Here is a 71,317-nt window from a genome sequence, read left to right on the forward strand (position 1 = left end):
ACGATTCCACAGACGCAAATCAATAACCGTACTACATCACATCAACAGAATGAAGGATAAAGGCATTGGATAAAATGCAATATTCCTTCAGGATAAAAAGCCCTGCACAACCTGCAGATCCCAGTGGCTCAGGAGGCTGGGGAGGGAGTTCACAGCCAGCTGGGCAACTGAGCAAAGCCCTGTCTCAAGAAACTGAAGGGCTGGGGACACGGCTTAGTGGAGCAGCATTCCTGGGTTCAATTCCTAGTACCAAACCACCCATGAACAAGTTAGGTACAGAAGGTCGCTCCCTCCCGAGCAGGGTCCTCTCCACATGTCCAGGCACAGGTGGGCACTGCAGATGCTGCTTGGTCATGAACCCTGTGAACTGGGTGAGGACCTGCCACGTCTTTGGAAAATCGGGTGAAAGATGCCTTCCTTGATGGCAGGGCTGTGTACACCTATGGCCCCAACCTGCACATTAGGAAATCCGTCCCTGTGGCCTGACTCCCCAAATAAGAGCCAACTGTAAGTTATTTAAAAATTTTTTATTAAATCATTTAGACTTGAAAGAAGTCACAATAGTTAACACACGTATGTGCGCTCTGTACACCACCAACCCAAATGGATTGATTTCAGAATTTTTATAAATAAAAAATAGACATTTACAGGGAAAATAAAAACATGTTATCAAGCAAGATGATTAAACTTATCTAAAATCAGTCCGGGGAAATGAACCTAAAGATTACATATGCGACATGATCAGGCTTAGTGCGTAGTGGAAGGAGGACCTGGAATATATGATTCGTTTCTTACAGAGCTTTTCTCCTCCCCGAGCCAATTGACCAGCTTACAGAAAAAGCTTCATTTTCCCTTTCATGGAGGTAAAAATACAAAGACCTCTTAGACCTTCTCTAGAGCCATTTAAGGACACAGCTACAAACAGGACCACAAAGTCACAGACATACACTGCTATGCAGTTTGTGCTACTCGACTCCAAAAGTGTGGAACCCGCATTTACCCACAGGGACAGCAGTGGGGTCAGCTTTTTAGCAATCAGTCTCAAAATCACCCTATCCCTAGAAAGCATATTTCTAGAGCAATATAGTTACCACAAAGTGGGGAGGTTTTCTTCTTCTGTATTATAAAAATATTCCCATCTCAAAGCTCTCTGTCTCTGAGGGACTGCTTCCTCCTGGGATGGAGGACGGGCCTGGGAGGCTCCACTGGCCAGTTTCAGGAGGCCAGTGGGGAACAGGGAGCAGTGCCTGCAGATAGCCCCTCCTCAGGTACCGCCAACAGGGGGTAGGCTCGGCGTAAGTCCAGTCTGACTTGGAAAGAGCAGTCCAGAATAAAATGGAGTGAAGCACAAGTTGAGTCCGCCATCGCCATGGTGGAAGGGGTGGCCGGGGCTAACTGCTGGGCTGCCGCGGGGACTTGGGTCCCGAGGAGCTCAGGGAGCGCGACCGCTGTCTGAGCACAGTCTTCCCTGGAAACTCCAAGTCCTCAAACACAGGGTCTTCAATGATGTCCGTGGCCTCGGGCCGTTCCACGGGGGTCGGAGAAAGCATGTCCCCAACCATCGCGTACTGAAATACAAAACTGCTGTGATACAAGGCCAGGCATGGAAGCTAGACAGCCCCAATGGACAGTCGTGGGGGGAACTGGACCCAGAGCCCGCGCCCAGGAAGGTGCTGTGCCCAGCTGCACCCAGCCCACATACAGTGCTTGGCCAGGCGCACACTCCTCCTGTGATGCTGTCCATGTGCGAGATACGCGGCTCCTGACACAACCACTCAGCCCTGCCCCAGGAACCCAGAAGCAACCTAGACAGCAAGTGAACTTTTCAGGGTAATTTTGAGTTTTCTAACATGAAATAAATGCATTTTAAATCATTCTTCAAGACTGACATCATCGAATTTCTAAAATTAATTCATCTTTCAACTGCATGAGAATCTACAATGCCTCAATAAAAATTTCAATTAAAATGCCAAGAGTTAGGACACGTCTCTCGAGTTTTTTTAAATTGCTGTCTTTGTTGTTGTACTGGGGACTAAGCCCTGAACCCTGTGCATGCTAGACAAGAGCTCTGTCCTGAGCCACACCCCACCCTACCCTGTTTTGAGACAGCCTCAAACTTGCAATTCTCCAGCCTCAGTTTCCCAGGTAGCTGGGATTCCAGGCGTGTGCCACCCCGCCTGGCTTAAATCCTTTAAAATGTACCATAGGCTCTTAGGAACATCCCGAGAATAGATTCATCAACTTTGCAAAATGTAAAATAACAATTTTTATCAAACATTGAATTTTAAGTCAGCGTACCTAAGTGAATTATAAGGTTCACTTTTATCCAGTGCTTTGCCATTGGACTTATGATAATGCTCAGAGATAAAGTTTGATTTTTTCCTATTTGATAACACACACTGTTCAATTTACTTCAACTTATTATTTAAGAAAATTCAAGATTTACCAGTGTACAAATTTTAAAAATGATAGGCCAGCGGGCTAGACATTAGGAAAGGAAGGACACTTCTGAAGGCCATTCTGCAGAATCTGCCCAACAGGTCTGCCCCGGGGCTGTGGCTGTACCCAGGCCCCCAGCACTGCCCAGCAGTCTCTCTCTTAAAGCTAGTTATGAGCTCTCTCACAGATCCACTAAAGCAGAACCAGCAGCCAGCGGAAGGCCTCTGGGGAGGCTGGTGGAGGAGGCTGGGCCCCACTCTTCTCCAGAGATCTGCCTTCCTCCTCCGTGAGGTGAAGAAACTGCCAGCGACTGCTACCAAGGACCCTGCTAAGTTTCTAAATGTGATTAAGAAAATAAGGGATGAGAATCACACATACCTCCCGAGGATATTTCTGAGTGAACAGTGGTGGAAACTTGAGATTTCTTACTTCAGTTAAGGTCTAGAAAGAAAGAGAAGTATTAATTTATCTTAAAAAACCTTCTGATGTGGGTGCTGGGGTAGTGTCTCAGAGGTGGGGCGCTTGCCTAGCATGTGTGAGGCACTGGGTTCAATTCGCAGCACTACATGAATAAATAAAGGCCCATTGAAAACTAAAAAATATTAAAAAAAAAAAAAAAAGCCTTCTAGAGCGTGGAACCGTTCGGACAGGGTTTCCGTTTGGCAGTAGGCGGGCCCTGGGCCTGGTGCATGCTGGGAGGTGCTGCCACCCTGATAGTGCTGATTACTTAGTTATTAGATTTTGAAAGCTAAGTATGAAAGCTGATTGAAGCGAAGCTCCCACTGTTGGGCGGGCCCTGAGGGGTGTCAGTGGAGGCTGCTGTCTGGGGTCACATGGATCTATTTCGGCCACCAGCCCAGTTCTGGGTAGGCGCACAGCGTCCATCTCCGACGTCCTGACGCGCCACACCTGTTTCAGTTCCTCTCTGGCACTTACAGGGCCTTCGTTTATTGAGCTGGGCAATGTCGTTATTTTTATTTCCTCTCCCTCCATGTACTGTATGGATGCTTGGACGGTCCTTTTGGGGAGCGGCGGGAGTCCTTCAATTCTAAGTGAGAAGCACATCTCTTCCACCAAGGCCAGAAGCCAACAGGTGCAAAACTGACCATGAGGAAATGGTGACCAGAGCCTGCTTGGGAAATAGGAACCATGGCTAACGGGAAGGGAGGAAGGGAGGCGGGACAGGCTGTCCCAGACCTTCACCACTCTGAAAAGCTGTGCTCGTGGTTTAGTCTAACAAGGACAAAAAATAGAAAACCAAACACCCGTGTCGTTTGCTGGTTCCTGTAAGTACAGTGTGCAGTTTCCTGTCCTCTGCCAACGTCCACCAAATTCCCTTTCCCTTGGAATCCCTTGGGGGTCCTCTGGCGCGGCACTTCCCACAGATGGACCCAGTGCAAGGTTCTGATGGGCTGTGAAGCACTGAGGCCCCAGTGTGAACAAGCCATCCAGGGGCCGTTGAAGGCCAAGCTTTACAGGGAGCAGACAGTGGAAAGTGCTTCCTGGGTCACCCGCTTGACCTCTCCTGCCCCTACTCCTCTGCTGGCAAGAAGACTAACTTCTTCTGTAACTTCCTGTAAACCTCGTTTTCTCTTTCAACCTTTTTTTGGGGAGGGGGACACTCACCTGGACTCTCTCCATCTGAGTGCTGAATGGGTACAGCAGTTCAAACAGAATCAGGCCCAGAGAGAAGATGTCCACCTTATGGGAGTAGTTGTTCCCATGAATCTGAAATCCCACAAAAGAAATCTCTAATTAGCAGAGGACAGGACTGTCATGGTTTGATTGCAGATTCCCAGCGTTTACTCCGCAGTGCAGGGTAGGAATGGGAGGAGGGCTAATCCCCTCCCCTCAGCTCGCCAGGGGCACTCACAACACTCTGCACTACAGAGGGAAGCCCAGGCCCAGGAGATATGCATCAGCAAGGCCAGCAGAACCCTGGAGCCGGCTGCTGGACAGCAGCCCCAGGAGCCGTCCCACTGCCCCAGGTGAAGATTTTCAAAGCAAGTGCTATCTCAAGCCCATCTCCCATTTGCAATCATCTCTGTCCTCACCCATTTTTATGAAAAAATCTCCATTACTCCAAACCATTCATCGACTGTGGTCAGCCCTCATTAGGAGCTTAATTACCCAGAGCCACATTCTTGGCTGCATTTTTTCATGTGCATATTCCTTACTCTTCACAGCTAGGTTGTGAAGACCCAGGGGATAGCTGCTTCTGCATTCCCTGAATTCAGCAGGCTGAGTACAAGGGGCCCTGCATAAGCAGCTCAGAGGACCCATGAATCAACCGGCTGCACCCCTAAAAGAGGCCTCATTCAAATGGAAAGTGACCTCCTTGACTTCAGAGCCCTCGGACATTTCTTTGGGCCTAAGGCTTGGTGTTTAGAAAGGGCCCTGAGAAGGGCAGGAAATGCTCCTGGCCTTGCTCCTGGGGGCGGAGGAGGGTTAGGCTGGAGAGGGCTTCTCAGCTTCCCCTCCACACCCCTCCCGAGCAGCCCAACTGCCTGGGCTCCAGAAGAGCAGTGGACAGTCCCCAGGACACCACCAGTGGCGCCTCCGTCCCCACTTCCCAGTGACTGTAGTGATGGGAACCCTCCCTGGGCTTGGGAGCCTCACAGAGAATGTGTGGGAAACAGGCCTGCAGGGGACACGGGGGACCCCACACACAGAATCTGGATAATGGGAACAGAATTCCCAAATTCTGGGAAGCAACCGGGCAATGAAAGCTCCTGGCCACGTCAGGTCCCCAACTATCTGTCCACCTGGGCAGATGGAATTGAGCTGGATCTGGGCACAACAGTTACCCAGGTGACAGTACCAACCACAGAGATGTCCAACACGCGTTCAGCACACTCACCACAGTACTTCTTAAGAACGTTTCTTGATATAGGAGTGCTCGCATTCTAAATGTATCCATAATTTTATGGAATAGAATCCCAATTTTGTCTTCCAAAATAAGGTATGAATCTATAAGACGCATACACACACACACACACACACACACACACACACGGAGGAACTAACCCTGCGGACTGGGACTTTCAGTGTGGCACGCTAGGCCGGCCTCTGCACTGAGTTACATCCCCAGCCCTTAGTGACTTAATGTTTTTCTATACGTTCCTGTTTCCACAGTCCTACATAAAGGACAGATTAATATATAACATGAAGGAAAGCATTATTAATTTTAAATGCTATGAAATACATTTTTAAAAAAACCTAATGAATAATCTAAAAAACACCTAAAAAATTAGGAATTATCACAGTGCAGTGGCACACGCCTGTAATCTCAGCAATTCTGGAGGTTGAGGCAGGAGAATTGAAAGCTTAAGGCCAGCTGGGGAATTTACTGAGATCCCATTTTAAATAAAAAAAATTAAAAGGGCTGGGATGTAGCTCAGAGGTAAGCAATCCTGGGTTCAATTCCCAGTACAAAAAAACAAAAATGGTATCATTTCCAACCTCCTAAATAATAATCACTTTTAAAAAACGCTATTAAAATCTCTGTAGTGTTAGCTGTGATGTGGGCTGATGAACTCCAAATGCAGAAGAGCCCAGAATAGGTGAAAGTTCGTTCAAGGTCCCCAGTGACTATGAGTAGCGTACGTTTCGTCCACTCTTTCCTCGGGCTGCAACGTGCGTCCACAGCACTCTGAGATCTTACAGTTCTTTCCACCAGGACAGGTCATTTACTTGGACCAACAGACTTCTTTTTCTATAAAGTTGGATACTTTGCAAACAACCAAAATATGTATAACAGGCTCTTATAAATTAAAATCTTGCTGTACCCTTTCTGATTTATTTTTCTTTCCCTTGCTTAGATTTGCTGAGGGGATTCCTTCTCACATCTACACACTCGGCCCGGGATGCTGTTCTAGGTTTCCCGCGGCTCCTCCCTGCCTCCTCCCAGCCTCCTGCCAGCCACAGCATGTTTACCAAAGCCTCTCAACACACTCCAAAAGAACCTGGGGAACCTGATGGATTTCAACATTTCTCACTTCTTTCATTAGTTTCTTAATATTTTGACGGTTTTTCCTTCATCGTTGGCCTGGCACTTATGTAGGGTGGTTTGCCAACTAGCAAAAAACAGAAGCAAAAATAAATAAAAACAAGATAAATTAAAAATCAAAACAAACCGCCATCACCTCTTCTCACTGCACGGTGATCAGAGAAAGCGGGTTTCTGTCTTCCAGCACAGACGTGCCCTGAAGCATGAAAGTACCCGGTTCATTCATCGCAGGGACGGTCCCTGTTACCTGCGCCTCCTTACACCAGCACAAGCCCAGGCAGCCCTGCCCGCCGCACTGCCCACTGCACTGCCCACCTGGCCTTTCACCTCCTACCCAGCTAGAAATGCCTGACTCCCTGCACGTGAAGGAGCCCAGGACCCACCCGGGCTCCCAGGCCACAGACCCTTCGGGCTGCGTGCTGCTCCGCGTCTTCTTGGGCTGAGCGCTGCAGAAAACCAGCTCCCAGCCTCAGCCTGTTTTTCTGACCTAAATGCTTACTCCACTCTTCCTATCTTTGAAATCCGTCTATACTTCTGGTTCTTTAAAACACTTTTTCATTCAAAATATTTAAAACACGAAAAATTAATATTTGAATAATGGGAATGAGTCCAATAGCGTGAGAGTGAGACAGAGTCCTGCTCTTCCAAGGCAGTTCCTATCCTGGGCCTCTGATATAAGCTAATCCACTGGTTCTCAAAGTGCGGGCCACGGGTCCTGGGAGCCTAGCACCCATGTGGAGGTCCGCAGGGCAAGACCGTGCGCACAGTAACACCCACACCTCTGCCTTTTACTACGTGGACCCCCACCGACCCCACCGGGTGGGAAACGGACCCTGGGAAAACAGGTGGCATTCAGAAAGTCCTCGCTGAGCGGTAAGAATAACTACGTGTACTACATCCTGACCCCGTGGCCATCTGGACACTACTGAGAAAGTGCTGCTGCTTTCCAATCATCTCCAAACGACAAAAGAGCACATGCAAAATCATGTATGGGCAGAAACTCTGCTCAAGGCACATGATGGACCAAGGGGCAGTAAAGTAACTGTGAAAACCCAGCTTTGGATTCCATGGTGTAAATGACTTTTTCTTTTTGGAACTTGGGATTGAACCCAGGGCATTTACCACTGAGCCTCATCCCCAGCCCTTTTTATTTTTTTGAGACAGGGTCTCACCAAGTTGCCCAGGCTTCTTTGAACTTGTGATCCTCCTGCCTCAGCCTCCCGAGTTGCTGGGATCACACGTGGGTACCACCCACCATGCCTGGCTCATATGACTCTTAAGAAACTATCACTTGCATGCATGGTGGTGCATACCTGTAATCCCATGGGTTGAGAGGCTGAGACGGGAGAATCACGAGTTCAAAGCCAGCCTCGGCAATAGCAAGGCACTAAGCAACTCAGTGAGACCCTGTCTCTAAATACAAGATAGGGCTGGGATGTGGCTCAGTGGTTGAGTGCCCCTGAGTTCAATCCCCAGTGCCAAACAAAACAAAAACAAAAACCCCTAAAACTACCACCTGCTGCTTTTGCATAGTTGCCAGACATGAAATATTGCTTCCCTTCCAACTGCTCATCTGTGTGAGGCCAGGTTTTCTTCAGATAAAGAAGGAATCAAAAGCCACATGGCAGTGGCTGAGTGAAAGCAGACAGGACAACCCGGCCTTTCCTCCACGGGTTATTGTGCATCACAGTTATAGAATCCAGGGTTTGTAAGTCAGGTTATAAAGAGATTTGCAAAAATTCAAACAAATCCCACACTTCTGATTTCTGTTCTGGAAAATACTTTTTCATAAGAGTATCTTAAGATGTGATGGGCTTTATATAACTAATTAGAAAAATTTTAAAAAACATAAACAAAGGAAAGAAAGGACTGAGGGCTTAATATTTTGATGAAATGAATAAAGTTTATGAATTTCTCAGTTTTAATTTCTACTGTGGCAAACACTGATAGACTAAATTCTGTGAGAAAGAGGCACCGCTCTTAATCAATCACTCTGCTGGTGTGAACCGTCACTGAGACCAGAGGGGTGACACCGTGTGCCCGTCCCACAGAAGCCTGGTGGTGGCTCCCTCTGTGGCTCCGAAGCTCCCCAGGGCCCTGCTACCACCACTCGGCCCCCTGGGCCACTGCCTGTCACCTGCCCTGGTGAATTCTGGAAGCTGCTGTGAATCCCCAGAGGGCAGCTCATACAGCACCCCGTCTCCGCAGAGCACAGAGGGACCAGGGTGGGCAGGGTGGTGGTCACAGTCTCTCTGGGGTCTTGCTGCCCTCTGGCTCTTGTTCAGAGGGTGAGCACCTGTTTCTGGGGTGGTTACCTTGATCCACCCCAGTTCCTGGGGTGCTGGGCTGCCCGAGCACCCACCGGCTGTCCCCTTGGGTGTCAGACTTCAGTGGTGCACACTGCAGAGACAGGGGAGGAGGTCCGCGGGCATAGAACTTGCAGCCAGGCTATGAGCTGGGGGGCTCACCTGCTCTGGGCTCATGTAGAGCTTGGTCCCCACTTGTCCTGTGTGTGTGGCGTAGGATGGCATCGGGGTCAGAACCGCCGGCTCCTCCTCATCCTGGTCCATTGCAGTCACTAGCCCAAAGTCTCCCACCTTGACCACATCGTCCATGGTGAAGAATATGTTGGAGGGCTGGAAAACACAGCGGAGCACAGGCCGTGAGTGTGTGCGGGGAGGAGCCGAAGGAGCACAGAGAAGTTGCGTAAGAACCTGGGCGGGCTCCAGCACATGCCCCCTTTTTTTGTTGGGGTGGGTATCGGGGATTGAACTCAGGGGCACTGGACCACTGAGCCACACCCCCAGCCCTATTTTGTATTTTATTCAGAGACAGGGTCTGAGTTGCTTGGCACCTCGCCTTTGATGAGGCTGACTTTGAACACTTGATCCTCCTGCCTTAGCCTCCTGAGTGCTGGGATTATAGGCATGTGCCACCATAGGATATGTCCCTTTAAAACTGGCTGCTATGAATATAGAAGGTTCTCTGGCTTCAGTGGTAGACAGCCCTGGGGTACGGGGAACTGGACTTAAGGAAAATCAATTCAAACCCTGAGGGAGCCACTCCAAGGGCTCCGCAGGCTCAGTCCTCAACCTCTGCACTCCACACTCACTCTGGCCACCAGGGCATGAGGATACCAACAGCAAGCAACAGGCGCCACGCACAGTGTCACAGAGCCCCGCGGTTGAGGGTCCATCCCATTATGGAGGCCCGGAAGTTAACGCAGCCCCAGGCCACCGGCTAGTGGTGGCAGTCCTCAGAGCCGTGCTTCCCGCGATCACAGCATTTAGGGCCATCCTGGCTCAGTGGCAATTAACCACTCTGATGAATCCTTTGGTTGGTGCCAGAGAGCAGGAAGCAGGCAACCCCCTCATGGAGGGAAGCAGAGCCAGGCTGCTGTGCCCAACACTTCCGCACGACGCTTGTCCTTTCTAAACTCACATGAAACTAGCCAGCGTCCCGGGGCTCCTCCAACTCAAGGTGCCCTGCACCAAATCCACTGTTTCCTCCCTTGCAGGGAACTAACACAGCCCTTCAAATAAGGAAAAAGGGAGTCACTGAGCTCCTGAAATGGAGTCTCACCATGCTTCAAAGACAGCAGGAAGACAGCATTCTGTTCCCCAGGGGGCCTAACCTATCTTTGGAATCCCACTCCCTGCCAGGAGATGGTTCAGGGATAGGTCGGTGCCCTGGGTGTACCAGCCCAAGGTGAGACAAAGATACTTTGCCCTCCCCCCTCCAAGACTTTAAAGAAAATAGGCAGCCAAGAGCGCAGCAGCCATTCGCTCTCCAGGGCTTACATGCAGGGAGAGGCAGGAGTGGGAGGAGAGAGGCAGGTTCCAGCAGCACCACCTGATCCTGCAAGCTCTCCCTGAATCCTGCTCCTGGTTCAATCAATATAAATGCTTTTTGTTGCAAAAATAGAAAATCCAAACTAAAACGTGTGCCTCTAGGACATCTAAGGCACTGTGTGCAGGCTGTAAGCAGACACACTGGTGCCACCATGGAACCAGACACGATGTGAGTATGGTGACAGTGCACACAGATACAGGATGCACAGGGACACCGCCTCTGAGGAGCTGCGAGGCCAGGGACAGAGAGACTAGAGCAGGGCTGGAGAGGCAGGGGATATTAACTTCCTGGGTCTTTTTCTAGTACACATACAGAAAAAAAATCTTTAAACAACATTGTAGCATTAAGCAATTATTCCCCAGCATCTTGTTGACAGTATAAAATCAGAGGAATGTTCACTATTAGTGAAAACGTGACTGTCTTTCAATTTGCAGTGCATGTGTGGCAGCATTCAGGAGCATGTGGGCTGGGCTTGGTGGCCCACACCTGTGATCCTAGCAGCTGGGGAGGCTGAGGCAGAAGGATAGAAAGTTCAAGGGCAGCCTCAGACACTTAGGGAGACCCTGTTTCTACATAAAATATTAAAAAGGGCTGGGATGGGGCTGGGATTGTGGCTCAGCGGTAGAGCACTTGCCTAGGGCGGGCGGGACCCGGGTTCAATCCTCAGCACCACATAAAAATAAAGGCATTGTGTTGTGTCCATCTACACCTAAAAAATAAATACTGAAAAAAAAAAAGAAGCAGCTCTGGGTGGTTCAATCCTCAGTACCAAAAACAAACAAACAAACAAAAACAACCCATGTGTGTCTGTGAGCCAGCTGGCCGTTTGCCTGCTCTGATGCTCTGTGAGCTGCCTCCCTTCCCATGCTGCCCCTCCCTCCAGCATGGCTCTGCTCTGGACACGTGACTGGGGCAGCGCCATTCCTGGCCACCATCTGGAGCAGCAAATTGGTTAGATCACCACCAACCCAAGACAGTACTGCAAGTCGGGATTTTTTCTAATTCTTATTCCTATTATTCCCAAAGTCTGAGAAATCATTCAGGAATTTAAAAACCTACCGTGACTTCAGAAGGAAATAACTTGTATAAACAGCAACTTTGGTGCTTAAAGCTAAAGTCCGTTACTTAAAAATTAAATCGATCAAGAATTTACATTATCTTATCAGAAAAAAACATTTACATTCCAGACATCTACTCTCTATTATTGACTGCCATGAGCACGTGGAAAGCGGCAGAAATTAAGTGAAGCTTCTGGATCCTTCTATAAACGCCAGGGAAGTGCTATGCTTCAGGAAGGACTATGCAAGCGTGCAGGCGGCCCTGCGCTACCATGGCAACCGAGAGCAAGGCCAGGCTGCAGACTCGGCCTGTCCACTGGCATCCTGCCCTTCTGTACCCAGCTGCCCCTGCATCCCGACGTCCAGGAACAGGTGCACAAGTGCAGTCCCCTGCCGCCCCCCTCAGAGCCCGCTGGTGAACAGACTCCTCCCCCTTCCACGGGTTGCTCCATGACTACAGGGGCATGTTCAGGGCTGTCGCCCAAAGCACATGCGGGGCAGGCACAACTGTGTGTAGGTGAGGCTGCCCACGACCTCTCTTCTCCATCACGACTGGGGGGACAAACGCTACAGCCAGCCACACTTCGCAGTCCAGGGCGCAGGGTGGTGCCTGAGGCGCTCTACCCACCACGCGCTCACTGCCCTCGCACCCCTCCGCTCCTCCGTGCCAAGCACAGGCACGTCCGCGGGTCCTGCCCAGGACCCCAGCATCGGAGCGAAGCCGCTGTGCTGTGCTGCAGACACCCACCTTGAGGTCCCTGTGCATGAGCCCCTTGCTGTGCAGGAACTCCACGGCCTCGGCGATCTGCAGGAAGATGTGCAGGCACGCGCTCCGCTCTCTCTGCTCCAAGCTGCAGCGGCGGCTTAGCCAGTCCTTGAGCGTCTCCTTCCGGCACAACTGCATCTGGATGTACAGATACACCTTCGGGGAGCTGGGCTGCAGTTTCTCCGCCGTATTCTTGGTGAGATCTAAGCTGAGCGAGGTCGGTCTGGGAGGAGAGATGGACAGCGTGGCTTCGGAAGACGACTTGCTGCTGGAGTACCTGAAGGTGGCCACTCGGTGAGCACAGAGGCTGCTGACATGCAGGCGCTCGGCCCTGGGCTCCTCCCTGCTGGATGCGTTGTCACAGCCAGAGTCCTCGAACACGATGGAGGAGGAGGTCCTCTCCCTGGACCTCGTGTGGGTGGGCGCCGCAGAAGGACACAGCTCGAAGGAGTGCCTGCGGCCACTGCCCCCTGTGGTGCCACCCTCCACGCCACGGTCTGCGGGGCAGCGGTCCCCGAGGCTGCAGGCCGTGGCTCCCGATCCACTGGCGTTGCCGTGGTCCATGTCCGAGAACTCTAGTGGGGAAAACTGGCTCCCGGAGGAGCTCGTCTGGCCGCAGGAAATCCCCACCGAGAAAGACGCGCTTCTCCGGGGCGCAGGGGCGATGATCTCAATGTGCTCTTTGGAGGAAAAAGGGTCCATTCTGCGGATCTTCACGGAAGGTGCGTCCAGCAGGCTAGGCGAGCTGAGCGGCCAGTCCGTGCTGCAGGGGTAGAAAGGCGAAGGTGGGCACACAGCAAGGGAACTGGGCTGCCCTATGGAGAGGGCTTCGCCCAGAGGAAAGCCACGGCCACAGGAGCATGGAGCCAGAGCAGCCCTGGCCTTCCGTGAGACTCGAAGGAATCCAAGGACAGGGCTCTGGAGCGTCTGAGGCCCCTGCCCAAGCTCCCCCGCCACTCTCAGCACCGGGCCCTTCCCTGGGCTGCCTACTCCGAATCTCCGTCACTGTAACAGGGGCCTGGCAGGGGTGCAGGAGTGTCACCAGGTGTGCGGAGGCCACCTACATGTGCTTTTTTTTTTTTTTTTTTTTGGTACCAGGGATTGAAGATGGAACCAGTGGTACTTAACCACTTAGCTGTATCCCCAGGCCTTTTTATTTTTTGAGAAAAGGTCTTACTAGGTTCTCAGGTTGGCCTCAAACTTGCGATCCTCCTGCCTCTGCCTCCCTAGTTGCTGGGATTGCAGATGTGGGACCACCTCGCCTGGCATCTCTGTGCCTCTCGAGCAGTTGTTGAGGGCCCTCCTCCTAGCACAGGGCAGCTGCCATGGGAAGTGTCTTCAGGCCACTGTGTTTATGTGGGCTTTTTTTTTTTTTTTTTCCCCCTACAAATAGTTTTAAACTATTTAAAAGGGAGTTATAAATTGTTAAGTGCTCAGAGAAAAACTAATTTTAAAAGCTTTCAACAAAAGAATGAAGAGAAACAGAAGCAGCTAGTGCCTCAGACAGAGAAGAGTGCCATAAATCCCTGATCACAATGCAAAGGGAAGTACAGACCCAAAGGCTAACAAGAGAGATCTCATTCAACAGGGGTCAGAGAACTTTCCAGACACAGCACAGAACTACTGCTTTTCTCTTAAAAAAACAGACAAACAAACCCCTGAACTTAAATAAATAAGCAAAACCTGGCCTAAAGGAGAACCCGAGTCCTCAGTTCGGGGCTACCATACCTCTCGTCTTTGAGCCAGATGGCGTCCATCTTCTCCTGCCACTCCTCTGGGGGGGCCTCCAGCCAGGCGTTGAAGTACCTGACGATGCCCGGGTGCTCTAGCTTGGCCAGGGCCTTCACCTCCCGCATTACCTTCTCTCTAGCCAGTTCCCTGAAACAGAGGGAAGACAGCACTGAGCGTAGTCCGCATCCGCTGAAATATTCAATTCCAATATGGAAACAAAACAATAAAGCAGAAGCCTCCTGGAGTCCAACATGAGGGACAGACAGGTCAGCCCAGGGTGAGTTTAAAGCTGTGTAGTAAATTCTGCATTAAAAAACACTCACCTCTGTTTAGCATTTCTCTCCCTCCTGGGAATCAGTACCACCAACACAACTGCCACCTTACTCTAGTCAAGCCCTTCTGACTAGCTGAAAATGTGTCACTGCTTAAATGTTTGCTCCCAAGAGGGAGGAGTGGGGAAGGGTGAGGACTTGCCTAGTTCAGTGAATGTTTGTACAGAAAGATATGGAAATGTAAATAGATGCCACACCTCGAAGAATGCAGATACCCACGGAAATATGCTGGTGTGTCAAACAAAGGAATCAGAAATGGACCACTTCCCCAGGCTTGCCTGCCTGTCCTTCACGAGAGGCTGTTTAGGAAGATAATCTTGCTTACAGCGTAACTGAGAGTGTGCACACACACACACACACACACGCATGCACCCATAGTCACAGGCTTTTGTGAAGCTCCTACATGGTGCCTGGCACACACGTACATTTAAACTACTCAGAAGTTATTTAGCAAAAGAAGAGTACCAGTCCCACAGTACCCAAGCCATCCAATTCCTATGTCACTGGCAGGTGTAAACCTGTCACCACCAGTAGAGTGTTGCACAGCAATCCAGAACCAACAAGAGCCGCCACAGAGGTGGATAGGGAGGTGTCACGGGAAGTCTGAAGCACACACGTTCAGAGCCAGGAAGCACTAGAGCATTAGGAGACGTAAAAATGTACAGACTCAGCAAATCCACAGCACTTGTTCTAATAAAGACCACAGTTTGATTTCTATTCATTGCATTCTTAGTTCTTCTGTTTGTGTAAATGAAGCAAACAAAACCTTATATATTTTCTAGGGAAAAAAGTTAAAAATAAAAAAGATGTGGCCAAATTTAGACATAAGACAAATATTGCAAAGCATTTTTTGAAATTATAAATTCTTTAACAATAAGAAATGTTTAAACAAGACATGGCACTATGTACTAAAACATTGTACTATGACCAAGCCATACCTTAAATATATTTTAGCATTTAAATACGATGCTCTTAATAACCTGGGAGTGCTGAAAATTTGATGGAGGAAGAAACAAAAAACTGTGTGTTGGTACTAAACAGAGACTGAGAGAAGCCAAAGGCAAGACTGAATGCTAGTGGTGACCATTATGGGGGAGAGAATATAATACCAATAGTTTTTAATTCCTTCTCTGATTAGTATTGTTTTGTTTTTTGGTGGTGCTGGTGATTGAACCCAGGGTCCTACACATGCTAGGTGAGTGTTCTACCACTGAGCTACACCCCCGCCCCTTATTTACTGTAATAGTCAGAGGTGTTTTAAATGCTGCAGTCTGGGGCTGGGGCTCAGTGGCAGGGCTCGCCTACCATGTGTGAAGCACTGGGTTCAATCCTCAGCACCACATAAAAATAAATAAAGGTTCATTGACAACTAAAAATATTTTTTAAAAAATAGGAAACAAATGCTACAGTCTGTTCAAGTCTACTGCCACCACCTGTCCTGTGGGGAAGTCCGGGAGCGCACTTCCTGAGCAGGTGTCCAAGTCTATGGTCACCACCTATCCTCATGGGGAAGTCCGGGAGCGTGCTTCCCAAGCAGATGCAAAGCCCGCGGCACAGATATGGCCTGCAGCTGGCTGCCCGGCAGCACTGGCCGAGATGTGGGCAGCCAGGACGGCTGTTCTCTCCAGAGGCTTGGAGCACAGGAGGGACATTCTGCAGGACTCAGGTGTCCACTACCTGTTGGGGAGCCGGATCCTCTTGATGGCATAGTCGCAGTCATCCACTTTGTTCCTAGCTTCAAAGACAACTCCAAAGCCCCCACGGCCCAGGCACTGCACCGGCTCAAAATCCGTCAGATAGCTGAAGAAACAAAAGGTTGAGTTTTAAGAAGTCGGGAGTTGCTTAGAAGTCTGTAGTAAGATCAGTCTCAGTCCAACCTGATGACACGTAGAATGCGTGAGCCCAGCCAACACGCAGAACTTGTTCTAAAGAGCAGTCGGAATTCTATTAATTGCATCTGAGCCTTTCTCTTCATGTAAATGAAGCAAACAAAACCTTATATATGTTCTAGTGAAAAATAAAAAAGCTGTGTTTAATAGGGAAGCCCTGTTAATCACTCATTCCTATGGAGAACACATTTCTGATGAGTCCTACCTCATACTTTCTGTCATCTACCAAAACATCATATTCTTAGTTCTGTAACCTTCTACGTCCTTCATTTTATGCTCAATTTAAATTCATTTTAATCTTGTTTCATTACACGTAAATTGTAAGGAAAAAAATACAGTCATCCTAATTCAAGTAGTTTTTGGTTTTGGGTACTGGGCAGTGAACCAAGGGGTGCTCACCACTGAGCCACATCCCCAGCCCTCAGGGCCTCACTGAGTTGCTTAGGGCCTTGTTAAGTTCCTGGGCTTCCTGAGCTGCTGGGATTACAGGCTGCACCCCATGCCCAGCTTCAAGTACTTTTTTGGCCAGAAATCTTTTCAGGAACCAAAGCCGTGGCAGGCAGTGTGCCCAGCCCGGGGTGTTCCTCAGCCCTCTTCCATGCAGCCTGGTCTCCTGCTGTCACTCACTGCCTGCCATCAGTGCCTGGTAGCTGCTTCCACACGTGGTGAAGCCCCGTTTGTCCTCTCCTCTTCAGCTCCCTCCGCTGGATGGCTCTCCAGGACCTGCCCGTGTACCCACGGCTCTGTGAACATGGAGCCCTGAACTACCCAACCCGACCTCCATACGCATAGTTATCTCAACGCTTGTCCTCCCGCCATGGCTCATGAGTGCAGGAAAGCACTCCTGTTTCTTTCCAGAAGTTAGGGTCTAATAACTGTGAATGCTGTGTGCACAGTAAATGTCACATCTGTGGAGAGTGCTCCCATCACGGGGGAGCGTGGCCTCCGATGCTCCACGGTCCCTGACCTGGCGAGCACCTGGGGAGTGTCATATTCCACAGCTTCACAACTGTGCTCCATGCTAATTTAGCAGCCGCCTCAGCTGGATATGGCATGTTGAGGAGGAGACTCTGCAGGTCCCAACCCTACCTGGGCCCAATTACCTTCCAGAGAACAAGGAGTGATAATCTGCATTCCTAAAAATAGCCAGTAGAGGTACTTGGTACACCCCGCTCCCTGGACGCCAAGGCCCACGAGCTCCTGTCCTGCTCCTAGGGCCACTGAGCCACCCTTCTAGACTGCCCCCCTCAGACGGTCACAGACCTTGCGAGTAGAAGCATTGTCCTGCCTAAGGTCTCAGCTGATGAATGAGAGGCTGGGATCTGAGGCCCGAGCCCAGAGCTTGCTCTCAACAGAGCCCGGGACCTGGTGGCACCAGGAAACCTCAGGTTCATCACCTTCATGGCCACCCTGTTGAGCCATCACCACGCCCCTCATAGTGGTGGAAGCAGATTCCGTTTGTGTGTGCACTGCTGACGTGGAGCTCTCCCTACCCCGGCTCTAAAGCCCTGCACTCTTTGAGTCCATCTAGACACAACCCCCATGGTGATGCCTTCTCACCCACCATAGCCAGCCCCAGCCCAAGCTCACGGCTTCCCCCAAGTGTTCATGTTGTGCCTTGAGGGATGTCCCCATGGACTCTGCCCTTCTCCAGGGCAGCTTGTCACCCTGGCAAGGGCTCTACAGCCCAGTCTATCCACACTGTACAGCATACAGCCCTGCCAGCTTCAGTGTGCAGTATGAGGGGTCCTGTTCTGCCTCTCACCGTGCAGGCGCTGACAGCCACCGACCTACAGCTGGCATCTGCACTAGCAAGGGCACAGGAGTGGCTCTTGCCAACTGTGTGTCACTGGGTCAACTGTGTGCATGGAATTTGGCTGTCTTACCCCACCCCCACTTAGCTAGCCACCTCTCTTCTGCTTTTACAAGTACCTGTTTCATTAGTGTCCCCCCCGACCCCCTTCCTACCAGAATGAAAGAGGAAATAAGTGGCTGAGTTCAAGGAGCATCCGGAGACCTCCGTCATATTCCAACGCATCTGATAATCACCACGGGGCACCACCCAGGCCGACCCAGGTCACAGTGGACCAAACAAGAATAAGGTGCCGGGGCTGAGGATATAGCTTAGTTGGTAGAGTGCTTGCCTCGAATGCACAAGACCCTGGGTTCAATCCCCAGCACCACCAAAAAAAAAAAAAAAGAAAAGAGAATAAGGTGCCGGCTGAGATCCATACTGCTTCACGCTCACATTTCTCCCTGGGGTGCTGACCTGGGCTCCAGTGTCTCCCCGCCTGCACAGCCACCCCTCACACAGCCGCACACGACCTTGGAGGTCGGTCCACCATCAGAAGCTGCATCGCAGCCCATGCCCTCAGACTCTTACCGTGATACATATCCAGAGCTCTTTGTGTCACTCCGGCTACTGGCACTGGCCACGTCACTTGTGGAATCATATTTGTTTTCAGTTTGACACTGAGTTTCAGATTCTTTCCTTTGCTGATAAGGTAAAAAACAGAATCACTATCAGTACAAACCTGAACTCAGTCGGCTACGATCTCAGATTATAAACAAAATCACTGTCAATACAAATCTGAACTCAAGCCGGCTACGATCTCAGGTTATAAACAGCATCGAAAAATAAGCAGCTGAGAAAAATAAAGTCAATATAAAAGCACCACATACAGCATTTCTCTTTATCATGCTTAAAAAAAATAAGCTCATCTTCCAGCTGCCATGCATCTAGTCTGTTTCTACCATGTCGGCATGTCACCTGTGCGTTTAACAAGCAAGCAGGCGTAAAGAGAAGGGGCACACGTGGGTATGGACCGGACTCCAGGAGGCGAGGCTCACTTCTTCCCTGACCAATTTTGTGGAGGCTTTTTTAAAAGTGCCTCCAGCAACAGCAAGTTGAGTCTGGCACTGTCTTCACCCACCTCCCGCCAAGACCTATGGTCAAGGGGATGACTGTGGCTCCTCAGCGCAGCCACCAAGCCCTCCAACAAGTCTGTGCTGAGCTCTGTCATGCTGGCCACTGCAGGAGGACTGGGAGGATGGGGCTGGGGGTGAGCCCTCAAGGAGGCAGTCAGGCATCACCTAACACCCTCTACTGGGGGAGGGCAGTGTGTGTCCCAGAGGCAGGGAACTGACTCAGGACCCCAGAACCCCTTTCTAGCTTAGGGACATGTAGGTGTTAGCCTCCGGGGAGGGGAGAACAGGAGGCGGGTGGGGTCAGGGGCAAGATCCTCAGGAGGGTTAGAAAAAAACTGGGCAGGTAGCAGAGCAGGGGGAGGGGGGAGGGAGAAAAATGGAGGGGTACTGGTAAAGACAGCGGGGAACAGGTGGTGCACAGTGAAATGGATGAAGGTTGGTCTTTTCCCCAGCAGCCATGAGGGGTCCATAATCAGAGTTTGTTGTTGTTTTAGTTGTAGATGGACATAACACCATTATTTCAGATATTAATGTTTATGCAGTGCTGAGGATCAGACCCAGGGCCTCGCCACTCAGCCCAGCCCTGCACCAGGGTTTTGAAGCAGCCAAGGCAGCAAGAGCTAGGTGCAGCCAGGAGGGACCAGGGCCGCGTAGGTCAGTGTGAGCAACTTCAGTGTGAGTGTCTGCTCCAGGGAATCAGAAACTAGGAGATGGAGAAGACCACAAGTTTTAAGATATTTAGGAGGAAGAGGATTGGGGACCGATGAGAGTGCAACTCTGGCCCTGGTGACTGTGGCTGAGCATTTCACGAGGGAAGAGTGCCCACAGCACCAGGTGGAAGCAGTGTGAAGCAGGCCGCCTGGGGTCGGTGCTGGGGGCTCCATGGCTCCTACTGGGAGTTGCTCTGGAGGGAGCAGGGATATAGGGTCATGTTCATAAGGTGCTTGGAGCACCGGGTGGGGCTCAGGGCTGGAGGTCCCCTCCCAAGCTACAGGTGGAACCCAAGGCCCCAGGAAAGAAAAGACTGTAACTTGAAAGTTATTTCACAGTCTACTGTGACTGTAGACTGTGAAATACAGAGAGGAGGTACAGGAAGGTGACCTAAAGAGGCGGAGGACAACCTGAGGACCCACACATGCCCAAGCAGGGGAAAGCAGTGCCAAGGGACTCAGGCAGGGGAGGTGGCAGGAAGGTGTTCAAGGTGTCAAGGGAAGGATGGGAAATGCTCACCCACTACATTTAAAAAGATTTTTCCAGAGCCCAGGCGAGAGCAGCCACAGAGGCATGGGAGCAGCCAGACTGCAGCGGGCTGAGCAGGGAGAGGGGGTGCTGGAACGACGGCACCAGAGTCAGGAGCACAGGACAGTGTCCCATGGTCATAATGGCACTGCCAAGTCCTTACTGTCATGTCTTCCACTTCCAGTGCACAAGCACCATGTGGAACTGGGTGCAACAGCAAGCTGGCTGCCGCGACCTGGGAGCTGCAGGTGCCGCGGAGCCCAGTGCGCAGGCGCCAGAGCGCAAGGCCCCACAGCGATGGATAGCCAAGCAGTGCGCCCCGCAGCGCCTTCTCGCGGCCAGGTGACGCGTCCCGCCCCAGTGCAGCCAGCTCCGCCCGCTCACCCTGTGTGGCTGAGGGTGGAAGAGCCTGCGCACGATGAAAGTGGTGGCCACGATGCAGAACAGGATCGTCCCCACGATTTCCTTCCACCAGTGCAGGAGGAGCACCGGGTCCTTTCTGCGGACATTCTTGGGGTAGCTGGGGCTGTCCAGGAACCTGACGGTGATCTGCGTGCTCCGCCTGCTCCGCTCCCTCTTGTAGTAGGGCAGGTAATACCCGTTGTCTTTAAAGCAAGCATTGAAGGGCTTTTAGAATTTAAGATGAACCCAATAAGCCGTCTTTCTCAGACTATCCATTGTCCACAACACCAGTTCCTTTAAAAATTCATCTCTCCTCTGGTCAAACATCTTCCTTTGCCTTACTTTGTCTTTCTTTGCAGTGCTATCCTTATGCATGGCAGGCAAGCGCTCTACCACTAAGTGCATACCCTAGCCTTCTTTCTCCTTAAATACGGGCATTTTCCTTTATAACATAAGCATCTTAAGCTTTTTTTATAATAAACAACATTAGAAAAAAAATTAATTGGTGACCTCATTACTAATTCAATCCTTTAAATGCAAGAATTAGTGCTCAAGATTTCTTTTTCTTGGAGGTGAGGGTACTAGGATTGAAAACAGGCATTCTACCACTGAGCTTCATCCCCAGTCTTTTTTATTTTATTTTGAGGCAGGATCTCACTAAGCTGTCCAGGCTGACCTTAAACTTATGATCCTCCTGCCTCAGCCTCCCAAGTAGCTGGGATTATAGGTGCATACCATTGTGCTGGGCCCAAAATATGCCCAGCTCCAATCAACCTCCTTTCTTTTTAATTCTATTAATTAATTTCAAGTCATAAAACATATAAAATTCGGTATTTTCAACTCAGGAGTAATCACACCTACCATATGGATACTGCAAGATTGAAAGGGCACCATTGCTGTACTCTTCGTGAGAAAACTTGTCATTACTAAGGCATTTGTCAAATTCATCAGAGCCCACCAGGACAGGGGTTCTGGAAGGGGAATCTGAAAGAAAATGAGAAAACATTAACTGTTATGCCACTAATGTAAAACGCATGTGCCATCCATTGGGTAAGCCAACGTTCAGGTCAGACACATGTCAAACACCTGGCCCAGGGTTCCTGCCCCCCACCCCCAAAAGCAATGTCTGACGAGCCATCTGGAGAAGCAATGGAAAGACACACAGAGGTGGCTCATCACTTGAGCCCAGCTCATTACAGGCCTCATGGTGTGATCACCAGGTGACCTTTTATGCAAATATTCTTAATATGTTAGCCATGCATGGTGGCCCATGCCTATAATCCCAGTGGCTCAGGAGGCTGGGCCAGGAGATTTGTGAAGTTAAAAGCCAGCCTCAGCAATAGTGAGGCCTTAAGCAACTCAGTGAGATCCTGTCTCTAAATGAAATACAAAATAGGGCTGGGGGTGTGGTTCAGTGGTCAAGTGCCCCTGAGTTCAGTCCCTAGTACCAAATTATGTTTGTATATGTGTGTGTGTGTGTGTATGTGTGTGTTAAGAGCTAAACATTAGTTTGGCAGAGTCAGTGAATAAGAGTTTTTCTTAGAGAAATAGTTTATTAATATTTACTTCTACAGAAACAACTGCTGTTTCCAAAAAGAAATGCTCTAAGTGATAATTAAATATCTGAAATGCCTTCCCAATTTGTTGGTAAAATATAAAGTATGCAATAATTCTTATCTCTGCAGTATTCAAAATTAGGGCAAAGACAGGGTTAGGTCTCAATATATAAAATGTGTAATTCACTTACGGATTAAGGGTTTCCATTTGATTGTTGGCAAAGGAATAATCTCATTTCCACTACTGACAGACTCCAAGGCCTTGGGATTTGCAGGAAACTTTTCTGAGATTCTCACTGATGACTGCAGGTACAGCTGGCCTCTGTACATTCCTGAACCAACAGAACACTGTCAATCAGGCAAAGATGTTTTTAAAAGGTTCACTTTGATTAATAAAATTAGATCAATTCTAGTCGTCTGCATGCTACACAGCAATCTTCAAAGAAGAAAGATAGATGGCTGAAGCCTCAAATTCGACTCAGTGATTCTCAGCAGCAGGCTCAGGCCCGCACCGTGCTTCTCGCCCACTCAGCACATTGCAGAAATCACAGGAGAGCTGCTGCCGTGGGAAGTCCAGACCTAGGACATCCCTGCATGCTCACCAGACAGCTCCCCCCAGTTCAGCAGAAACCCGTGGACACTCAGCCAAGTACTCCCACAACACATGACACGTTCTCTCCAGATCCTTGCCTTCAACCCTGAGTGAGGGTGGGGCGCACTGGCAGCACTCATAGGATCCCGAGTGCTCAATGAGCCACACTTCTTCAAGTGATCGGATTCAAGAGTTTTAAAAAATTTCTATATTAAAACCTCTTTTTCTTTTTTTCCCAAAACAGACAAATAACTCTTCTTTTATCATTGGTTCTTTTTAGTTGTACATAACATCAAGATTCATTGTGACATAATTTTAGATGCTTGGAACATAAGGAGCTCTCAGTCCCCAGTACTTCCCCTTTCCCTCCCTTCTCCTTCCCCACCACCTTCCCTCGACTCCACGTGACGAGCCAGTAGAATGTGTTGGACATACCACACATACACACTTGCCAGTAGTGTGTGTTGGACATACCACACATACATGCGTGCTGGTAGAGTGTGTTGGACATACCACACATACATGGAGCACAGCGTCCCCTCTTGTGCTTGCCCATGATGTATAGCTACCTGATTGTGTATTCGTATGTGGACGTAGGAAAGTGATGTCCGATTCATTCTATTATCTTTCCTTCCCCCATCCCCTCCCCCTTTATTCCCTTTGTCCAATCCAATGAACGTCTATTCTTCCCCACCCCCATATTGTGAGTTAGCATCCACATATCGGAGAGAACATTCAGTTTTTGGTTTTTTGGGTTTGGCTTATTTCACTTAGCATGTCAGTCTCTAGTTCCGTCCATTTACTGGGAAATGCCCTGACATTCTTCTTTAAGGTTGGGTAATATTCCATTGTGTATACATACCACATTTTCCTTATGCATTCACCTTTCGAGGGGCACAGGTTGGTTCCATAGATTAGCCATTGTGAACTGAGTTGCTATAAACATTGATGTGGCTGTGTCACTGTAGTAGGCTCATCTGATATTAAGTCCTTAAAGGCTCTTCCTTCCTTCCTTCCTTTTTTTTGATACTAGGGATTGAACCCAGGGGCACTCTACCACTGAGACACAACCCCAGCCCTTTTTGTATTTTATTTAGAGTCAGGGTCTCACTGAGTTGCTTAGAGCCTCACTAAGTTGCTGAAGCTGACTTTGAACTTGCGATCCTCCTACCTCAGTCTCCAGAGCTACTGGGATTAGACGTGTGTGCCACTGTGCCCAGCACTCTTAAAGGCTTTTTCAATTGCTGAGAGGCACCCCAGATTTTTTTTTCAGATTAATTACATGTATGCATTGAAGAAAAAAAAAATCCTAATTTTTTTTTTTGGTGGGGAGGCGGGTAACAGAGGATTGAACCCAAGGGGTACTTCACCACTGAGCCACATCCCCTTTTAAATATTCTATTTAGAGACAGGGCCTCACTAAGATGCAGAGGCTGGCTTTGAACTCGAAATCCTCCTGCCTCAGCCTCCCACCTCACTGGGATCACACGCATGTGCCATGATGCCCAGCTAAAAATCCTAATTTTTCAGGGGAGAACAGACTGATACAGAAGTGAACACAGACGCAGTGGCAGATGGGAGTAAACTCTAAGGCTGTGTGAGGAACTTTACACCATGCCACACAAGAAGAATATCTGTAAGCCTTTCTAATACAGGTCTTGGATGAAAAGAATGTACTGGGGTAATTAAAGGTTTCAGATATGGACAAATGGAGAACAGCTGGAATGGAAATCAAGGTACACGTCTACCGGTGATGTGCCCCTGGATTGTGCTCAGGTTGGACCATAACAGGCTGTCCACTGTATGTGGGAAGACACTCTCGTGGTCCCTGAGGGCCCCGCCAGGTGAGGGACGGCACTCACCCAGGTACACGCTGCTCTCCGTGGCTCCGCGTGCAGCTTCCACGATGTCCTCCTCATCCTCTAAAACCTCTTCTGTAGACGTGTAACTCGTGTCGTCAAAGAGACTGATCGGAATGACTTTGCCATCTCTGACCAACCAGGCAGAGGCGATCGGAGTACAAAACTAAGCAGAAACAGAGAAGAGACACCAAGGATTCAGATAGCACTAGAAGTTTCACCTCGTAAAACATCATTGAGAGTCCCCGCGTCTTAATGCACAGAGTGTCAGCTGAGAATTGGAGGGGAGTGTCTGTTCCTTCCCAGTTGGTGTGGTTGCCCAAGTGGGGAGAGAGAGTCACAAGCTCAGGGGCTTTGGGTACCTGGTACTCCCACTCCAGGTGTCCTCCCTTCTTACTGAACGCCACGACCTTCCAGTCGGCTACCGAAACCTTTATCACCGTGTCCAGCATGGCGGCTTCCTGTTCTTCCACATCTGAAATAATCTTAGACTCATCCTTGTTCCCACTGGGTCTAAAGCTGCTTTCAATAAATCCGGCTCTAGTTTCCATGTCTGGAATATACCGAAGTTCAAAGTGGCCAACACTGAAATTCCACCTTAAATTCACAAAGGTGTGTTTTAGAAATTCACACTTAAATACAGGGACCAAACAATACAGAACTCTCCTAAAACCAAAGAAGCAAATGCTACAATTTTGTGAAGAGGAGAATAAGTCAAGACATTAAAACACTCTACTGTCATATACATCTAAAAAGAATACATCAAAAATAAGCCTGAGAGACACCACCCTAATTAGATGATCAAAGTTAGTATTAACTAAAAAAACCCAAACAAAAAACCAGAAATGACTCTAGAAAGGGGTGCTCTGCTGCTCCCTGCCAGAAGAGGGCCCAGGAGAGCATCCTGACCTGGCAGAGACTGGTTCTGGGGAGCCAAGGACAGGCTGTGCCAGTCTCTCAAAGATGGACAGATCTTTACATTCATGAGCCACCTTAAAACGAGGTGGCATGCAGTCTGCTTATCAGTCATCAGGGCGCATTTCATCCATGGGCAGAGAAATGGACACCCCAGTGGTGTGCCAGTGAGTGGAGCCCAAGCAAGAGGCCACACAAATGAGTCTTCTAGGAGACAGACTCAAGGCCATGTCCCTCAGCGCCAGTGTCCCCCATGGACAGGCCATGGCAAGTCCTGGCCCCTGCCCACACAGGGGCATTGACATTTCCTCGTGATTAGTAAGTAGCAAACCCACCCTTTAAGGAGTGTGGACCTCGGGCCCGCCCTTCCCTTTCCTGGTCACTGGGAGCTCTGCTAAGATGTCTGCTCCTGGGGGCTGAGCTCATCCCACCCAGATACAGGACACCAGGCCATGGGCAGATGCACAGCCCACTAAAGGGAGAGAGGATGAATGGGATCTTCACTGAATTGCACTGCATCAGAATGGACAAAACTGGTTCCCTCTCAAACGATGAAGATGGGATCTAAAGAACTGAATATCAGGGTTGGGAAACCTGGCACGGGATACAAGAATTGCATAAGGGGTTCATTATTTGAAGATGGAAACAAAAGAAATCTAATCAAGTGAATGATTTTTAATACTTTGAGTAAAATGATCACTCTAAAGCTGGAAGAGAGACCAGCTATGAAACCCCTACTAGCAGAGCTACAGCGGTGAAGAGGCTCAGGCCTAGAGAAGCATGTTGACTTTGTCTTAAGAGCTTTCTTCATTCAGAACTCCTGCCACTGAGGCTCTGCCGAAAACATCTGGACCTAAGATCACCCTCATTCGCAGCCACCCCAAGGCCCTGGCCACCCCGTCCAGAATCATACAGTGAGGTCAGACCAGCCCCTGCAAATAACCAGGAGGCCCACGTCTCAGAAGCGAGGAGCCGCTTCCAGGGCAATAGGAGGTCCCAGGACCCCCACGGAGGAGACTTGAGAGTGCTTCCAAAGGGCCTGCGAGCGACAGCCCCGACACCCACTTCTCATTGCCACTGCGGGGTCCGACGGCCCTCACGGTCTTCTGGGTGCGCTGCAGAAGTAGGATGTCCTCTTCTTCCTCAAGCTCATCGCTGTCCCACCGGCGACAACCCAGGGCAGAACAGATGTACCTCACCTACAGAGACAAGGCCAGCGAAGGGGACGGTCACGGAGGGCAGAGATGTGACAAGTCTCCACAACTTTAAAAAGTAAAGGAAATCAAGGAAATGTGTGAGGAGGTGTCCAAGAAGTGAGAGCATCTGTTGGATCACTGGTTCCTCACTGAGGGAATGGGTGGCTGTCCACAGGGTCAAGCTAGGTAAACACGGCAGCCACTGGTCCCATCATCACATCCTCACTGCCCTGGGAGGACCCTCAGCTGTTGAGGTGGGAATAGAAACAGATGGCCCCAGGAACGCTGCCCAGGTCTCCAATTGTCAAGATAACGTCTGCAAAGCAGGGGACACAGAGGCGTGGCTACTGACCTTTCCTCCCCATCTCAGGGTGGTTGAGTTTCCCTTTCCTACTTCAAAGTTCTCCTTTTAAAACAAATGCTGTCCTCAGGGAAAAATCTCAACCCACCTCCACTAGGGACACTGTGATTGGGAGTACTTCTCCCTCCTCAGTGTCCCCAGAACACGTGGCCACTCACCTTCCCACTGTAGGCACTGAGGCCATACGTCGTGAGAGATTTTCCTCCAACCAAAACAACATCATCTCCAAATTTATAAGAAGCTTCGAGGAGAGACTCGACCGTGAAGGGAACCGTCTCCATGCTCTCCCGGTCCCGGTCCCACTGGAAGAGGTCCCCGTCCAGGGAAGGGATGATCACCTTGTTCCCAAACACCTAAAACAGAAGCTGGCTTTTAAAAAGGTCGACGTCTTTTATTTTTTATCTTTTCCAGTGCTGGGGAGAACTCAGGGCCCACCAGGCAAGTGCTCTACCACTGAGCCACACCCTCAGCCCCTTTCACTAGGAGGCAGGGCCTTGCTAAGTTGCCCGAGTTGGCCTCTAACTTGCCATCCTCCTACCTCAGCCTCCCAAGGTGCTAGGGTTACAGCGTGCCCACCTGCCCAGCGGGCTTTAACTTGAAGGAAGAGCAGCACCCAAGCTCCTGAGCAGCGCAGGGAGCAGCCAGCCCATCAGCTCAGGGTGACTGTGAAGACCTGCCAAGCGCTCCCAGGGTGCGCACACACAGCCCTCAGGACTGGCCTTTCTCAGACCTTCTGTGGTGAGGAGTAGCTGAGCGAGCCCGGGGAGCCCTGAGGCACAGGGCCACATGGCAGAGGGCAGCGCGGTTGCCTACGTGGGTGACAGGCAGTACTTTCCAGGCCTGCTTTACCCAGGACAGCTGCTGTCACAGACTCAGTGCAGGGAACACAGGGCTGACCCGTGGCCACCCTACTGACTTCCTTGAGTCTGCCCGGCCAGGGCGTGGTCCCCAAGCATCCTGGCTGCAGCGCTCCTTGCTCAGGGGTCCTTCCCCTTCAGACAGGTGCATGGAGGCCCCGCGCACAGGGCAGTCTGGAGGTCAGGAGGGACAAGCAGGCCAGACCAGCAGTCCATCCTTCAGAGAAGCCAAAGGGACTCCCATTGGGAGACAACTGCCCAGTAGGTAAGCAGATCAACGTGTGAGGGAATGCAGCGCCACGGGCAAAAGGGGCCTGGATGCCGTGGGGGGCCATCCACAGAGTGCTTGGGGTCCAGGGTGCTGAGGTGGCGGCAACTGGCAGAGTGGGGGGAGGGTCGCTGGCTGACCACCATGCTGGACCTGGAAGGGCTTCCCAAGGTCTTGAGGCGGCCGACCCGTCATGAACAGCTGGGTGGGACAGAGGCAGAGCAGGCCAAGGCCAAGTGGGAAGCTGGGGGGCACCTGGGCCGAGCAGGGGGTGTCCTGCTGGGTTCCGGGAGCCCAGGGCGGCTCTGTGGGCATCAAGCCTCCTGAGCAAGAGCTCTGGTACCTGCCTAGACCACCCGGCCTGGCTGAGCAGAGCTGTCTGCTCTCCTTCAACCAACAGCACAGCTGCCTCCTCCTCATCCAGGCCCCAAACTTTGGAAAAAGGCAATGTGAGGTGGTATGCAGACCCCAAAACCCCCTCCCAACCCACGCTGGGCGGCACCACCCTTGGAACAGCTCCTCTGCCCACCAGCCCTCTTGGTCAGTGAGCAGCAGGCACTCCCCACCCTCCCTCAGGGGCTCCACTCTCCCTCCTAGTCCCCAGTCCCCACCCTGGGCTCTGGAAGAAGCTGCCTGATTCTCACTCCCTCCCTCACCCCTGGCCTCAAACTTGTGATCCTCCTGCCTCAGCCTCTGGAGTAGCTGAGAAAACAGGCGTGCAGCTGGCACCACAGTGTATGTTTGACTTCTCTCAAATGTCGTGCATAAGGGAGAGATCCAGAGAGTGAGTGAGAGCACAGTGCCCTTGTGTTAGTTATAAAGCAAACCACTGGGGTTGGGTAGGTAGATCTGGGTGCTTAGGGTTGGTTCTCTGTGCTGCCACTTTCATTTCTGCAGCTTTCTGTAGTTTGAACCATTTCCAAGATGTGAGGTTACACATAAAGGTGGTCAAGAGGCTTGTGGGAGCTCCATAATTAAATGCAGAGACCATAATTGAAGGTTCACCACAATTCTGGGAACTTAATTTTTTCATCTATTACTCTTCAAACGGGGCCAGGCGTTAGTGGTCAGCAGCAGAGAGATGGCTCTCCTGCACAGAAGCAGCTGGTCCTGAGGGAACATGGGGCTCGTAGGTGCAAAGCACAAGTCACACAAAATGATCTGTGAACTCCAAAAGAAAAGAAAACTCAGATTTTATTTTTTTTATATTTTTATTTTATTTATTTATTTTTATATGGTGCTGAGGATCGAACCCAGGGTCTCGCATGTGCGAGGCGAGCGCTCTGCCACTGAGCTACAACCCCAGCCCTCAGCTTTGATTTTTAAGAGTGTGGTTTAAGTTGGGTGCAGTGGTACATGCCTGTAATCCCAGTTGCTGGGGAGGCTGAGGCAAAAGGATCACAGGTTCAAAGCCAGCCTCAGCAACTGAGCAAGGCCCTCTCTCAAACAGAAAAGGGCTGGGCATGTGGCTCAGTGGTTAAGTGCCCCCAGGTTTAATTCCTGGTACCAAAAAAAATGTGGTTTAAACAAACAAGGAAGTTCAATATGATTGACCATGTTGAGAAAATTGCTTTATTTTAGGAGTTCAATCCTCAACAGCATTAACTAAGTGCAAAACATAAAACAACGACAGAAAAGGAGGATGACTCAATCCTGAGTCGTCATGTCACATTTCTGGGTTGTGACTGCAAGGGCCATTTTGAAGGCGCTGCTCGGCACCAATTGGCTGCTGATGAGTCACTGGGCTGCTGACCTCGCCCTGGCCCTCTGCAGGCCTTGGGCTGCACATGAGGAAGCAGATGGTGTTTTTCCTTGAGAGCTTGAGAGGGCTTGTGTCCAAATGCTGCTCAGGTAGGGATGACATCACCCTCACAGTGGCATTACCTCACCACCAGGCAAAGGGATGAGTCACCCTCTTGGGTTGCAGGAGCGCTTCCTCCCCCTCCCCAGCCCTCCTTCCCCTGCACACACCAGTCCCTATGAGCTGCTGTTCTGATTCGCTGCTCTGCATCTCAAGCTCATTATGGATTTGCTGTTTGAAAAGGATAAAGGCTTGTTGTTTTGTGTTTGTTTTCTCTGTTTGTTTTTCCCTGTCCATAATTTTAGAGTAAAAGGTCTGGCACCTGCAGCACAGCAACCGGGAGTCTGTGCAGCCACCAAGCAGTTCAATAAGGCTATTCAATTCTGCTCCTGAGGAACGCAGGTGGCCTAAGGAGCACCAGGCGCAACCACGGCAGGCCCTGCTGCTTGCTGCTGCTCACTGAGCTCAGGCGCAGAACCAGAGCTGGGATTTTCAAGTGGAAGGAACTCCAATTAAGAAACAAAGAGGGACTGGGGATGTGGCTCAAGCGGTAGAGCGCTCGCCTGGCATGCGTGTGGCCCAGGTTTGATCCTCAGCACCACATACAAAGATGTTGTGTCCGCCGATAACTAAAAGAAATAAATATTAAAATTCTCTCTCTCTCTCTTTAAAAAAAAAAAGAAACAAAGAAACAAAGAGGTCCGACTGCTAACGCAACCACCAGGAGCAATGAGAGCCCACATTCCTCAGCTCTGCGACCACGTCACCTCCACCTGTTACATCTGACTCCCCACACCCCCACGGGCACACCTTCACCCCACTTGTACAGGCATCTGTATGTTGAGACGCCAGATTGTCTGTCCTAGAGAAATGTCCCACAGTCAGGATTTTGCATGTCATTTAACTTGTTCCTTTATTCCCCGTATTTCCCCAAAAGTGTGATGAGACTGGGAACTTGGGCCTGATGCAAGTTCAACGTTTTGGACGAGAACACTTCACAGCTGCTGTTGTGTACTTCCTGCTACACTAGAAGTTCGCAGCTGCAGCCCATGGGCCAGGTCCAGCCCGGTCACTATTTGGGAAAGGAAAGTTTTATTGGCACAAACCACACGATCGTGTGCATATTATCTACAAGTATGTTTGAAGCAGAGTTCATTAATTGCAATAGAGACCATGTGACCAATAAGCTTTCTGTGGCTGTGACCAAAACACCTAACAGCGTAGAGCTTATTCTGCCCCATGGTTTCTAGGGGTCGGTCCTTGACCAGCTGACTCTAGCTCTGGGCCTGAGGCAGACCATCATGCAGAGGATGTGGGGGAAGGCAGCTGCCCAGGTCAGGGCAGCCAAGAGGCAGAGAGAAAGAGGGGAGGAGCCACAGGGAGGGTGCACCCTCCAGGGCACGCCCATGACCCACCCCCTGCAGCCACACGCCCCTGTCTCCAGTCAGCACCTCCTTGCCCCACACAAACTGGCCCGACAGGAGACATCTGGTGTCCCTGTTGTTTTCACGCGGTGAGGTACAGCATTTGGTGGCCTGGCTTCCACTAATGTACTATCAATCCATGGGCTCAGGGGGTCAGCCCCATCCCTTCCTTTAAAAAGTCTCCCACCTTAATAGTTACTGATGAACAAGTGAGTGGATAAAATGCCATCTCCAACTCTGTCATTCTTTCTGCATTTATTAGCTCTAATGTTCCTATGAGGAACTTCCCCTTCTGCTCTGGAAGCCAGCTGTGTGTACACAAGCACATCGTCAACTAGTAGCTGCACCACTGTGGAATCCCAATGTGGGCAATCCGTGGGCACCGAGCCTGGGAACGCTGGTGAGGCCAGCAAAGAGCAAAGGGACACGCCACAGAAGCCAAGTTCACGGACAAGCCAGGAAGCCCCGAGAGTCAAAAGAAGAATGGGGAGGAAACGTAGCAAGACACGGCATCACCAGGAGTTGACGTGAAGGCAGAAGGAACAGATGGTCAGGAGAGGACGGAGGACACCACCATGGCTGCTCCAGAGCACACTCCCTGCCTGCTTGGAATCCAGGGAGCCTCCACAGGCCACCACAGGAATGGATGCCACCAGGATGACCCCAGGAACCAAGAACACCCGGCCTCACCAACGCTGGGAGGTGCGAGGGGCGTCCCCAAGCTCCAGGGACGTGCAACCCCTGCCTCCTGTCATCTGGAAACTCCCCTTACCAGGACGGTACCTCTGGAGCCACAGGATCCTCTGCACAGAGGCTGAGGGCATTGGCCACACAAGAAACCAAGACCCACCGCAGGGGCACAGCGCACCTCGCTGGCCCCACAGCAGCTCTGCTGGCCAACACAGTTGCTCACACTACTTCACTGGCCCCACGATCCTCCTCCACAGACAATTTAAAAGGTATGCCTTCTGGACTCCCAGATTGCTGACTGAGGATGTCACTGCTTAGGTGTCCAAAGGCCTCCTGACCCTTCCTGGTTTTTCCTGTGCTCCCAATTCTGCCACAATGAAAAGGAAAGGAATTCATTCTCTTCTGCTGTGGACCTTCGGTGACACTCAGATGAATCAAGGGCTGTCTCTGGGAGCCTTGTGCCTGTTCTAAGCCATTTAGCCATCACTAGCCGTAGAAATATTTATAGTTAAAAATACCTTTCAAGTACTCACACCAAGTAACAGGAAAAACTGAAGGAAGGTGAGAAAGTCCATAAAATCCCACCAGAACCACCCAGTCCTGGAGACCCTCAGCCCCACCAGAACCACTCAGCCCAGGGCACCTGCAGCCCCACCAGAACTCACCCAGCCCCGGAGACCCTCAGCCCCACCAGAACCACCCAACCCTGGGCACCTGCAACCCCAACAGAACCCACCCAGCCCTGGGCACCCACAGCCCCAATAGAACCCACAGAGCCCTGGGCACCCATAGCCCCACCAGAATCCACAGAGCCCTGGGTACCCGCAGCCCCACCAGAACCCACCCAGCCCAGGGCACCTGCAGCCCCACCAGAACCCACGCAGCCCTGAAGCACTCATCCGTGATTACCGCCCTCTCTAGATGCTGCATTTGGAGGGTGGCCCTCAGTGTTCCCCTGTCCCCTCCTTCCAGGGGAGGACTTCTAAGTTCCTGCGACACTAGCTCTTCTGTGTGCAGCTCCCAGCCCCCCCCCATGACCTCGGCCCCCCACCACGACCGCGGCCCCCTGCATCCTGCACCCCACAGCGGCACTCCAAACAAGCCGTCCTTCCTCCGCAGCCCTCTTCTTAGCTCACCACTCGGTTTTCCTTGTCTTTTAGTCCCCACCCTGAGGGCTGGTCAGAGTGGCTTTTCAGAGCAGATGAGAAGGGGCTGCGGGCACCAGCAGGTGGAGGCAGAGGCCATCCCACAGGTGGACAGCTGCTCTGCCACGGGTACTGGCCACCCTCACGCCCTTCATGGGCACCATCACTGGTGCTCCTCTCTAGCGGCGGCACAGGCGCCCCACGAGGGATGAACAGGTTCAGGGTGTGCCCGGCGTGGTCTGGGGCCACCCATTGGGGCTGTCCACATGTAGGTGCGGCTCAGGGTGCGCGCGCGCGCGCACACACACACACACACACACACACACACACACACACGACGTGTCTGATAAAGTCCACCCAGAATCACAACTACTAGTGCAGCAAATGCCAATTGGGAGCTCGGGTGTTTGAAAGTGTGAGCTGTCTGGAGGGAGGTGGAGGCCGGGGCCAGTCTTGGCCTTCCATCTCAAACCACACTGGGCTACTGTGAGCCCCAACTGTCTTATCTGAAAAGTGGGGGTTAACAGGACCATGGACTTTATGAGGCCTGTGAGTGGTCAAAAGAGGACGTGGGGTCACTTTGCAAGCCAGCATGCTCCACACAGTTCACAGAGTAGCTGTCTGCGGCTGCTTTTCTGACTCCTAAGGTAATCTGTACACAAGATCAGGCACGTGTATGCGCCTGTGATAAAAAAGTTAATAGAAAAATCTTAATCTGGAAACATCTGACTGCCTATTATTTATCACAGGGCTTCATTTTATTCTCTATAAGGATACTACAGAAAAAAGCTGTGGCTCATTAACACAAAGTCTCAAAAATAATTAAAGCTTTTTATTATTCAAAGAGCTGCTCCAAGGGCTGAGGTTGTGGCTCAGCAATAGAGCACTTGCCTAGCACATCGAGGCCCTGGATTCAATCCTCAGCACTACATAAAAACAAATAAACAAAATAAAGGTATTGTGTACAACTAAAAAAAAATAAATATTAAAAAAATTCTGAATAGCAGTTTGTCTAAATAAAAAAATATATGATTAAAAAAAAAAAAAAAAAAGAGCTGCTCCAAAGGCAAATTTAAGGCAGAAGAGGCAGAAAGCTTCATCAGGTCAGGTCAGCCCTTTCCTAACTGTGGATTCACAACATAAAAACAAAGCCCCATCTTGGGAGGCAGAGGCCAGTGGGTGGCGAAATTGAGGACAGCCTGGGCAACACAGCAAGACCCTGTCTCAAAAACAGGAAAAACAAACAAACAAACAAAAAAAAAAAAACCTCAAAAACCAACAAAGATTAATCCAATGTAGAATCAGAGGTATCAAATGGATACCAGTTTCTGATTTATCAGAAATCTCTATCAGCCCTAAAACTCCTCTTTGATATTAACACAGAAGCTCTGATGGACGGTGAAGAACTTCATCAATCACTAAAGAAAACGAACACCAAAGAGAAGGTACAGGTGCATTTCTGCATATTTCAGTTCTTCAAAATGATCCACTGTATCGGACTTAACTCAGTAACTCTTAAACTCAATGAGCCAGCTACACACACAGACAGCAAGATGGCTGATGCCCCAAAACTGTTGCACTGTGGAGACACTGTTTCTGTTTCCCTGGAAACAGGAGAATTACTCTGACAGGGAAAATACCAGGAAGACTGCTGAAAGTCAGGGTCCCTGGGAGCCATACCCCAGGCCCAGGGAAGGAGCATCAGGGCTGACCACTAGGGGGAGTGCCTGAGAGCAGGGGACTAGAGAATGTACAGCTGGTCCCCAGAACACACCTCCAGAGACAGCTAATTGCAACCACAGAAGGAAAAGCCCAGAATGACGTAGCCCTTGTTATCTTCAAAGGCTGTGAATCAATAATCGAGAACAATCAGCAAGCAAGGAGGTGAGAAGGGTTAAATTTTCTTTCCTTGCCTTAGTCAACCCACAGAAGATCTCAAGGGAGACTCCCAAGCTGGCTTTTCAAGCAAACCTCGCACACCTACAGCGAGAGTACACGGATTTTAACAGTGGTCTCTGCCTTCGCCTGGATAAACATGCATTTGTGAAGTCAGGTAAAAGATGAGCACCAAGACTCTGCATCCAAAACAGGGGGTCGAATCAATTTCTCATCTGGTAATGTGCATGCTGGAATAAGTTGGTTTAGGTCACAGCACTGCTCTCAGCCCTGCTAAGGGATTCATAAAACAAAATTAAATCAAAGCACTGTTTCATGTCTATAATTAAAAGAAAAGCAATTAACCCAAGCAATTATTTAAATATCGGCTTACTACAGAATTGACATTCTTCAAATAAACCACCATCTCAGACAACACAGCCAGACTCAAAATGCACTGTTAATGCGCAAATGGAGAAACGCAGAATGACTTGGACGACTTCAGCAGGAGATACAGAATCTTTAAAAGTGACCGCAGGGCCTTTCAGTAAAGCAGCCCAAGGGTCTGCCAACGGACCCCCTACTGGGAGTCAGCAACCACAAAGGTGCCCCCTTCAGAGTCACCCTGCTCTAAGGCCTGGGAGGTACAGCAGGGTGGGAGAGAGGATGGCACCACCCTCAAGCTTGCCCGCCTTTCTCTGCACCTGCCTGAAACAGAAAGGCAAGGCCCCAGGGAGAAGTATGCCCAAAATAAAACAAAGCCCCAAACTAAGTATAGGCTCACAGTAGAGCTGTTTGTTCTTTTAGGGAGGAAAGAGGGGCATAAAAAACAGGAACAAAGGTGGTATCTCTAAATGATGAGATGATAAAGGTCTTTGTTTAGTATGAGTTATATACACAGATGCAATTACAATATTCTTTACAAAGCATTCTAAACAGAGGAAAGAAGGTCTTTGTATTTATATGCATGTTGCAAGACATAAGGAAGTAGACAGTTCAAGGATCTTATCTACACAGATTTAAAGTGTGATCCAAAGGACACCCAGAGACCTCCCAAAGGAAGACTGTTATGCTAATACTGTGTAAAACAAAATTCTAAGACAATCTGAGAAACCACAGCCAAGGATCACCAGTACATAGTCAAGGCTGAACCTGTATGTGCAACATAAAGCATTTCACCTCAGCAGGTCTTCTGAAAACTAAACACAAAATGCTGAGCTGCTATTAACGTCAGAAGAGACCAGGCTTAGTAGCCAGGGCACATCTGTCAGCCTGCAAGGATGAACCATGGGGCCCGTCATCCACCCTGACACAGGTGCCTGAAGAGCTCCTCCTGTGCTGATAATCCCCTGAGGAAGTCTGTAGACACCAAATCAACAGCAGAGAGTGGCCATCCAGAGCTGTGCCCCCAGGCAACCCCCTTCCTAACACAAGGTAAAACACCTGCTCTTAACAGAACTGTCACTCCCCTCCCCAAGGACTTTCACAGACATGACTAAAACACCACTAAAGCAGCAGAATGCAACTTTCATACACCTTCTGGGTCAGACAAAGTGAAGGATGGAGTCAGCAAGCCAGGGCCAAGGACACACGCCCTAAGATCATGCTTCATTCATTTATTTTAAAATTCCTGGAATGTATGAAAAGACTAAGTGCACAATTCCCCTGGGACATGTATTTCGGTGTTTCCTGTTCTTGGCTCTACTGAGTCCTGAAGTCAGAGCAGCCTCTGGAGAGTTAGTCCAACCCGTTGCTTTAGCAAGGAGGAAACTGAAGCTGTCCTGCAGCTCACAGAGCCTTCGGTGGAGGAATCCAGACTAGGACAGAAGCTCCCAAATCTGAGAAGGCACACAGCCTAGAGAGCTCCCGTGCTGCCTTTAACTTTTCCAGCAGACGTACAAGTGATCCATAATCAAGTCCTCAGTCAATAACCACGTAAGCATTACCCAGCAGACCAGACTCCAGACCAGACTCCTCACCGCTCAGCTTCTCTCTAGACTGATAAGGAGCTCCTGCTCATCTTCACACCTCTTCTGCTGAAAGCAACAAGAAGCTGACCTGTGAATACAGGCGTCTGAGGTCTCTGTGGTCACCTGGGAGGCACCTGTTGCGTCTCCCACACACATGCAGGTCCTTCTTCCCACAGCTGCAATGAGCCTCCTCCCTGCATGATCCTTTCCCTCCAAACCACAGGGTGCAGTCAGGAGAACCCACTCTCAGAGAGGTCAGCACCCTTCGTAAACTACGGCTCCCGAAGCGTTTAGAGATGTGTTCTTTCTCCATGCTCCCAGCTCAGGGCACTTCAGGTGGCAGATCCCTCTCAGCTCAGAGCACTTCCGGTGGCAGACTTTGATCCTGCTTTGTGGTCTTGTCCCAGCTTGTGCGCGTGACTTCTGGCTGTGGTGCAGAATGCATCTCACTGAACAGCAGACAGCTCACGCTCATGATACTCTCTCCTCTCCTGCTGGTACGTTCAATCCCACAGATGTTCTCAAGGTGTTTCCATCACATGCTGGATCAGCAATTCTCAAAGTGTGGTCCTCCTCGAGGGGTGCACAGCTTCATGAGACACCCCTGTTCCTTATGCTGTGGCTGTCTACACTGACAGTAAGGCAGTGCTGGCTGCCCCTGCTGGCGCCTGAGCACAGACTGGGTCAGGGCTGGGGCTGCACTGGGCAGGGCTGGGCAGGGCTGGGACTGGGACTGGGCTGAGGCTGGGTCAGGGCTGGGGCTAGGTCAGGGCTGGGGCTGTGCTGGGCAGGGCTGGGCTGGGCTGGGCTGGGGCTGGAACAGGGCAGGGCTGGGGTTGGCTGGGGAAAGGGCTCACAGGGACTGGGCTGTGACTGGGCAGGGGCTGGGGCAAGTGCTCACAGAGACTGGGCTGGGACTGGGCTGGGACAGAGGCTGGGGCTGTGCTGGACAGTATTGGGGCTGTGATGGGGCTGGAACAGGGCAGGGCTGGGGCTGGGGTTGGGCTGGGACAAGTGCTTACAGGAACTGGGCTGGGGCAGGGCTGGGGCTGGAGCTGGGCAGGGCCTGGAGCTGGGCAGGGGCTGGGGCAAGGGCTCACAGGGACTGGGCTGGGGCTGGACAGGGCAGGGCAGGGCAGGGGCTGGGGCTGGGCAGGGGCTGGGGCAAGGGCTCACAGGCTCTGGGCAGGGGCTGGACAGGGCAGGGCAAGGGCTAGACAGGAGCTCCACTTGTACTCAACAGGCAACTGAGGTAACTGTGGTTATGCGAGGGGTATATGGCAGACACTTTCTCAGAAATGAATTAAGTAGACTCTCAGTTTAAAGAATTTTCAAGATTTTAAGTGAAAACTTGAGGACTGGAAAGTGTGTATCTGCCGGTGTCCAGCTGAGAGCTTCCAGTCCTCCAGGGTTCTCGGAGGCTGGGTGCGCAGCACAGCGACAAACACTTGTTTAGCATCCAAGAGGCCTGGGCTCAATCCCCAGCACTATGGCAATAATAATAATAATAATAATATTATTTTTCTGATGAAATCAGCAGTAATAATAATACTGAGGTTTTTTTGGATATCCTGTAGGGAAACAGAGTCAACATTTGTAAGATCTAATGTAACTCAGTGAATATGTATTTTCTAAATGTTAGAAAATCATGCATGAGTAAAAGTCAAGACAGATGAAGGATATTAATGTAACAGAGCACAAAATGTTCACTGCCATGGTTTCAGATTCACAGTAGAACTAACCCTTAAAGAAGCTCCCACTTGTTGCAGGGTAGTGTCTGAAAAAAACCTGCACTCCTATTTGACAGACTACTGGAATGCTTCTCTCTTCTCCAGCCATGTCACACACACAGGGCTGAGTTTCCCCTTCACGTAATTCCCGCAGAACAACAATGCAACATAACTAACAGAGGCAGATATAAAAGTCTGGGCTTCTGTTATACCAGTAATTAAAGAGATTTACAAAAATTTAAAACAATCCCACTTTTCTCATTAAACTGTTTTTGTACTAGAAAATAGTTATTCTTAATAAAAATGTTATTTATGTTATCATGCAACAGGTTTGTTATTTAACAATTTAGTAAGCCTTCTGGAGATTCGTTTTAATTTTTAATCTTGTAAACAGAGATAGATATAATCCATGGAGAAAAACACTCTTGGGAGCCTTTGATAAATTTTAAGAGTGTAAAAGGGTCCAGAAGGCAGAGCATGGGCCTCGCTAGGCTGCGCGGCCTGAGCTCCTGACGGGGCTGGGGTGCAAGTGGGGACGGACTGCAGAACAGGCCAGCACGATGCAGCCTGGCGAGTCCAGGGCCATTCCTGACAGCAGCACCGTAGGCCTGTGGCTTCGAGCAGATAATCCTGGAGCCTCAGCTTTCTGCTTTTACAAAATGGGAACAACACCCAACCTGAGGACTCCGAGGGAACTGCAGTGTGGGGACCCACACACAGAGCAGGAGGCCAGAGCCGCCAGCAGGTCTGCAAACTGGACACGTGCCCTGGAGAAACACTCCCAGGACCAGGCAAAGTCCAGCAGACCCATGGGCCCTCACAGGTGGTCAACGCCTCCAGGGTTTCTATTTTATTTTTCCTGTAACATAGAAAATTTAAACCTGGATAATGCAAAGTGCTCTCAGGATTCTGGGGTGAAAAGTGGCTGTTAAGCGTTTCACTCATCGCTGTCAAGGTGCCAGCACAACTCGTAAGGCACACCTCAGTCCACGTTTCAGAGCACTCTACCCACGGAGTGGTGGCTGGGGATGGGAGGGACCGAGGACACTGACAACAGGAGAACCGCGATAAACCGCAGAAAACGGTAAGCTTTAGGGACGGCTGGGGAGTTGGATGTAGTTCAAACACGGCTGGCTCATTTGCCATTTGTAAGAAAGCCTTTGGACACAACTGGCTGCTTATGATTCACACTCAGCAGCACTTGAGTTATCACAACACTCACATCCTGCTTTGCCAGACCATGCAGCTTATCTGTGTGCGTGTTTCTCAATCTGCAGGCACACATGCTTTGCACCACCGCAACACACTAACATCACCTCAGCTGTAAGCAGCTTACAATCTTCTCGTTCTGCTGACCATCCTTTATGTCTAGTTTAAAAACAAAGCAGAACACACACACTCAAGCACAGTCCCAGCAGAATGCAAGAAGAGAAAAGTTCGGCTGGAGCAGCAACTTGTTTGAATACCATTCAAAAAAGTCTAAATATCAACTAACAGTTTAAGTGATTCATAACCACACTCCTATGTGCACTGTGATCCACAAAACCACGGAAGCTCGCTGCTCTCAGAAGACACCTCAGTGCGCTGTCTGGTGAGCGGCAGGCACTTTGAGGCCTGGCCTGGCTCAGCACGCGGCCAGAGTGGAAATGTGACAGTGCTGCTGTCCTGAGTTCCCGCCCCGCCCCGGGCAGCAGAGGAGAGTCTGGATGGTTTTCTGGGAGTGGAGGGAGGCCTGTTGAGACAGAGGGGTGACTGGTGACAGCCTCCATCAGAAAGTTCCATGAGCACCACTCAGGTCAGGCTCAGGCTCCTCTTGGCCTCTCCCAAGCTCACTGCTGGTGGGCGCTGTCATGCAGCCTCCAGTGGCTGAGGATGGAGGACACTCTGAAACAGGCAAGTGCCGCCATGTAGCAGTCACAACCCAAAGGCTGGGTTTACCTTAAGTGTCTTAGACCGTGGGGACGCAGCTCCTAGAAAAACAAGTTCGCCCTCCACAAGGAACATTCCCCTTGCCCCTCCATCAAGGCAGTCAGTATCCCCAGCACTGACAAGGAAACCAAGCTGGGGGGCTCGGCCACTCGACAGAGTGTCAGAGCTTGTGCCCGAGCAGCTGTGGGGCAAGGTGTCTTTGGATCTGTGCTCCACCCTGCACCACTGTGGAGCTCAGAACTATTAAGTACAAACTTTCTGCAAGAAATCAACTTTGGGATCCTGAATTTCAAGAAAATTCCATATGAATTATGTCCACAATTAGGACATATGTTAAGGGAAGATGTATAGAATAGTAATTATGGTATTTTGCAGCGTGGATTTCTAACTTGTCAAACCCAAGCTTTTTATTTATATTTGCCTTATTATTCCCAGGGCTCTATAGCCAAGAAGTCGGGCTGCACGGTCGCTCAGATGGCGTGCAACGCTGATGGGCAGGTAGTGTTCCTCAGGCACTCTGGGACCTACTCGCTCAAGGCCCAAATCACCCTCAGATCCAGGTGCTATGATTCACCCTCCCTCGCAAGAGGGGAACTGAAGAAAGGAAAACTAAGTGACTGCCCCAGGGTACCACAAGCCCCAGACTGGCCTCAGACCCAGGCAGCTGGGCCCAGAGCCCAAGCTTTATAGGCAAAGATGTCTGCAACTTCTCACCACCAAGGTTTCTAGTTGACATTTAAAGGAAGTGTCCTACCTCAGGCTTACTCAGGCTGGATGAGACCAGGGAGCCGGATCCCACGTCCAAATCCCACTGCTTTTTACCATGATTCTCGGCATCCAAAGCGGCAATCCGTCCATCTAGAGTACTGATGATCACTAATGACCTGTGGATTCAAATGAAGAGGACAAAATCAGAAAACTGTCTAAGAGGCTGTGCACTTATTCCCTGCACCTGAAGGAACCCTGGCCCCCCCAGGCCCCCACTAGGGAGAGGAAAGAGGGGAGCCCACCTCCCGCTTCCACATCCTGCCACCACCATTGACACTACACTCCCTTCAGCTGTTTATATCAGGCATGAAAAGCCCCAATGCCTAGGTCACCATCCTTCTACACCAAATCCCATGGGGAACTCACTACCTCTTGCTGTCCTCTCCTCCCACCTCCTCCACCTCCCCAAAGCGCTTCCCCTGAACTATCCTCCCAAATGTTCGCTCATCTTGCTCACATAGAAACCGGGCGCTCCCTAAGGACACCTATACCCTAGAGGAGCAGAGCATGCTGTTCTCCATGGCCCCTGACCCTGGGTCCCGATAGGTAGGTGTGTGTGCTGCTGTGTCTCCATGTCGTGGTCCCCCTCTCCCCTCTGGAGCCCTTGGGCTCAGACTGTTCCAGCATCACCTCTCCCAGGAGTCACAGAAGGGCCCAACATCACCAGCCGATTCCTGCAGAGCCCCAGGGCACCAGCCCGTTCTCCTGTAGGGGCCCGGGGGTCACCAGCCAACTCCTGCAGGGTCCCAGGGTCACCAGCCTACTCCTGCAGGGCCCCAGGGTCACCAGCCGATTCCTGCAGGGCCCCAGGGGTCACCAGCCGACTCCTGCAGGGTCTTCCAGGGTCACCAAATGACTCCTGCAGGGCTCTGGGTCACCAGCCAACTCCTGCAGGGTGTCTGTCAACTGCCGGGTTCCGGTCATGGCCTCACCTGCCTCTGTGGGTTCTCACCCCTCCGTCCACCTCTCTCAGCCACTGCGGTGGTCAGACCTGGACCAGGGCATTACCAGCATCAACCTCCCTGCCCTCTGAGATCTCAAGCATCCGCCCAGTACCAACGCCTCTGTCCAGCTCACTCCCTGCCCCTGGCCCCTCCTGCCACTGGTCTATGGCCCTCACCCCATCGTGCCGTTCCCCTGGAGCAGCCCCTGCACACGGCCCTTACTGCCTCTCCCAGACCCAGCTGCGAGCAGCTCCCTCAGCTTGCCCTGCACCGCAGAGACCCGTGGCAGGTGGAAAAGCCGGCTGTGCTGACGGCTCACCTTCACTCACGACCACCACTCTGGAAAAGGGCTGGTGACACTGCACAACCCGACATCCTTCCCATGTCCCTCACTACCCCAGGAAGGAGCTTAACGTGGCCTCCCCTCCCCAGACTTCGGCCCCCAGCTCCTCTGAGCTCGCCAGTCTGCCCAAGGAAGGAAAGGCAGTGCCTGGAGCACGCCTCCTGCTACTACGGGACCTGTTCACCAGCACCGGACGGGACTCCAGCTTCCCTCCCGCGTGCAGGTGAGCTTCAGGGTCCACTCCATCAGCCCCCCCGCCCACTTCGGCACAGCACTGGCCCTCCTGCAAAGGCGAGGACACCTCCAGCATCAAACCTGCCAATACTTCCTCTTGCTGAAAAATGAAACCAGAGACCTGTGAGGTGGCCAAACCTGTGATCCCAGCGGCTCAGGAGGCTGAGGCAGGAGGATTGCTAATTCAAAGCCAGCCTCAGCAACAGGAGGTAGTTAGCAGTTCAATGAGACCCTGTCTCTAAATAAAATATAAAATAGGACTGGGGATGTGGCTCAGTGGTCGAGTGCTCCTGAGTTCAATCCCTGGTACCCCCCCCCCCAAAAAAAAAAAAAAACCAGAACAAACAAAACTCTCTCCTGCCCTGGCTCCCACCCCATTTCTTGCTCTTTGTATCAAAACTCTTGGAAGAGCATTCCGTACTGTCTCCACGTCCTCCCTCCGTTTTGAACCAGATCTCTGCCTGACCGCCCTGTCCAGCAATTCCTGGAGTAGTCCCCAGGAGTCCTGTAGACAGCACCTGGGGCCAGGCTCAGGTCTCAGCTCACCATCCAGCAAGGTGGACCAGCTCCCCAACCCTCCACGAAGCACACTCCTTGGTGGCTTCTAGCTCCTAATTTTTATTTTATTTTTTTTACACACTCAATTCTATGCTATTCTTTCTTGGTTTCATTTTTGAGTTCCTTTTCATCTTTTTTCTCATAAAACACTCTCTACCTACGTGTATATTTTTTGGTGCTCTGATCCAGTCCGTGGTATTAAACACCTTGTAGGCTAGCAGCACCTGGCTCTCTCTCTGGCTCCAGGCCTCTCCCTGGGCTCTGGACATGCCTGTCTAACCACCTGCCCCTCCAAGTGCCCGACAAGCTTCTGCAGGGAGACTTCCAGAGTTCCTCCACCACAGCAGGCATAGTTTTCCCTCAGGCCTTCGCATCTCTGTGGTTCTGCCCGGAACACACCCCATCCAAGGCAGGCCCTCCATCAACCTCTGTTGAGTCACAGGCGAGTGCTGCAGGGATTCTAGACCTGCTGGCACATATCTGCTCTAAAGAACATGCAAATCCCAAGCACATGGCCCTGCTGCTGGTGGGACCACAGAAACCACCCCCTCCCTTCCACTGACCAGGAGCACAGACAGACAAATCTGGAGTGTAAACCCACCTGAGACCTTTCAAAGCACAGTCTACCAATTGAAGCCACAAAATTATTCATTTCCAAACTATACACTCATTCTCATTTTGAAATTTCCTAATGGTAACTCTTGGTCTAGTTTGCAAAAATAAAGGCTTTGCCAGGCTACAAATCTTACACTTCCAGATGACAGGCAGGAGAGAGCCAGCTCCCCTCCCACCATGCACTCCTGGGTAAAGCAACCCGGCAGCAGCTGGAGGAGGCTTCCAGGAAGGTCCACGCTCGAGGACAGAATCTCATCAAGCGATAGGCCACAGGGTGATAGCCCAGCTGGCTCTTTCCCAGTCCCACTATGGACACATCCAGTTTTCTGTTCAAGATCTCTAACTGCCAATAAGTGGCCCAACGACAGTAACAAAAATCTTCAACTGAAACAGAACTGATGTGCAGGCAGCAGCAACCCGTGAAAACCTACAGAGGGTGTCTGCACTTGAACGTGGCTGTGTTAAGATTGAGAACCCACATGTGGACGGACCGCCTGGGGCACTCCACTTACACAGCCTGCACTGGTCTTTGAGTGTTGCTAACTCTACCTTCACCTTCAGAACAAAGAAACTAAACAATAAAATTTGCCCAGACACATGTCATATGTATATAAAAACACATTTTAACAAAAACTTGGTTTAATATGTTAACTATTCTTTCACTAAAAAACTATCACAGGTATACTGAACTGAGTCAAATGTTGTGCTTTTTGGCCAATCCATTCTGTTTTTTAAAGTAAATGAGGTATTTTAATAAACTATTATGTTTAAATGATATAAGAATAACAATATTGCAAACTTGAGCAATATTTCAAATACAAACACAGGCAGGAACAACCGAGTGTATCACTGACCTAACTGCTATTCGCTCCTGGATTTGCATCGGCACCTTTCATTATTTCAACCCCTCTCTTCATGTGAGTAATAGCAACCCCCTAGCTAGCAGTCAGGTGTCCACCAACACTCACTCACACACACACACACACACACACGCCCCCTTCACCCTCTCTCACGCCCAAGCCTGGGTGCATTATAAGCTAGCTCCTTCGTACTGCAGGTGTCCTGAGGGGGATTCCCTTTAGCTGCAGCTGATGCAGCAGCACAGGACAGTACAGACCGGCCACTATTTAGACCACCTAACCACCATCCAAAAGGGGGATGCTCACCGGCATAGACTGAGAAAAGCATTAAATAGATATTGCTTTAAAATAAAAAAGTACTTAGAGGCCAGGCACAGTGGCGCACACCTGTAATCCCTGCAGCTTGGGAGGCTGAGGCAGGAGGATCACGAGTTCAAAGCCAGCTTCAGCAACAGCAAGGCATTAAGCAACTGAGGCAGACCCTGTCTCTAAATAAAAAAATACAAAATAGTGCTGGGGATGTGGCTCAGTGGTTGAGTGCCGATGAGTTCAATCCCTAGTACCAAAAAAAAAAAAAGTACTTAGGTTGAATGCAGGGTGAAAGATCAGTAATAAGATATGGCATCAGAACAAATGTAGAGATGAAAAGCAGGGAGAACAAAGGCCATTCATCTCCCCATGATCACCTTATAAAGAAGATGAAAAGCACTCACTCATTCAAGAATTGAAGGGACTGCAGGGCACTACTGGAAGACAGGACAGAGCCTGCAGTCAGACCTGGGCACATGCCGCAGCTTTGCCCACTTTCTCCAGGCAAAACTCAGCTACGTCCCCTGTCCCAGTCTACCTGCTCAACCTTACCAACAATCTGCAGTGTTGATTCAAAACTATTAAGGTCACAGGTCCCATCCCACAAGGGGGCTTGGAGGACACATCTCAGCAAACACCCCAGGTGGGTTTAAAGAGAAGGCTAGCGGTGCAGGCCCTGACTGGCCTGGAGAGCCATTTCCTTGAAGAAGAAAGAAGTCATTTATGGCCTGGAACACGTCCGCCAGTAACTGCTTTGAAATGTCTGTTCCTCACACCTTGCTTGGTTTGCAAAGGCTTTGCTTGGATGGTTCCACAGTGAGTACTGTTCTGGGTCCTCCAAGCTCCCCGCAGGAGAGCCCGCTGCTCTCTGCCACACCCGCCTCCTCATCACGTCTGTGCGCCCAGAAGCCACGAAGCAGTGGCAGGCCAGCGCCTCACCATGGACAGCCTTCAGCAGACTATCTGCACCTTTCTGCATCTTCTGACCTTCTGTCCTTTAACACCTGCTGTCCTGCATCCTCCTCCTCCAGGTCCACGCCCACAGCCTCCTCTCCAAACCCACAGAGTCCCAAGCACCCTCTCCTCCACCTGCTTCTCCACCAGGACCTCCTCCTCCTACACAGCAGAGCACCTGTCTCCCAGCACTGAACAGGATGTCCACTGGGCCTGCGCCCTCCACCCCACATTGACACACCAGCCCTGTACTCAGATCCACTTCTGAAACCTCTTCCTGCCTCAGGCCACCACCCCAAGCTAGAACAGGGGCTCCATGACCAGAGCACCCCAAGAGGCTCCGACATCTTCCGGCCACGGCTCTTCCCCTCAGCTATGTTCTACAGCTGAGATCTGATAACCCGCTGCTTACCCAAGGGAGGCCACACTGCCTCGCCTGTCCAGGAGCCCCAGCCTGGCACCAGTGCACTTGCTAATGTCCCTTGTGCCTCTTCTGCCCATGCAACCTCCTTTCCTGCACCTCTCAAATGAGCAGCACCTTCAGGGGCTCTACCTCTCCCTGCCACTCCTCACCTGCAGCACCCTAGGGGTCTACCTGTCCCTGCCCCCCTCTCCTGCAGCACCCCAGGGGTTCTTCCTCTTCAACAAAGTTCCTTTGCTCATTTATGTTTTCACCTGTGCCTTCAAATATTTCATTTGCCAAATGAATACTGTCTCTCATGAATTACTCCATCTCTAAAGGAAATACTTAAGAGTCAATCTAATTATTCAGGATTTCTGGAAAGAAATAAACATAATTATAATCTAAGGTTTGATATAATTCTAGTTCAAAGCAAAGAAACTTGAGTTTTAAGTTCACTTCCTCCTTATTAAATGTCCAGTTTCCATTGGGTGATTTTCCAACACTGAGGAACTTACAGATCTCCAAGCAGACCCCTGGGGTCTGGGAGCATTGCCGCAGGCTCACCATACCACTCCCCACTGGGCCCCTGCTCAAAGGGTCCTGTGGCCCACATTGTCCTTGGCCATCCCTTGTCACTGGAGGACTCTATCCTCTTCACTCTCCACTACTGCAGGACTCTCGTTGCCATTGTAACAAGTCCATTAAACACAATCATCCCCCTCTCAAGGAAGAGATTTTTATGCACTCTAGGACCGAGCAGTGCCTCGTCCTGGTGAAAGGCAACAGTGTCTGCTGAGCAACCCAGGAGGGCAGACCCGTTACCCACATCAAACAAGACAGAGGCCAGGTAGGGTCCTGCGCCGTGTCTGCAAGAAGAGGGGATCCCCGACACTCACCCTACTGCCCTGCCACCCTAAGTCTGCCTAAGTGGCTACTGCTGCATCCCACCATAGACACAGTGCTCCTCCTGCCAGGGGTCTCACCAGAAGTCATTTATCCTGTAACTGCTCTGAGTGTGCACTCAATTTAGCAGAAAAGACCAGAAGGAATACGCAATTTTTTTTTTTTAAAGAATTAGTCACTCAGAACATCTGCCTACTTCAGTCAAGCTGGGTTCTGAGAAGCAGATGCTAAAGTCCTTCATAAAGCAATTTCAAAGGAGCCATCAGGAGCCAGATTCCTGTAGAAATTTCCCATGGGTAAGAAGAGAAGCAGGTGACAGGACAGTGTCCCATGGACTGAGCCGTTTCTGCACTGGCAACTGCTCTTCTTTCTTTCTTTTCCTGGGGGACAACTTTCACAGAGGTGAAAATGGGATCTGGTTGAATCTGGTGTGTTTTTGTTTCTTTCCCCTGAATCCTCTGTCCCTTAAGCTCTCACATTCTCATTCCAAAACAAACAGACTGCTTGGGCTTTACTTTCCTTGCCTACAAAGGGAACCTTCAGATCAACTCCTTTATGTCAACATCCCTCAAGCGAGCTGCGCCCCAAATCAAAACAAGTACAATATGAGAAATCACCAACTGTTCTCCACTGCCTCCACACGTCAGCTGCATCCTGAAGAAACAACCTGATTTTTGATGCTACAGGTGATGTAAGAGTGACAGGTGTCTCTTCCTGTTAGACCAAAACATTGTGGAAGCACTTCTGCTTTACTCCGTGGAACATTTTTCATCAAAATGGTTATTCACAACGGTTAGAAAAACACGTTTAGCCTCCTGTGCTCACTCAGGTCTGTGACTCACACATCCTCCCCAGGGCTTGTGGTTGCTGGAGCTGGGGACTGACCCAGGGATTCTCCCATATGAAGTGGGCGCTCACCCCTGAGCCAAAGCCTTCCTCTGCATGCTTTAAACATGCTGGTAATAGGCACATATGAGCTCCTCTCTTACAGAAAAAGGAGAGAAGCAGATGGAGTTCCCAGGGACTGAAGAGCCACACGGCAACTACCACTCAGAGCAAGATCAAGAGGGTCCCTCTGCAGATGCCTCACAGCACAGGGAGCCCAGTTGAAATGAATAGTGGCCCCCACTCCTGTCATGTGACACCAGACTGGCAGCTAAGAACAACTGCAGACAGGAAGGACAGTCCATCACTTGTCCAGAGTAGGTTTATTTTGACTTATAAACTGCTTTCAAAGTTATGTGTAAATTCTTTAAATGTGATTTTAGGTAACCTGGAGAGTCTCGAATGAGCATTGTTGGGACTGGATGACTGAGCTCCCTTTCAACCTTGAATTCTGAGATGCTAAGGAGACAATGGTCCTGGTAGTTAACAAACAGACAAAACCATGACTATGGCCAGGCATGGTGGTGCACATTTGCCATCCCAGCAACATGGGAGACCAAGGCAGGAGGATCCCGAGCTCAGTGATACCCTGTCTCAAAATAAAAAGAGCCAGGCGCAGTGGCGCATGCTTATAATCCCAGCAGCTTGGGAGGCTGAGGCAGGAGGATTGGAGAGTTCAAAGCCAACCTCAGCAAAAGCGAGGCACTAAGCAACTCAATGAGACCCTGTCTCTAAATAAAATATAAAATAGGGCTGGAGATGAGGCTCAGTGGTCGAGGGCCCTTGAGTTCAACACCCGGGAACCCTCAAAAAATAAATAAATAAAAAGGCTGGGGATGAAGCTCAGTGGTAGAGCACCCCTGGGTCCTATCCCCAGTACCACACCAAAAAAAAAAAAAAAAAAATCATGGATCTAAAAATCAGGAGGAAGACCAGATTTCTGTCCTGTAGTTTCACATCATGTCAGCTTGTGAAAAAGGATGGAGAGGAAAGACAAAGAGAAATTAAGGAAATAAACCATCTCACATTTGCGAAGTCTTTTCATGTTATCTCTTAATCCCTCAAATTCTGCTTACAGGCACAAACTGAGGCAGCACCAGGGAGTGACAGCAAGCGGTTAGAGGCTGACTAGAAAGAAAACAGACTTCCGAGCTGGTGTGACAGGCTAAAGGGGCTCTTCCCAGTGTCTTCAGGATGCCTTCCTGTGAAGATGCCCAGCCCTCTGCAGGAACCACAAGGAACACGCTCCGATCTGTACGTCAGAGGTTGAGTCCAAAACCGTGGCATAAGTCACACTGACATCCACAAAACTTAAGAGTGAGGCAAGGTTAAGGCTTTCTTCTAGACGTCTGCAGCCACCAAACCATTCAAATTTCAACATGTTTAGCAGAGGAAACACAAGACTGCTACCACAAAAAAAAAAAAAAAAAAGCTCATTTTAGCTACTTTAAAAGAAAAACAGTTCATTCACATGCTTGAGATGCAGAGTAAGCATCCTGAATGAAACCAGTGAAGAGCAAAGAATCCTTTTAAGAGAAAAAAAGCACTGAGCAGGTGAGCCTCATCTTGCTTCTTGAGCATCAAAACACAATATGCAAAAATAAAGATCTCGATTCCCCCCCTCCACACCAGCTCTGGTCAGTGAGTTTTGCAAGGACTGTGGTTCTTCACAGCTGTTTGTAATAAATGGTTGGTTAATTCAAATCTGTTCCTCTAATCTTCCTCCCTGAAACAAACAGGATATTGGTCTATTATTATGAAGCTGATAGTCTATGTTTTTCTTTTCCAGTTAAAGAGCATTTAGAAAAAACTTCTATGAATTTTGCATGTCTATGTTTTTCTTTTCCAGTTGAAGAGCACTTAGAAAAAACTTCTATGAACTTTGCATATTTATCTTCTATTGACTATCAAATTCTGTTCCACACTGTCTTAACTTTACACTACCAGACACCCCTAAACCAGGACCATCTCCTCTCAGCCAACTCTATGTGCCAGAGATCACTTGCTCTTCCAGGCAAAGTTCCTCTTATGTTTAGTCTTGTATTTGAGCAAAACTGAACCTTCTACCTGCCAACTAGATCCTGCCCAACTCCCTTCACCTCTTTGTCTACTCTTTTCATTTGTAACCTGTTTATACAGGCTCCCTCCTTGCAGTCTGTAAACGAGATCAGAGGTCCCTTGTCCCAAAAGTTGCCTATTATCAGTGAGGCCAGGAGGCAGTGGGGCAGAGAGGGAGGGATCAAAGAGCTCTTGCAATCTGCACTTGGGTCTGCTTTACATTGTCCATGTGCTCACTCCCAGCCTCTCCTCTCCACGTCCTAGTCTTGTTGTTCCAACCTAGCCAGCGGCACTTCTGCCTTCCCAAGGAGGGGGAATTTCCTGAGGTTTATCCATGGGTGCCACCTCTTTTTCACAACTTCAGCCCTCTGCCCTGAATGCTGTTCAGGCCCAGGCCCTCATTTCCACCTGTCTCCCTCGGCCTGTCTTGCCTGTGCCTTTTGGCATCCTTACCTCCAGTTCCACACACACCATAGCTAGAGAAACACACTGGAAGCATATGTCAACATATGCTACATAACATTTCCCAAACTAATGTGTGTGAATTACATGGTCCAGTGGGTCTGAGGGGGTACCTGATTATGGAGTTCTGCTGCACTCCAAGGGGATGGTACTATTAAATAGCATAAGGGGACACAGGGACAGACAGACAGACGGACGGGGACACACACACACACACACACAATAACCCCAATCTAGCCTCATCTTCTACTTGTCTAGCCTCATCTTCTACTACTCCTCCCTGCCCAGCACACATCTGAATCTCTCTGACACAGCTTACATACACCACAGATGTACATGGAACAAGACATTTTCTAAATGTAATTTCCTGCCTTTGTGTCTCTTGCCGATTTCTCAACTCCAATGTCTATCAGAATTCTACCCACTTAGAACCACAGCCTCTGGGACAGGAGTCCCCTGTGTTTCTCCTTTGCTAGGAAAGCAATAATCCTTCTTTTTCCTTTTTTCTAAAAAAAAAATATATATATATATATATTTACCCACTTTTCAAGAACTCACTCATCCTGCTACAGCATGTCTCACCCAACGAACACCACGAAAATCCTGGGACACCTATGACACTAATCTGCACTGCTCCTGCTCTGTACTGCCAACAGTGGTCTCCTTATTTCACTCTCATGCTGGACTACACCCTCCTAGGAGGGCAGGGGCTGCCTGCTCAGCATCTGTAAACCCAGGGCATCTCCAGCTCTGGTCAGTGACAGTACTTGTATTCTAGAAAAACAAAATATCCTACTCCATATAATTTGCTGAGCAGCTGCTTCAGAAGCTTCTTTAAGAAAAGCTCTTCAGAAGAGCTGACTCATTAGCAAGTCTATGACAATTTTGTGACATATGTTACTTAAAGTATTCAAATATAAACATTCAAATGGTACCTAAAGAAAGTTACCACTTATGCTATTTATTGTACTCTCCAGGCATACAGATCAAGGTTCTGATACTTGACTAAAAATTAAATCTAACATGTTATGATCTAGTAATTACTATATTGTAAGTTTAAGATACTTTGTGATCCTAATTCTTGCCCTCCTGGCTTAATGTACCTAATGCTCCTTTTATCCCTTCATCATTCCATTTGTTAAGGAGCACACCACATTCTTCCACGTTTGCTAGGACTGGACGGCTGCAGAAGATTTTATTTACCATTATCATGTCTTGGGTTTGCATTAAGTCTTTGAAAAGTGCTTTAAAACATGTACCTCAAAGCAATATGTTTAAGGCGGCTAAGAAATCCTACAAGTTCCGTATATTACTGTTAATACAGCAGCCCCTTACCCCCACCCCCGGCTTGTCTTCCTGTTATATTAGCTGTTAATAAATCAGCCCCTTACCCCCACCCCCGGCTTGTCTTCCCAAGACCTGAAGACCTCGCTCACGCTGGGCAAGCGCTCGAACCTCAAAACTACATCTCCAAACCCAGTAAAGCCTTCGGTATCAAGGAGCGGCCAGTATTCAAGAACCTAACATGCATGGCTCCTAAACTTTTAGAGCGTTCAGGAACTGTCTGCGGCGCTCATTAAAAAAAGCAGATCTAGCTCCTGCCCGGCAGAAGCCCCATTCAGCAGCCCCGGGGTGGAGCCTAGAAAACTACACCCAACCCACATCCCAGGTGGTTTTGATGCAGGTGCTCCGCAGACCTCAATTAGAGGAATACTGATCGCAGCCCGAGTCGGGGACACCGCGGAGCCGTGTCTGAAGGAAAACGTAGACTTCCCTTCCGCAGCCCGTTCTCAAAACAGCTGTCACCGCAGCGCAGGCACCGGGTGATTCCCGCAAGGCAAAGAGGAAGGGGAAGGAAAAGGAGGCTTGGAGGACGAAGAAAGCCCGGAAACGAGGACAACCCGCGAGTGAGGCTTCTTTCCAGCCCGCCTGCGCCCGCCCGGGCTGCAAGGACGCCTCCCCGCCCGCAGCCAGCGGCGAACACCCTCACCTGCCGCGCGGCCGCAGTTCGGCGGCGTCGGGATCCGGCGCCCGCGGATCCTGCTCCCCCGCGGCGGCGGGCAGCGCCTCGGCGTCCTCCACCGTCACCTCGGCCGCCCCGGGCCCCGCCGCAGATGTCGAGGTGGGGGCGGCCGCGGCGCCCAAGCCAAGCGCCGGCGCGGGGATGCGCGCGCGTCCCGCCGCTCCGGGCCGCGCCAATCCCAGCAGCAGCGGCAGCAGCAGCAGCAGCAGCAGCGCCCGCGGCCCCGGGCGGCCGGCGCGTGCCATCAGCGGCCCGGCCCGCGAGCGCGCATGGAGGTGCCGCCGCGCGCCGCTCCGAGCCCCAACCAGCGCAAGACGTTCCAGAGACCAGCAGTCGTCCAGACGGTCCCAGCAGCCCGCCGCGCTCCGGCCACGTCTCAGCCCGGCAGCGGGAACCGCCTCCTGAGTGACAGCCGCCCGCTGGCAGCGCCCAGGAGCGACGTCGGCTGTGTGCTCTCTGATTGGCTGCGGGCCTTGCTACTCTGCAAAGGGCGGGCTCTTCTTGATGGGCCACATCACACCTACCAATCAAATCGTGTTTCCATTCCTCGTAGCCTGGCTCTTTTCCGGACGGCGTTACCAATGAGAAATGCCCAGCCCCGAGTGCTCCTCTCTGATTGGCGAGCTCGGCAGTTCCCGGAACACCTTTTCTGAAGCAGATTGGCCATCCTGGTGTCTGGCCTCGCCTCCCAGGGGGTGGGCTGCTGAGGACGTGACTGTCGGTGGTGGAAGTGGATGCCCTTCAAAGGGCTGAGCTAACCGCTTCTTGATTGGTTGGAAGCTGCACTTACTACGTGGCGGATTCTGACTGTGAAGGTCTGGACGGACCCCCGGGAAAGGAGGAGTCGGGGCTAAGTCCCTGGTGGCCGGGAGGCTCCGAGAGTAAAGAGGCTTTGGCTGCGGCGCCTCCGTGTCTGTTTGGAAAGGCAAAAGCGAGTCAGAAAAAAAATAAATAAAGCGACTGCAGAGCGGTATGATCTGGAGGTACCTGCAGGGATGGGGCGGTGCAGGGGACAGCCCTGTGGCCTGGACGCTGGTTAGGGATTCAGGGACCTGTACATAACCCCGTCCGCTCCTTACCGACTGTTAGGGCCCGGCCGGTGCACTCACGTCATTGTCCAAGGTCACAGAGCAAGTTACAGAATAGGACTTCAGAGTTCTCTGACTCTGGTGTGGCAGGCTTTGTACCTCCCGCCAGGCTGAAACCATCAAGATGAGACGCAGAGCCCGAAGTGGAGATGCGAATGGCCAATCAAGGCTTGCGAACTTCTGCAGCAGTTAAGAACGCCCGGGAGATTTTTGAGCAGATGAAAGGAACGATTAGTTGCACCCTTCATCCGTGTGTTCAGAAGAGTGGAGGTGAAGATGACACCTCTTGGAAACCCCAAGAAGAGTTCTTAGGAGGCTGGCAATTTGTGTATATACTTACGTGATTCCCCATGCGCGTACAAGCATGTTCTGTTTACTCCCGTCCAAAACAAAGCAAAACCTGATCTCCCTCTCCAGCTCTCACCACGTTGCTTTGCCCTCCTGCACAGCAAAACTCTAGACTCCTGTCTTCATTTCCTTTCTCCCATTCTTAGGCTCACTACAGTCAGGACTTCCATCCTAAACTTCACCAGAATCGTTCTGGCAGTTGCTAGCAAAGGGCCGCTCTTCCGTGCCACATTTGACTCAGCGACTCAGTCCTTGCCTTGTGAAATACTTTCCCACTGGTTTTCCTGCTTCCCCATAAGGCAGTCACTGGGACTGGGATGGTGCCCCAGTCACTCAGAACGGGAGCCAGGCCTCACGTAGACCACAGGGTGCCCCAGGATCTGAGTCCCATGCCTCTTATTTCCTACTATGTGCACACTCTGTCCTGACCCTGTGGCCGCCTTGCTGTGATAAAGCCAGGTCCCACCTAGGGGTCTTCCTGTGAGCTTTGCCTGCCTAGGACACTTCCCTGTGTATTAGTGTACGGAGGTTGCCATGTCCAGCACCACAGACTGAGTGGCTTAAACAATGGGAGTTTAATTTTTCACAGCTCTGGAAGCTGGAGTCCAAGATCAAGGTGCCACAGGATAGGGTTCTTCTGAGCCCTCCTTGGGCTGTAGATGGCCACCCTCTTGCCTCTTCACTTGCCCAGGCACCCTTGCTGGCTCTCTCTTCTTATAAGGACATATCAGTCATATTGGCCTCATTTTAACTTAGTCATGGCCTTAAAGATCTTATTTCCAATTACAGTTAATTCTGAGGGTGGGAGTTGGGATTTCAACAATATGAAATACAGATTTAGGGGGGATAGAACACAACTCCATAACACCCAGATAGCCACAAGGTGTGTTCCCTTAGTCAAGGTTTTATTACCTCACTATCAAAGCACCTCCTGCACACCTTGTTTAAAACTGAACTGCACCCCTTTACTTCCTGCATGCCTTCCCTGCTTTATTTCTCTCCTTAGCCCTTAAAAACTAATTGCCATATTTGTTTTGTTTACTGTCTGTCTCCCGCCACACACTGATATTCTGTGATGATTTGCTCATTGACGCACTCCAAGAGCCCTCACACAGGGCAAGGTGGCCATAAGCTTGAGTAGATGTTTTTGAATGGATGCATAAATGCCTGGAGATGGGGGACAGACAGCAGACATCATTTCAACAACCAGAGATACAAAAACAGAGATACATGCTGAGATGGACAAGGTGCAGGCAGAAAGCCATGGTAATGGAAGGGCCATAAAGAGCCTTTCTCTCACTCAGGAAGAAACAAGCAAATGTTTCCATTTTGAAAAAAAAAATTTTTTTTTTAAAGTTCTTAGTCGAGGTCAGTTGACTGGGACAATAACTTGAAGGAGGGTCTCTCTTGAAAAGCGCCTGCCAGGTTTAGGTGGGATGGAGTCCTGGTGACTAGGCGGGAGCTCTGGGAGCTGAGTCTGAGTGCCTCAGGGAACAGTAAGAAAGTGGGACCCAGAGTGACAGATGGTCAATGTGCCTGAACCAGGAGAAGCTGGCACTTAGCCACCCTGAACCAGGGCTGCCAGAACAGCGAGCTTAGACCAGGAGGTCAGCAAAACAGGGCTGAGATTTAGGAATTGAAAGTGCATTAACAGTTGAGGATGGGTTTGGTTGTAAATATCAGAAACATTCACCAGTGGCAAAGATGCATGCAGGGTTTATTTTTCTCCAGCAGCCCCACAGTGATTTAGACTTATGCTCTATTCTTCTATACTTCAGGTATGTCCCTCATTTCTCCTGGTGGTCATCTCAACTCCAGCATCACTCTCTACAGGAAGAGAAAGGGAAGCACAAGAGCGTGTAACACTGGATCTGTCCTATCAAAGGGCTTTCCAAGCTTCTGTTTGCGTCTCACAGATCAGCCTGTTTCAAACAGCCACCGAAGTACAAGGGAAGCTAATGCCAATGCGGAAGGAAGGGGTACTTGCAACCAGCCTTACTGAAGTCTGACCCATGTCCCCCATGCTGCACCTTCTGGGAGGATACCCGTGGGCGAGTTTCAATAAATACATACACGGCAGTCGAGATACAGAAAGTCCCCATTTCTGTCCTTGGGCCCTTTTTAAGCAGTCAATCCCTCCTCCCATCTTGGCCCCAGATAATCACTGATCTGTTTTCTGTCACAATAAATTAGTCTGCCTTTTCTGTAATCTTTAATGCAATCGTATAGTATAGACTTTGTCTGGCTTCCGATGTTTCTGCCATTTCCATAAGAAAACTTTGCTCTGGCTAGATCAGTAAGCTCTGGGTGAAGAATGTGAGACTATAAATTTTTGCTGTTTTAAGTCACTGAATTTTGCCAATAGATAACTAATACAGCACAGCAGATTAGTGTGGCAAATTCTGCTGGAGGCCTACCAATAAAAATTCTTCCCCTTATGAATACTTCGAATAATGTGTCAGCAGAGGAGAGAAACCTGCCAAATAAGTGCATTAAAGGATACTCAGAATCAGTGTTCTTCAGAGAACTGCAAGCCCAAACCACGTGGGGGGCCATTGCCTACACACTAGATGACTAAAATTAAGAGCCACAATAAACATATTGTGTTACATCCACACAATGGTATGCTCCCCAGCAATGAGGAGGGACCATGTTGATCCCCTACAACCTGGGTGCATTCAAAGCCCTGTGCCAGGAGAGAGAAGGCAGATCCCAAGGCTGAACTGTCGGAGGCCTTCTACATCCTGGAAAAGGCAAAAACTGGAGTGACCAAAGGAAGGGCCACAGAGGGTGGCTGAAATAGTCCCAATCTTGGTTGTGGTTGTTTGTGTACAAGTATATAAAAACTCAGAAGTATACACCTGAAAAGGGAGGGTTTACTCTGCCGTCACATCTGGGTGACCATGGAATGAAGACCATGACTGGAGCGAGTTCTCATGGCAGTCAAGAAACGCAAAAGGCCAGCCCACCACACACGTGGGTGTCAAACCTCGGCTCTCCTGGTGGCTGAAGTTCCTAGGTGTTGGGTCGACCTCCCTCTCCCCTTCCAAGGTGGCTGTGGGAAGGGACTTTCCACTGGCTGAGTAGACCTGAAATGGCCAATCAGGAGCTGACGTGGCAGGACCCCAATCACCAGGGTTCTGGCTGAAGCAATCTCCTGGTCAACTCAGCCACTAAGAAGGTAGAGGCAGCAGGATGGCAAGTCTGAGCCCAGCCTGGGCCACTTAGCAAGACCCTGTCTCAAAATGAAAAACAAGCACTGGGGATGCAGCTCAGTGGCACAGCATGCTGGGTTCAGTCCCCAGTCCAAAATAAATAGAAATAAGTAAAAAATAAAAGAACTGGGATGCAACTCAGTGGTACAATGGGTTCAATCCCCCATGTTAAAAAAAAAAAAAAAAAAACTGCCACCACCAACGAAGCCCAGAGAACTTTACAATACTATACTCATGGAAAATATCTTTTAAAAATGAAAACGAAAAGCTGGATGTGGTGTGCAGTGCCCCACACCTTTAATCCCAGTGGCTCAGGAGGCTGAGGCAGGAGGTCATGAGTTCAAAGCCAGCCTCAGCAAAAGTGAGGCCCTAAGCAATTCAGTGAGTCCCTGTCTCTAAGTAAAATACAAAATAGGGCTGGGGATGTGGCTCAGTGGTGGAGTGCCCCTGGCACTCTCTCTGCTATGCCCCCCCCCAAAAAAAAAAATGAATGAAGGGCAGGAGAACTGAAGATAATTATTGGAAAAAAGTAAATTTGAGGATGAATATCAATGAGAATATATTGTTGTCTAGACCAACACTGATGTCTCTGGGGTTCTGAATACATGTACTGTTGAAGGCATGTAATATTAACATACATGAGACCACACAGGTGGAAATAGCCAGATGCAAATAAAGTGGTCAAAGATCTTTACATTGTTTGGAAAAATAAAGGGGTGATTTTTGTCATACTGCACTGGGTCAAGGATACATGCTGTGATTCTAGGTTGAGATCTGAGGGAATAATAGAAGTCGTATGTACAGCTATCAAGCTGATGGAGGTTATTGAATAACAAAACTTGGTCCACACTACACTGGGATTTATCCAAAGTGAGCAAGAAAGGAGAGAAACAAAGAACAGGCGGAACAAGTAGACAAGGAAGACGGAACTGTAGATTCAAACCACGAAATATCTGTGATTCCATGAAACATGCACAGGATCAGAGCCTCTCTCAAGAGCCAGTTTATCAGGCTGAGTAGAAGATCAAAGACAAACCTTCAAGGGAAGACCTGTTGCCAAAGGATGGTCCTGCAAACCACCGTGAAAGGAGAGCTGCTGTAATGGAGAAACTTTTTTATTTTTACTTTTTGGCAGCAGGATTAAATCCAGTGGTGCTTAACCACTGAGCTACATCCCAAGCGCTTTTTAGTTTTTAATTTTTTTATCTTGAGGCAGGGTCTTGCTAAGTTGCTTGGGGCCTTACTAAGTTGCTGAGTTTGGTCTTGAACTTGTGATCCTCCTGCCTCAGCCTCCCGAATCACTGGGATTATAGGCATGTGCTGCCGTGCCCAGCTAATAACTATTTTTCAATAGATATTTTTCTTTTTCCTTTTTTTTTCCTTTTTCCTGCCCCCCCCCAGTACTCAGGGATTCACATATGCTAACTGCTCTATTTTTAGAGCAAGTTTAAGCTTACAGCAAACTTATGCTTCCAATACAAAAATTCCCCACTATGGTACAACGAACCCAAACTGACACATGATTATCACACAGTCTGCAGTTCACAATAGTGTCCCCACTGGTGGTGTACCTTCTGGTGGGTTTGGACAAATGTGTAATGCCATGTCTCCACATAGTATCATCACAGAATAATTTCACTGTCCTAAAAATCATCTGTGCTCCACCTATTCATGCATCCTCCTTAATTCTTCATCTTATCTACCCTACCTACCTGTCTATCTACCTTATCTATCCATCCATTCATCTAAATCTCCAGAAGAAAGATAAGAGTTACCTTTGGGAAAACAAGGGTTGCTAAGGGACAGGTTGTGGAGGGCAGAAGGGAGGCATTTTCCTTCCTTAGCAGGTTTATTAGGATATAATTCACATACCATATGATTCTCCTATGTAAGGTGTAGAGTTCAATAGTTTTTAATATGTTGACAAATTGTGCAGTCAGGACAGAGATTTTTTCCATATTTTTACTAGTGCTTTGCAGTTGTACGTAAAGATGGAATTTGTTGTTACATTTGTACATGCAAATGATGTAACAATATAATTTGGCAATTTCCCCTTTCCCTCTCCTCCTCACCAGGAGGGAGATTTTTAAGCATGGATCTCCTTTGGTTTAATAACCAAGGTCCCCATCAACTGCTGCCATTTAAATAGATAAGTGAACAAGACCAACAGTCTGTTTTCCCCTGCCCTTGGCCTGTCGTGGGTGGGCAGTCCTGGGAACCCCACAGTTTTCTGTTGATCCCATTGCTTCACTTCCAATGATGGGTTAAATGCCACCCTGAGGCTGTGCCACAGTCTGGCTGGGCACAAATGCTGCAGTCTGGCTGAGCACACAATCACAAGCCACCACACAGCTTGTAGATTCAAACAGCAACTCTTTATTCCCGAACTCACACCATCCGTCTACAATCACGTTCTGGGGAAATCCACGTTCTCTGCCCAAATCCACTCCACTGGGCTTCTGTCTCCCCAAAATACTGTCTGAATCCCGTGAGAACTCAAGGGGAACTCAGGCAGCAGGATACACCCTATTCCCAGCGGAATAATCTTAAACCTTAAACCTGGAACCTAAACCGGGAATGCCCTAATCCGCCTTGGTCCTTGAGCAAGGTCACCTACATTCAATGTCACTGCAACATGGGGTACGCTGGCAAGGAAATTGTCATACCTACTTGGCTAATGGCTCCCAGCATCTCCCCCCTTCTGATTAATTAAACAACAAGCAATGTGGCTTAAGGACCGTGCCTGGTAGGTTGTCCAATTCAACATATGGTTCTTACCCGTCATGGGAAAAACTGACCTTTAGGCGTCAGCCTCCTGTCTTAGGTTGATACCACTGAAATTGAATCATACCCGTCACTGACTACCGGTCCAGCATACAGCCATACTTGTGGATAGGTCTATGCACCAGTGGGGGGGTGAGGTTCTTTGCCTCACCTCTGTTGGCCCCCAAATTTGGCCTTGGTGCCAGTGGGGGAGTGAGGTTAATGTGGCTTAAGGACCGTGCCTGGTAGGTTGTCCAATTCAACATATGGTTCTTACCCGTCATCGGAAAACTGACCTTTAGGCTTATGTACATTTTTTGGATACATGTGTCTTTCCGCAGCACTAAGTCCTTATGAATCCAAATTTAAAAAGTTTAGAGTAAAAAGGGTTATTTTAAGTTTATCTTTGGGGGATATATACCCCTTTCCAATTCCCTCTTTTTTGCTTTAATAAGTACATGTCTGTATCTAATAGTTGTCTTAGCCTTTTGCATTTTCTATCTGAAACACCTTACTTGACATTTTCAACCATTTTTTATCTTATTTCTATCTTCTAGTTTTGTTTTTTTTTTTTCCCTAAGGTTTGTACATTCATCCTTAGTTGCTTTTTTTTCCTCTTAGTTTTCCTTTGTTTCCTATTTTGTGGGTTTAAAATTATTGTCTTCCTACATTTTTTTATCTTCCTACATCTTTTCTATCTTTTTTTTCTTTTTAACTTTCTATTCTTCTGTCTTTAAAGTTTTTCACTTCAAATTTTTAATCTTTTTTATCTAAATATCTTTTATCCTATTATCTTCCCATTTTTTTTAAGTAATGCCTTTAAGATTAACTAGGCTTCGAATGATGCAATAAAGCAATCTTTTTTCCGCCATGAAGGTATCTCGACCACCTTCAATTTAACCTTTTAAAGCCTTTTAATTATCATCTATACTGTACTTTTAAATGTACTTTTTCACCACCTACAACTTCACTCTTTTAAATGAGGCTTAGATTTTGTTTAAATCGCTTCAATGTTAGTTTACATGGCTGCCCTTCAACCAAAGGCTTTTTTATTTAAACCCCATTGAGAAGCTTTGTCTCAATCTGCCATGTACAAATACCTTTTTCTTCTTTCTTTCTTTCTCAAGCTTTTAAAGTAAGTCTAGTTTCCTCAAAATCTTTTTAAATGGCATTTACAACTTTTTACTTTACCACACAGAGATTATCTCATCTAGAAACATTTCTTTTTCCTTTAACCTTTTATATTAAAATATATTTCCACATCTTGAATCTTTTTCTATCTCTTTTTTAACCGTTAACCCTTTTTATAAATTCACATTTTGAAACAACTCTTATAAAATTTCTGATTTAGACAAATTACTCCACTTTAATAAGATGAAAGACTTTCATGTTTTTTATGATACTATAATTGAAACCCAACTGAAAATTTTTCTACTCTTTGTATATAAATTACACATGATAGAATCTTAACACTTAGCAACCTTGTTTTAGCAAAGACACAGACACAAAGCAATATTAAACATTTTTCCATTTACCAAATTATGAAAACACACATAATGATTAAATATATTACCTTATGGAACTTAATAAGTAAGAGTACTTGATTTCATATTTAGTGGTTGATATTTTAACACTTCAGCTTTGTAAATTAATTAGATGTCTGTAAAAACCAAGATCTTAGACAAATGTAGTAAACAGAACTAGTCATCTCTTTCTTGTTGAAGAAAAATCTTTCTACAGGATACCATGATGGTCCCATTGATATACTTAATAACTCGTCTTTAAAAAGCCATGGGCTACATTTTTGTATTGTATCAACATATGCCCTAATTGTTCTTGGTCTCACTGGGGTGCCTCCTTCCTGTAACAATTTCTCTTGCTCAGAGGCAAACAACTTCAAACCTTGAGTCAACCATTTTCCCCAGTTTGCCTGAGAAAGTTCTAGGAACAGGCAACTTGAAATAAAAACAAAATAAATCAAAACAATAACACATTGTTTTTTGAAATGTTCACCCATTTTTTTTCTCTTCCTCAAGGGTGAGAAATTTCACTTACCTCTAAGCTTCAGAAGTTCCCCGCACGGGACGCCAAATGCCGCAGTCTGGCTGGGCACAAATGCCGCAGTCTGGCTGGGCACAAATGCCGCAGTCTGGCTGGGCACACAATCACGAGCCACCACACAGCTTGTAGATTCAAACAGCAACTCTTTATTCCCGAACTCACACCAGCCGTCTACAATCACGTTCTGGGGAAATCCACGTTCTCTGCCCAAATCCACCTCCACTGGGTTTCTATCTCCAAAATATACTGTCTGAATCCCGGGAGAACTCAAGGGGAACTCAGGCAGCAGGATACGCCCTATTCCCAGCAGGAATAATCTTAAACCTTAAACCTGGAACCTAAACCGGGAACGCCCTAATCCGCCTTGGTCCTTGAGCAAGGTCACCTACATTCAATGTCACTGCAACATGGGGTATGCTGGCAAGGAAATTGTCATACCTACTTGGCTAATGGCTCCCAGCATGGTGTCACTAGTGATGCAATTTTTATTTCCTTGCCAGCACACCCCATGTTAATTGTGGTAGTGCTGACATATTTTTGCTGATGGTGTCACCAGTGATGCAATTTTTCCCAAGGAGCCGTCAATTGGCTTGGTGTCCTGGCATTTCTGTATCCTCCTCCCTTCTGCTAGTGATGGTCTAAAATTTGGGGGCCAATGGCTTACGCTGGACCGGTAGTCAGTGACGGGTATGATCCAATTGCAGTGGTATCAACCTAAGACAGGAGGCTGACGCCTAAAGGTCAGTTTTCCGATGACGGGTAAGAACCATATGTTGAATTGGACAACCTACCAGGCACGGTCCTTAAGCCACATTAACCTCACTCCCCCACTGGCACCAAGGCCAAATTTGGGGGCCAACAGAGGTGAGGCAAAGAATCTCACCCCCCCACTGGTGCATAGACCTATCCACAAGTATGGCTGTATGCTGGACCGGTAGTCAGTGACGGGTATGATTCAATTGCAGTGGTATCAACCTAAGACAGGAGGCTGATGCCTAAAGGTCAGTTTTCCGATGACGGGTAAGAACCATATGTTGAATTGGACAACCTACCAGGCACGGTCCTTAAGCCACATTGCTTGTTGTTTAATTAATCAGAAGGGGGGAGATGCTGGGAGCCATTAGCCAAGTAGGTATGACAATTTCCTTGCCAGCGTACCCCATGTTGCAGTGACATTGAATGTAGGTGACCTTGCTCAAGGACCAAGGCGGATTAGGGCGTTCCCGGTTTAGGTTCCAGGTTTAAGGTTTAAGATTATTCCTGCTGGGAATAGGGCGTATCCTGCTGCCTGAGTTCCCCTTGAGTTCTCCCGGGATTCAGACAGTATATTTTGGAGATAGAAACCCAGTGGAGGTGGATTTGGGCAGAGAACGTGGATTTCCCCAGAACGTGATTGTAGACGGCTGGTGTGAGTTCGGGAATAAAGAGTTGCTGTTTGAATCTACAAGCTGTGTGGTGGCTCGTGATTGTGTGCCCAGCCAGACTGTGGCAAGGCTGGCCTGCTAGGAACTGGGTCCAGCCTCGGTCTCCCCCAGGGACACCCCATGTTCTTCTTTCTGCCAACTCGGTGGCTCCTTGGAGGAGGGCCTCTTGTGTTTCTGTCCCACTCTGTGTCCCTCTAGTCATGGGGACCCCACTTGGTGCTTATGAGGAAGTTTGCTGAAAATAAAATATGCCTCGACACACCCCAAACAGAGGTCCCTCCAGGCCTGCAGGGGTGGGCAGTCAGGGGTAGAGGGGTGCCCCGGGGCCTGAGGTCCAGGGGTCCCCACTTGCCTGCCCAAGCTCATCACAGGGCCCGGATTTCAATCTAGTGCTCTGTGGGTTCTTTCAGGCGCTTGTCACCGAGCACGGCTTTCCAGGGTAGGATCACATAGAGTTGCACTTTGGTCTCTCAATTCCGCGCCTGGCATGTGTGAGGACATTTTTATAGGCATCCGGTTTGTGTCCGGTGTCTCTTCCTCATTCACTCCAGTGTTTGGCGATGAACCTATTGACAGTTTACCTGGCCTGTGTATCTAAGTTAAAGACAAAGCGCAGCCCAGCGATGCCTCCTCCAGGAAGCCTTCCTGTCCTGCCGGCCTCCCACCGCAGCTCTGCTCTCCTCTCCGGCTGCACAAAGCCGTGCTCCCCTCTAGCAGAGTGCTTCATCCACCTGCCTCACGACCTGCCTCCTCCTGGACTGTCATGTGCTCCTGGCAAGTGCTTTTCACAGCGGGTCCCTAGGGTCTCCAGCGGCCAAGGGTGCAGCGGGAGTCCTGGTCTTTCCATCTCCCCTAAGCTTGCTGCCTTAACATCCAACTCGGTCAACAGGTGACCCCGCAACACCCATCGTCAGGGAACCCGGAGAAGGCTTTTTCCCCCACGCAACCAACATCAGGCCTCCCTAACCCTGACCAGGCTCCGCGCTGGACGTGATTGCGCATGCGTTCCAGGACTGCTGTCCGTCTACAGAGAGGTAAAGCGGGTGGGGTGGGAGATTAGACTGGAACCGGGTCCTGGGACCAAACCAAAACCTGCGAGGGGCAAGCATGGGTCTCTGCTCTGTAAGACAGGCTGGGGGACAGAGCATCACACAGCACCCCCCCTACCCCCCGCAGCTAGAGACACTGGGAAGAAAGGAGGGGAGGAAAGAAGCAAACCTGGGAGGGGCAGACGAAGGACACTTAGAGAAACCACATGGAGGAGTATTTCAAATGACTCTGTGCGGATGCACAAGCAGAATTCCGATGTAAATAACTTAAATGATAACAGAGGGATGAGAGATGAAGAGGAATTCTAAAGACTAAAAGAGGTGGAGGAGATATCAACCAGTCACAGTGTATTCACCTGCAAAGGAAAGGGTCGATGGGGCAGGCCTGGGGCTGTCCTTGGGATGCCTCCTTAAACAGTGGGCTCTGGGCTGGCATCTGGAACTTGGACCCAGGAAGGCTCCAGTCATTCCCTCAGTGACGAGCATGGCTCACTGTGCCTCTGCTGTTGCGCGGAGGGGTTGACAGTGAGCACCCGCCTTCCTCCTGGGAGTCTGGGGCCTTGGTACCTACTAGGCAGGGGTTTCTACTGGGCCAGCTTCCATAAACTGGGCCCTGGGTTCAGTGATCGTCCCTAGGAGACACACTTTGTGCATGTGGCAGTTGAATTCTGGAGGAGTTCAGTGCGCCCTGCACGGCTGCACCTGGGAGGACCCTGGGAGCTGCCCCTGATTCCTCTGGGCTTCCTCCCATCCCTTTGGCTGATTTTTGCTCTGTGTCCTGTGGTAATAAATCACAGCCAGGAGGAGACACAAATGCTGAGTCCTGCAGACCTTGTAATGAGTCACAGAGCCTTGATCTGGGGGCCTCGGCCACTGTTCCCAAACCACTCAACTGAAACAAAAACACAAACAAAAGCTAGAGAGAGAAAAAAAGAGGGCAAGAGAATAAGGGAGAGGTGGACTCAGTGATCCCAACAAGGGAAGATTGAATTCTAGGTGTGATATGGCATTGCGATGGTGTCTAAGAGCCATAAGGTATTGGAACCTCCATGGTGGAACACATAGTGTCTGAGATTTGCTTTGGAATAATCTGGAGGGAAGGATTGCCAGGGATGAGGGTCTAGCTGGGGAGATGCCAGTGGAGCCGGTGTCTGTTGAAGCTTGAGGGCACTTCTGTGGGCCTCAGGGGACTGTTTCGTGTTCCTTTGTATGTGTTTGAAATTTTCCCTAATTGAAAAGTTAAGAGAATGTATCTTGGAGACCTTTGCATCGTGCCTCATAGAAAGCTCCCTTGCTGTCCTTCCAGGGCTGTATGATGTCCATCTTGGAAGGTGGTCCTGTCAGGTGTGGCTTTGCTCTGCTTCTGTCCTTGGAGCCTCACCTCATGCCAAATGCAGCTCCAGCTGGAACTGCCCCTTGGACAGGTCCTGCAGGGTGGTCCCAGACAGCGAGCTGGGGTCCTGGCCACCCCAGGCCAAGTGGAAAGGGGATTCCTAAGGGCAATCCTGCCTGAGGCAAATGAGTTGGACACATGGAGGGGCAGGGGGCGCTGCTGCCACACAGGAGACCAGGGATCAGAGCCACCCAGAGCAGGGTCTTCAGTCAGCAGCACTTCCAGGGCCAGGTCGGGGGAGCTGGAGGTGAACTGCACACAGGGAACAGGGCTGTCATTCAGCGCCCAGGTCTGTATCTAGTGGCACTTGTGCTATTTTAGGATTATTAACCCTAGGCCTTCAGGGAATGTTAGTTTGGACTCTTCTGTGGCTAACCCCAGAAACCAACTTAAACCATTGTAAAGGAAACGTTTAAAACCTAAGAAGTTGCTACTGGAGGAATGGGGCTGGCACACAGAACTAGCCGAGAAGTGCTCTGGCTGGGCTGTGGCCATTCCCAGGGTTCACATGCTCAGATTCGTCCTAAGCGCTGTGGTATTGAAATGGTGGGGTCTTCCAGAAGTAGGACCTGGGAGAGGTCCTTGAGCCACTGGCACTGCCCTTGGGAAGGGTAATGGCACTTCCCCAGGAGTTCTGGCGAGAGTGAGTCGGTATGAAAGGTTGAGCCAATACCGAGTGGCGGCCTGGTTTCTTGTAGATCTGTCTTGCACAGCCTCTGGCCATTGTGAGGCTATCCTCCATAAGGCCTCCCCCAGAGCCCAACAGACATTGGGGCTGTGCCTTTGAGCCTAGGAACTGGGAGCCTGTAAAGGAATCTAACAGAGACAAGCAAAAGCCAATAAAATAACATAAAATCTGCTTTCACTTGTAGGGAGCCTCCTAAAGGAAAATATTGCATTGGATATTTTCCCAGTTTGTTTTAAAGTGGATATCAATATTTTGGCTGGGAAACAAGTGAAAGTTTTTAACACACAAATTTTGTACTTATTTTCTTAGTGAACATCTTTTCACAAAATACAAACAAAAATTTAAATTTAGACTTTAAAAAACACTTGTTATACTCTATTTTTGGCAAAGAATTAAACAACTCTCCTCACGTGGACTAGCCATAACATCACCACTGTGTACACTTTTCCCTTTTCTCTTCTACTGACAGGACTATTAATTATGACTCCTTCTGTACTTAAAGGCACTATAGAATTTGACCACTAGTGCCACGGGACCTCTTAATATCTCTACGTCCACATATATAGGAAATACAGTAGATAAGTTATCAGACGATGTCTTCTTGATTTCAGAAAGGTTTCAATTTGCTTGACTTGATTTGTTTAGAAATGACGTAATACTTTCAAATCGACATACTTAGCCTTGCACCTGCAGCAGAGCAGGCAATCAATACGCGTTCAGTCCACCAAACCTACCAGATAGAAGAATATGTGCATTTGCAATGTATTTGGTAATCTTTAGGAAGAAAATTCATTGTCACACAGTGAAGACCACTGGGCAAAGCTCTCTCATTCTTATGGAAAGCATATAAAGGTCACTGCTTATAGCCAAAAATAATTTTAGGTCTGTACTTAATATTTACATCCCACTCCTAAACAAATATTAATGTCACAAGAAAATAAGGTAGTAATAGTTCTGAGTTCTCTAGAAACTGTAAGATATATATCAGAATGAAAAGATGTGGGCTGTCACATTGAAATGAGAAAACTATTTCCAGAATAAGACTCAGAAATTCTGTCAATTTTGCCCACCATTAAAATGTTAAAGTATCCCTGGGTTATTTTTGCTCCATGCCCCTACTGTCTAGCTAGTGGTCAACAAACATTGGTAATCATTGCCATTCTGCTTTCATTCCATCCAATTAAAAAAACTTAGCATCTGCTGCTCCCCTTTCAATCCCTTCTCCCCAGAACTTCGGATATCTGCCTGCTTTTCTCTTTAGGGCTCAGCTCAAATGCTCCTTCCCCAGGGTGACTTCTGACCCCCAAACTAAAGCTCCTCCTTCCCTAAAGAATTATTCTCCATCCCACTACTGGGGTTTTCCCAGGTTTCTGCAATCCAGATTTGCTTATGGATATTGTCCCAAGACTCCAAGGGCAGCTTTAGGTCCACCGTATAGCAAGATGTAGTGTCCTGGTTGGCTGTCCTCATGACAAGCAGGCTTAGTGACTAGATCCTCCGGAACTGACCCCTTCTCTTATACTGATACCCCCTTGGACTGGGAGGAAGAAGAGGTGGGCTCCTGGTAGGGCACCCAACAACTGTTCCCACAGTTTCATGGGATATGGTGTTTTCAGATATAAACAGAAACTTCCAGGAAAATTGGGATGAGTGCTCACATAGGTCCAGAGAGTTCTTGGGGATGCTCAACAGGTGGTTTGAAATGCAACAGAAACATCTTTGGCCACTAGATTTTCTTTCTAGCTTTGCTCAGGTTGTGGAAGTCAGGTTCCAGAAATGGATCGTTCTATGACATACAATGACATATAGGTGGATTCAGTAGGACACCCTGAAACACACACACATACACACACTCCTCACAACCTGCACATCTCATACAGCACCAGCCCCAGCTCCTCCATATACAGTATCCAGCATATGAATGGAAATAGTTGATAGCCCACAGAACCGAGTTTAAAAGAGTATACCATTTCAAAACCTCCGAGTCAGAACATTTTAAGAAACTGCACTGTTCCAGAAATTCTTCACAGCAAGAAACAGAACAACTTCATAATCTAAATATAGCCAGTTACCACATCCCCTGGAGGCCCAATTGGTCAGTCACTAGAGAGGATGGTCTGCCACCTGGTGGCGACTCTTAGCACTGCCCTTGGTGAAGTACACACCTCCGAGGGGTGTTTCTCCTGCACAGGATAGGAACATAGAAGAGCTAGGAAAGTCCTTAGCTATATTTCTAGCAACGAAAAATAGCACAAGTTACCTGTGAAAATTCTTTTTGTTACCAGGGATTGAACCCAGGGCGCTTAACCACTGAGCCACATCCCCAGCTCAGTTTTTTTTTGTTTTTGTTTTTTTGAGTCAGGGCCTTGCTAAGTTGCTTAGGGCCTCGCCAAGTTGCTGAGGTTGGCTTTGAACTTGTAATCCTCCTGCCTCAGCCTCCCAAGTGGCTGGGGATCACAGGTATGCACCACCACATTGGGCTACATGTTTAGTTTTTAAAAGTAACTCCTGAACAGCTTTCCAGAGTGGCTATACTGTTTTGCACTCCCACCAGCAATGAGGAGAGACACTTTCTCCAATCTTGGCCAGCATTTGGCCTCATCACCATTAAGTTTTAGCTGGAGGTGGGGAGTGCTATTTAACTTCCTTTGCATTTCCCCAAGGGCTGGTGATGTTGAAAATCTTTTCTCTTACTTTTTGGCCATTAGGGTCTCCTCTTCGGTGATGCCTTTTTGATTTTTGCACATTTCCTAGTTGGCTGTTTGGTTTGGACATCTGGTTTCATTATTACTGTTTTCACTGTTGAGTTTGGAATGATCTTAGGTGTTTTAGATACACGCCCTTCTTCAGATTTGTGGTCTTTTATTTTCTCTTGTCTGTAGCTTGTCTTCATGCTTTTCGCCCTTTAGATTTTAGATTTTAATAAAGTTTTGATTTTTTGTTTGTTTTGGGTACCAGGGATTGATCTCAGGGGCACTGAACCACTGAGTCACATCCCCAGCCCTCTTTTGTATTTTTTATTTAGATACAGGGTCTCACTAAGTTGCTTAATACCTGCATCACCATTGCTGAGGCTGGCTTTGAACTCACCATTCGCCTGCGTCAGGTCCTGAGCCACTAGGATTACAGACCTGCACCACTGTGCCCGGCCCTTAGTGAAGTTTTAAATTTAATAAATTTAAATTCTAATGAAGTTCAATACATCAATTTTTTAAAAAATGGATCATGTATTGTGTCTAAGATCCCTTCCTCATGCCCTGCCTAGATCGTGAACATCTTGTAGGATTAGTTTTGTTTGCCTGTAGTTCTGCTCAGTAGGTCAGTCAGTGCTCTTTCTCCCAGCCCTACCAGAGATCTGGAACCTCTGAATGACATCAGTGGGGCAAAGGGGTTTGTCACATGGTGTTGCATAAAGCTTCTCTAGGTGAGGTCATCCTGGGTTATCTACAAGGGCTGGGTGTCATCACCCTTGTAAGAGGAAGCAGGAAATCAGCGTGAGTGGTGGATGTCACCAGAGGACCAAGATGTTGGAAGGCGGGGCCAAGAAGTGCAGCAGCCTCCACCAGTTTTTGATTAGGATGGGCCTGAAAATTCATTCTTGTAACTCAGTTTCCATTCTTCCTTTATCTTTCCAGGAAGCCACGTATATTAACTCATATTTTGATAAACTGTAAGCAATTCTACAATTCCTGGGTTGCATGACTTGTAATAGGCTGATTCCATGCACTAGTCGCCCGTCACTCACCCGTCCAATAACTACACTCGGAGTGTTCACGCGCCGGGTGGGAGGCCCTCCGGACCGCCCTGAGAGGCGCAGGCTTCAGGCTCGGACCCCCAGGAACTTGCCCTCTAGTGGGCGAAATAGGAATAGGTGTGTCTACGAAAATAGAGACCGGCGAGAGCGTGCACACGGTGCCCGGCGGTACTACGAGGGGAGAGCAGGGCCGCGGTGAGTGCGTCCAGTGCTAGGCCTGCCTGGGTCTGGGGCAGCGATAGGCGTTGGCCAGGGAGGATGGAGGCGGCGGGGCAGACGTTCTGGGCTGAGGCACCAGGTCCTGCCGAGGCGTGGAGACCCAGCAGAACGCGGGGCTCTAGGAAACGCCGGGTTCGTGAGGCGAGGAGCTGCGGGGAGAGGAACGTGAAAGGAAGAGCTCCT

The 71,317-nt window shown here is 49.4% G+C and overlaps 1 protein-coding gene and 1 long non-coding RNA gene across 2 annotated transcripts; one reads left to right on the forward strand and one right to left on the reverse strand.

The window, feature by feature from the left end:
• Positions 1 to 508: 508 nt before the first annotated feature.
• Eif2ak3 (eukaryotic translation initiation factor 2 alpha kinase 3) lies at positions 509 to 53,527 on the reverse strand. The gene is made up of 17 exons (XM_046455909.2): positions 53,100 to 53,527; positions 41,568 to 41,697; positions 27,283 to 27,477; positions 26,633 to 26,766; positions 25,015 to 25,249; positions 24,656 to 24,818; positions 22,393 to 22,533; positions 21,507 to 21,629; positions 20,628 to 20,848; positions 18,460 to 18,572; positions 15,865 to 15,987; positions 13,853 to 14,002; positions 12,107 to 12,887; positions 8,917 to 9,084; positions 4,066 to 4,167; positions 2,818 to 2,880; positions 509 to 1,568 (listed from the first exon to the last, which is right to left on the reverse strand). The coding sequence occupies exons 1-17, from the start codon at positions 53,375 to 53,377 to the stop codon at positions 1,392 to 1,394; spliced, it is 3,297 nt and encodes a 1,098-aa protein (XP_046311865.1). The 5' UTR covers positions 53,378 to 53,527; the 3' UTR covers positions 509 to 1,391.
• Positions 53,464 to 56,777, forward strand: LOC124100403 (uncharacterized). Its single transcript, XR_006854276.1, has 2 exons — positions 53,464 to 54,115; positions 56,347 to 56,777. It is a non-coding gene; the product is annotated as an uncharacterized LOC124100403 (long non-coding RNA).
• Positions 56,778 to 71,317: the final 14,540 nt, after the last annotated feature.

This window comes from Marmota monax, unplaced genomic scaffold (assembly GCF_021218885.2).
Source record: "Marmota monax isolate L192 unplaced genomic scaffold, Marmota_monax_Labrador192_F-V1.1 WCK01_AAM20220418_F8-fsc00238, whole genome shotgun sequence".
NCBI classification, from domain to species: domain Eukaryota; kingdom Metazoa; phylum Chordata; class Mammalia; order Rodentia; family Sciuridae; genus Marmota; species Marmota monax.

Coding starts and splice junctions, on each gene's coding strand:
- Eif2ak3 (XM_046455909.2), bottom strand. CDS start 53,377: ATGGCACGCGCCGGCCGCCCGGGGCCGCGGGCGCTGCTGCTGCTGCTG. Junction 27,478..41,567: donor CCAGCCTGAGTAAGCCTGAG/GTAGGACACTTC, acceptor CTTCTGTTTTAG/GTGTTTGGGAACAAGGTGAT. Junction 14,003..15,864: donor AGGATCCGGCTCCCCAACAG/GTAGTGGACACC, acceptor CCTCTGTTTCAG/GGAACTGGCTAGAGAGAAGG.